At 52.5% G+C, this 55,927-nt stretch overlaps 2 protein-coding genes across 5 annotated transcripts; one reads left to right on the top strand and one right to left on the bottom strand.

Moving 5' to 3' along the window:
* Positions 1 to 2,356: 2,356 nt before the first annotated feature.
* On the top strand, positions 2,357 to 12,899 carry DDX39A (DExD-box helicase 39A). 2 transcript variants are annotated; one of them, XM_003807080.5, is made up of 11 exons: positions 2,357 to 2,494; positions 8,499 to 8,710; positions 9,045 to 9,172; positions 10,120 to 10,212; positions 10,546 to 10,729; positions 11,384 to 11,502; positions 11,845 to 11,976; positions 12,073 to 12,182; positions 12,271 to 12,415; positions 12,534 to 12,681; positions 12,766 to 12,899. In XM_003807080.5, the coding sequence occupies exons 2-11, from the start codon at positions 8,503 to 8,505 to the stop codon at positions 12,780 to 12,782; spliced, it is 1,284 nt and encodes a 427-aa protein (XP_003807128.1). In that variant the 5' UTR covers positions 2,357 to 2,494; positions 8,499 to 8,502; the 3' UTR covers positions 12,783 to 12,899. The 2 variants fall into 2 exon arrangements, with proteins under 2 accessions (XP_003807128.1, XP_063456028.1); XM_063599958.1 differs by having other exon boundaries at positions 2,362 to 2,494; positions 12,534 to 12,899.
* A 95-nt stretch (positions 12,900 to 12,994) lies between these two features.
* On the bottom strand, positions 12,995 to 40,118 carry ADGRE5 (adhesion G protein-coupled receptor E5). Of its 3 annotated transcripts, XM_034945334.3 has the most exons (20): positions 39,749 to 40,094; positions 32,773 to 32,823; positions 32,455 to 32,571; positions 30,184 to 30,339; positions 24,947 to 25,078; positions 24,197 to 24,343; positions 23,616 to 23,762; positions 23,481 to 23,527; positions 23,277 to 23,354; positions 20,067 to 20,244; positions 19,870 to 19,977; positions 18,760 to 19,025; positions 17,075 to 17,254; positions 15,695 to 15,886; positions 15,080 to 15,306; positions 14,871 to 14,937; positions 14,677 to 14,768; positions 14,408 to 14,576; positions 13,710 to 13,811; positions 12,995 to 13,627 (listed from the first exon to the last, which is right to left on the bottom strand). In XM_034945334.3, exons 1-20 carry the CDS (start codon positions 39,768 to 39,770, stop codon positions 13,598 to 13,600), a joined length of 2,508 nt encoding a protein of 835 aa, XP_034801225.1. In that variant the 5' UTR covers positions 39,771 to 40,094; the 3' UTR covers positions 12,995 to 13,597. The 3 variants fall into 3 exon arrangements, with proteins under 3 accessions (XP_034801225.1, XP_034801226.1, XP_034801227.1); XM_034945335.3 differs by lacking the exon at positions 24,197 to 24,343 and having other exon boundaries at positions 39,749 to 40,118; XM_034945336.3 differs by lacking the exons at positions 24,197 to 24,343; positions 24,947 to 25,078 and having other exon boundaries at positions 39,749 to 40,090.
* Positions 40,119 to 55,927: the final 15,809 nt, after the last annotated feature.

Genomic DNA, 55,927 nt, shown 5'->3' with positions numbered 1-55,927 from the left:
TGTTGTTTTTGAGACAGTTTCACTCTTGTTGCCCAGGCTGGAGTGCAATAGTTCGATCTTGGCTCAACGCAACCTCCGCCTCCCAGGTTCAAGCGATTCTCCTGCCTCAGCCTCCCGAATAGCTGAGATTACAGGCATATGCCACCACGGCTGGCTAATTTTGTGTTTTTAGTAGAGACAAGGTTTCTCCATGTTGGTCAGGCTGGTCTCGAACTCCCAACCTCAGGTGATCTGCCCGCCTCAGCCTCCCAAAGTGCTGTCATTACAGGTGTGAGCCACCGCACCCGGCCGTGACTTTGACTTTAATTACAATGTGTTATTCATTTATTTTAGAGACTGGGTCTCACTCTTTCACCCAGGCTGGAGTGCCGTGGTGCAATCATAGCTCACTGAAGCCTCAAACTCCTGGGCTCGAACAAGTCCTCCTGCCTCAGCCTCCCGAGTAGCTGGGAGTACAGGTATCAGCCACCATGCTTGGCTAATTTTTATTTTATTTTATTTTATTTTTTGTAGAGATGAGGTCTCACTATGTTGCCTAGGCTGGTCTTGAACTCCTGGCCTTAGGTGATCACTCTTGTTGCCCAGTCTGGAGTGCAATGGTGCAAATTCGGCTCACTGCAACCTCCATCTCCCAGGTTCAAGCGATTCTCCTGCCTCACCCTCCCGAGTAGCTGGGATTACAGGTATGTGCCACCACGCCCGGCTAATTTTGCATTTTTAGTACAGACGGGGTTTCTCCATGTTGTCAGGCTGGTCTCTAACTCCTGACCTCAAGTGAACCGCCCTCCTTGGTCTCCCAAAGTGCTGGGATTATAGGCAGGAGCCATGGTGCCCGCTGATCCTTTCTTTACTTGGCATTTTTTCTTTTTTTTTTTTTTTGAGACGGAGTCTCGCTCTGTCGCCGAGGCTGGAGTGCAGTGGCACGATCTCGGCTCACTGCAAGCTCCGCCTCCCGGGTTCACGCCATTCTCCTGCCTCAGCTTCCCGAGTAGCTGGGATTACAGGCACCCGCCAACACGCCCGGCTAATTTTTCTATTTTTAGTAGAGACGGAGTTTCACCATGTTGGCCAGGCTGGTCTCAAACTCCTGACCTCAGGTAATCCACCCACCTCGGCCTCCCAAAGTGCTGGGATTACAAGTGTCAGCCACCACGCTCGGCCTGCAAAACCCCACCTTTACAAAATTTTTAAAAATTAGCTGGGCATGATAGGTAACAAGAGTGACACCCTGAAGAAAGAAAGAAGAAAGTGGAGGGAAAGAGGGAGGAAGAATGATAGGAAAATAAATCTGCCAGGATCTAATAAAGCTTAGTGACCATGCCACCATGCCACTCCTAAGTATTTAAAAGAAATGAAAATTTATCTTCCCCAAAATACTCTTACAGTACAAGCTCTATTAACAGTGGCCAAAGACCGGAAACAATCAATTGGCCAAGAACAGGTGAGTGAAACTATATTGGCTACATTATAGTATAGCCACACAATGAAATACCACTCAGCAGTAAAAAATAACGAGCTGTTGATATCCCCACAACATGGACAACTCTCAAAAACACTTTGCTGCGGCCAGGCAGGGTGGCTCATGTAATCCCAGCACTTTGGGAGGCGGAGATGGGCAGATCACATGAGGCCGGAGTTCGAGACCAGCCTGGCCAACATGGCGAAACCCCTCTCTACTAAAAATATGAAAATTAGCCAGGTGTGGTGGCGGGCGCCAGCAGTCTCAGCTACTCAGGAGGCTGAGGCAGGAGAATCGCTTGAACCCGAGAGGCGGAGGTTGTGGTGAGCAGAGATCGCGCCACTGCGCTCCAGCCTAGGTGACAGAGCCAGACTCCGTCTCAAAAAAACAGCTTTGTTGAGCAAAAGTCAGACACAAAAGACAACCTATTGCATGCTTCTACTAACGTGAAAATCAAGGAGACAAAACTATCGTGGAGCGATAGAAATCCAAATACTGCAAAATGTTCTGTCCATTTGAGTCATTCCAAGCTCCCTATTCTTTTCAGAGCCTACACTGTGGAGGACCCCCAGGCCGCAGATTGATAGCAACTGGGACAGTTCTGGTTTCAGCGCCCAGCGCAGACGCCACTCTTCGAAAGGGTGGGGCACACGGCAAAACGCAATCATCTGGTCTTCAGTTATCAGTACTAAACATGGCGGCTCCCACCGAGCACCACACCCAGATCACCAGACCGCGCGCTGTCGGAGCCAGTCTGTCGGCTCACTGGGGCGCGCCTACTTTTAGATTGACCAATAAACGCGAGGCGTAAGGCACGCCCTCTTTCTTCCCGTCTCCGCCAATAATCTCCCGGTCCCTTCCACAGGACCCAATCACCGCTTCGGCCTCTCTTGAATGAAAAGGCAGCGGCCCAGTCAGCAGAGCAGCAGCCCGACGCAAGAGGCAGGAAGCGCGGCAGCTCGTGTCTGAGCGCCCGGCGGAAAACCGAAGTCAGAAGTCTCTCTTAGCAGCACGCGGAGAAGAACGGGGAGCCAGGTGAGCAGCGGATCCCGGGCGCGGGGCCGCGGTGTGGGGACGTCTGAACTGAGAGCGAGAGGACGAGGGGAGACGTTGGGATCTAAGGGGAGGAGGAGAAAGGGTCGCGAGACGGTGGGGGCGGGGCGGTTGGTGTGTCTGAGCGCTGTGTGTTGGCCGTTGGGCACCGGGGCGCATGCGCTAGGGGTGGGCCAGCCGTTGGCGCGCGGTGCTCGGGGCTCGGGGCCCGCTTCTCGGAGGGGCTGTCATGGCCTACGGCGCTCCGAGCCCCACTTGGAGTCTGTCAGTTCGTCCGAATAGACCACGCGGCGGCCTGGGGCCATTTGGAGAGGGACGAGGGGGTGACGCCGGGGTCTGGGGCCTGGGTGGGAGAAGTTGGAGCTTCCAGTTGTCAGGGGTTTCTTTGGGTCCGAGGGACTTGATCCCTTTCCCAGTCTGCCTTCTTCTTGGTCTACTTTTTACGGGATTCGGGATTCTGAGATTTAGAGCAAATAAGATTTTATTTTGGAAGGCCGGGCGCGGTGGCTCTTGTAATCTCAATACTTTGGGAGAGACCAAGGAGGGCGGATCACTCGAGGTCAGGAGTTCGAGACCAGCCTGGCCAACATGGTGAAACCTCGTCTCTACTCAAAATACAAAAAAAATCAGCCGAGCGTGGTGGCGAGCGCCTGTGGTCCCAGCTACTCGGGAGGCTGAGGCACGAGAATCGCTTGAACCCGGGAGGTGGAGGTTACAGTGAGCCGAGATCGCGACACTGCACTCCAGCCTGGGTGACAGAGCGAGATTCTGCCTCAAAAAAAACAGAATGAAAAAAAGATTTTCTTTTGGAAATAGGAGTCCCCAGGTGGGAATAAACTCCGGGGTGGAAAGCCTGCCTGGGGACACTTGAGGGTAACTGGGTACACGTGGCGTGTCTGGGTTGTGAGTTCCCCACTGTCACCTTTCAAGTTCATGTGCTCCTGGCGCCGTAGCGGTCATGGCCACCCACTTTGGGCGGGGAAAACCCCGCCGGATCCTTTCCTGATCTAATCAGTTTTGAGCTTTAGATCCTGTCCAGCCCGGTTTCTCGAAAATTTTATCTTAGCAGATTCGGTTTACCCCAATTTATTTATTTCTCTCTCTCTCTTTTTTTTTTTTTTTTGAAACAGAGCCTTGCTCTGTCGCCCAGGCTGGAGTGCAGTGACACTATCTCGGCTCACTGCAGCCTCCGTCTTCCGGGTTCAAGCAAGCACATCCGGCTAATTTTTGTATTTGTAGTAGAGACGGGGTTTCACCATGTTGCCCAGGCTTGTCTCTAATTCCCGACTTCAAGTGATCCGCCCGCTTCGCCTCCCAAAGTGCTGGGATTACAGGCATGAGCCACCACGCTGGGCCCCAATTTCTTTTTTTAAATTTATTTTTCTTGAGAAAGGGTCTCCCTCTGTCACCCAGGCTGGAATGCCATGGCGCCATCACTGGCAGCCTCGACCTCCTGGCTCGAGCGATCCTCCCGGCACAGCCTCCCAAGTAGCTGGGACTACAGGCCCATGCCACCACACCGGGCTAATTTTTTTTTTTTTTTAATTTCTACTTATTTATTTTTTAGCCTTTGCTACATAGAAGGTGCCCCTTGGGCTATGTGTTTTTTAAGTTTTTTTAAGTTTTAGGGTACATGTGCACAACGTGCGGGTTTGTTACATATGTATACATGTGCCATGTTGGTGTGCTGCACCCGTTAACTCGTCATTTGCATTAGGTATATCTCCTAATGCTATCCCTTCCCCCTCCCCCCACCCACCCGGCTACTTTTTTAAAAATTGTTTTTGTATAGACGCGGTCTCGACTTATTGTCCAGGTTGGTCTCGAACTCCTGGGCTCAAGCCATCCTCCCACGCTGGCTTCTCAAAGTGCTGGGATTACAGAAGTGAGGCACCATGCCCGGCCTGCCCCAAATTTATTTCCCCACCAACAAAACAGCTTTGCTTTATTTCCTTAAAATACACCATCTCTTGGCCACCTAGATTTGGAGCCCAGAATAGACTGTGGCTTTTCTCTACCCATGGATTGGTCAGGGGATGTTCCTCTCTTGTGGCATGTCCCACCCTTTCTTTCCTTACCTCACGCCCCTACCCTGGTTACTTCTCTTTTATTTGGTGACTGGTTTTCCCTGCTACTGGTCTTAACCTACCCCTTCATCGGAGGAGTAAATTACAGTACTCTTGGGCAGATCCTGATTGAGTGGCTTAGCTCCAATCTAATTAGCAGTTCCCTATTGCTTAACAAGTACACAGGCCCAGGCTGGGCGTGGTGGGTGGCTCATTCCTGTAATCCCAGCACTTTGGGAGGCAGAGGCAGGAGGTTTGCTTGAGTCCAGGAGTTCACAACCAGCCTGGGAAACATGGTGAAACCCTGTCTCTACTAAAACAAAAATTAGCCAGGCGTGGTGGCATGCACCTGTAGTCCCAGCTACACAGGAAGCTGAGGTGGTGGACTCACTGGGCCTGGGAGGTCGAGGCTCCAGTGAGCTATGATTGCACCACTGCACTCCAGCCTGGGTGACAGAGCGAGACCCTGTCTCAAAAAACAAAAAAACAAACAAACAAACACATGCCCTGTGTGGCTGACCAGCTCTTCCAGCTTTGTCTTCTGCCCTGACGCCAGCCAGCTAGTCCTACTCTCCATACCCCAAAAGGCTCTGGTGCTTTTCGGACTGACCTTTCTTGGCTCCTGTTTTCCCTGCTGCCTGGGAAGTGACCCCTTCAGATTGCCTGTTTGAAGGGTCAGATAAAGAGACATGTTCAACTCTGCCTGAACGCCTTTATTCTAGTTCCATTTATTCAGCCATTGCTATGGAGTGCTTATTAGCTGTTCTCACAGGGCAGGGCTGACTGGAAGCGGTGCTGTTTTAGTTGGGGCTGTGAGGAAATACCTTTCTGGAGCAAAGGAGGCCCAAAAGAAGTGGGGGATTTGTGACCCTTCCAGGCAGCAGGAACAGCAAGTGCAAAGGTGCTGAGGTGTGTTTGAGACACGGCAGCAAGGCTGGCGAGTGAGGGGCAATGGGGGAGATGAGGTATGAGTATAGAGGAGTCGGGTTAGGAGGGGCCCGGTAGGCTGGCTTTGTGAGGACTCGAGTTTTTTTCTAAGCACAGTAGGAACCCATTAAAAGTTTTGAGCAGAATAGTGATGTACTCTTAGGTTTTTTTTTTTTTTTTTTGAGACAGAGTCTTGCTCTGTCGCCCAGGCCGGAGGGCCATGGTGTGATCTCGGCTCTCTGCAACCTCTGCCTCCTAGGTTCAAGTGATTCTCCTGCCTCCGAGTAGCTGGGATTACAGGTACCCGCCACCACACCCGGCACATTTTTGGTATTTTTAGTAGAGATGGGGTTTCACCATGTTGGTCAGGCTGGTCCTGGACTCCTGACCTCAGGTGGTCCGCCCGCCTCGGCCTCCCAAAGTGCTGGGATTACAGGTGTGAGCCACCGCGCCTGGCCGTGACTTAGTTTGATAGGGTCTTTCTGGCTGCTCTGGGGAGGGGCTGGGGGATGGCAACAGGGAAACCAGGGAGGAGGATATTGGCTTAATTCAGGCAAGAGATGATGGCACCTACATGTCCAGCTGACAGTGGTTAAGCAAAATGTAGTATGTTGGTGAGATGGAACATTAGGTGACCATGGAAAGAAATGAGGCCAGGTGTGGTGGCTCACACCTGTAATCCCAGCACTTTGGAAGGCTGAGGTGGGCGGATCGCCTGAGCCCACAAGTTGGAGATCAGCTTGGGCAACATGGTGAAACCCCATCTCTGTTACAAATACAAAAATTAGTGGTGGCGGGCGCATGTAGCTCCTGCTACTAGGGAGGCTGAGGTGGGAAGATCGCTTGATTGAGCCCGGGAGGCAGAGGTTGAAGTGAGCTTTGATTGGGCCACTGCACTCCAGCCTGGGCAACAGAGCAAGACCTTGTCTCAAAGAGGGGGGAAAAAAAAGGAAGGGAGTACTGATGATGTGGTAGAGCACACTGTGCTGAGTGAAAGAAGCCAGACACAAAATGTCACAAATTGTAAGATTTCATTTATGTGAATTGTCCACAACAACAGGCAAATCCATAGAAACAGAAAGCAGATTAGTGGTTGCCCGGGGCTGGGGTGGGGTGTTTAGGGTATGGATACGTAAAGGGTACAGGAGCTTTTATTTCAAGGTGATGAAGTATTCTAAAATTGCACATGTGGTAGTGGTTGCACATGTCTGTGACTACACTAAAAACCACTGAATTATCTGCCTTAAGTGGTGAGTTGTATAGCATGTAAATATCTCTGTGAAGCTTTTTTTTTTTTTTTTCAGGCTGGAGTGAAGTGGCGTGATTTCAGCTCATCACAACCTCCGCCTCCCGGGTTTAAGCAATTTTTCTGCCTCAGCTTCCCGAGTAGCTGGGATTATAGGCGCCTGCCACCATGCCTGCCTAAATTTTTGTATTTTTAGTAGAGATGGGGTTTCACCATGTTGGTCAGGCTGGTCTCGAACTCCTGACTTCAGGTGACCCACCCGCCTTGGTCTCTCAAAAGTGCTGGGATTACAGGCGTGAGCCACCGTACGCGGCCTGTAAAGCTGTTCTAGTTAATAATAATAATAAGGCCAGGCGCAGTGGCTCACGCCTGTAATCCCAGCACTTTAGGAGGCTGAGGTGGGTAGATCATGAGGTCAGGAGTTTGAGACCAGCCTGACCAACATGGTGAAACCCTGTCTGTACGAAAACTACAAAAATTAGCTGGGCATGGTGGCAAGCACCTGTAATCCCAGCTACTCAGGAGGCTGAGGCAGGAGAATCTTGAACCCTGGAGGCGGAGGTTGCAGTGAGCCGAGGTTGCGCCACTGCACTGCAGCCTGGGTGACAGCAAGACTCCGTCTCAATAATAATAATAATAATAATAAAACAGGTGATAGCAGCTTGGGGCCAGCATGGTAGCATAGGTGAGAACTGGCCAGAGGGCCTTGGTGGGATTCACTGCCTCATGGACAGGGAGGTTGAGAGAGAGAAAACAGCCATTGAGACAATGGAATTGCTGTTTCTGAGCCGGAAATGAGTGACAGCAAGGCCAGAAGTGGCCTAGGATCCTCAGCATCCAGCCTCAGGAAGAATTGTAGCAGCTGTCACCCTCTGCTCCACCCCCCACTGGAGTCTGGGGTAGGGGAGGAGGACGAAAGACAATTGTCCTCATGTTTGGGTCCCTTGCACCCAGCAGGCACTTGGTATGCATTAGATTAATAAAGCAAAGAGGTAGGCAGACTTTGTATTAATTCCATTTTCCATCTTCTCAGCTTTATTTTTATTGGCCCAGGCCCAATAGGAGGCCTTTCATGAGAGCACTTAATTATTCCCCTGTGCAGACCACAGAGAGTGGGAGAAGCTGGGGCTGGGCAGATACTGCTTGCTCTCTCGCAAACTCAGTTCCCACCAGCATCCTGGCAGCCCTACCCCTGGGATCTTTGGGCTCCTGCCCCGTGAAAGCCCAGTGGGTTCCTTGGGGAGTGATAGGGAGGGGGCTTCTCTGGGCTGAGTAGTCTGAGGAGGTTCACTGGAGCTGAGGCTTGCGTGTGGAGAAGGAGGCATTTGTGCAGAGACCTGGGGGCAGAGCATTCCTGGCGGTGACAGCCAGGTTCAAAGGCTTGGGGCAGGGGCTCCAGGGGTCTGAGCAGCTGAACAAGGCTGGGGGTGGTGTGGGATGAGGTGAGCAGGGGTCAAACCAAGGGGATTGCCTGGCCTGTGGTGAGAGTTGGGATTTTAACTCTGTGAGCCATGGGAAGCCCTTGGAGGTGGAGGGTGTTCTGTCTGTGGGTGTGGCCAGCGGGGCATGGGGGAGAGATGGGGTAGCTTGGGGGTGGGGAGGTGGAGACAGGGCGAAGCTGCGAGGTGCAGCCCAGGTAGAGCTGACGGGCTCACTCATGGAAGGAGGCGGCAGAGAATGCCGTTTGAATGAAGCTTCATCATCCTTCTGTGCCCACTCGCGGGACCCTGCCTCTCTCTCTTCTCAGCATCATGGCAGAACAGGATGTGGAAAACGATCTTTTGGATTATGATGAAGAGGAAGAGCCCCAGGCTCCTCAAGAGAGCACACCGGCTCCCCCTAAGAAAGACATCAAGGGATCCTACGTTTCCATCCACAGCTCTGGCTTCCGGGACTTTCTGCTGAAGCCGGAGCTCCTGCGGGCCATCGTGGACTGTGGCTTTGAGCATCCTTCTGAGGGTACGCCTTCTGGGTGTTATCCTCTTGCCCAGGTCCTCACCAAGACAAGACCAGCCCTGCCCGCCCAGAGCGGTGCTGCCTCCAGTGTGCCGTGGGTGAGGGAGGGGCCCGTCCGTCCTGCGGATCAGTTGTGCCCAGCGGGGCCTGTGGCTGCCCTCGGCAGCGGGGCGTTCTGCTTTGACCAGGCGGATACCCCAGCCCTGCAGGTGTCTGTGGCCTTGTCCGGACTCGGCCTCTTCTGATTGCCCTCACTGTGGGCCCCCGGTCAACTGGTGAGGATCCTGCACGGGGGTGCGTCCAGGTTCTCGTCCCTCACGCTCTGCTTCTCCTGCAGTCCAGCATGAGTGCATTCCCCAGGCCATCCTGGGCATGGACGTCCTGTGCCAGGCCAAGTCCGGGATGGGCAAGACAGCGGTCTTCGTGCTGGCCACCCTACAGCAGATTGAGCCTGTCAACGGACAGGTGGGTGGGCTCCTCCCTTCCTGGCCCCACCCTGCCTGTGGCGGTGGAAGTAGAGTAGGCTGGATGGGGTGGCTGACACCTGTTAGCCCAGTGCTTTGGGAAGCTGAGGCTGCAGGATTGCTTGAGCCCAGGAAGTCGAGGCTGCAGTGTGCTATGATCACACCACTGCACTCCAGCCTGGGTGACAGAGGTAGACTCCATCTCAAAAAATAATTAGTTATAACAAAAATTAGAAATTGCCAATAAGCCAAAATAACTGGAAAGTGCCCACAGTTTGCCCCTTGCCCCAGAGGCATCGTTGCTGTTTTGCCGTGCCACTTACCTAGAGAGTGTCCATCTGTGAAGGTTGGGTTGCCCCGAATATAGCTGTCACCACTGTCCTTGCTGTTAGGCCCTGGCTGTCTTCTCCCATTGTCTTGTGTGCCACTATCTTGGGGAGACACTTCAGTGAATTCTGGTGTCTTGCTCCCGAGTCAGGCCAGGTGCACATCTTTGGGCTTCATATTGGCGCCCTTGCCCTCGTTATCTCAGAGCACATCCTGAAGGATGAAGGTGCTGTGGAGGGCTGTGGTGTGGTCCAGTGTCTGATGGCACGGGTGGGAAGACCGGGGCCGCCCGAGTGCCGAGATTCAGGAAATCCTTAGAGAGCCAGGTCCCATGTCACCCAGGCAGGCCAGGTCTAACCATTACATTATGCGGGCCATTTTCTGTTCCATTTTCTGTTTCTCATTGTGGGTCCTGGTGTTGGGAGACAGGTTTCAATAGCTGTGGGAGGGTATAGGGAGTGAGGGGTGGGGAAGGGCCGTGAGAAGTGGGAGGCATTTGGACCGGGCCTTCAAATGGCCTGTGATGTTGGGTGCAGTGTCAGGGGGACTGGGTTGGGTGGACTCTGGTGGGGAAGGGGTTTAGGACACTGCCTAAGGCCCTCTTCTTATGCCACTTCCCAGGTGACGGTCCTGGTCATGTGCCACACGAGGGAGCTGGCCTTCCAGATCAGCAAGGAATATGAGCGCTTTTCCAAGTACATGCCCAGCGTCAAGGTGAGCCCCTCGGGCCAGACTGGACCAGGCGCCACTTGGTTTCTGCAGCTTTGTTAGCCTCGGCTCTGGCCCAGCCAGCATTTACCAAGCTTGGCAGGGGCAGCTGCCTTTGAGGTTTGCGGTGGTTTTTGCTCCTTAAAAGCTTGATGAATTATGCATGGCTCCCAGGGGCCTGCGCAGGTCCCAGCCTGGGGCTGCCTTTGAGTGGAGCCCCGGGAGGCTCTCAGGCCTGCCTTGGTCCCCTGAGGCCTCCTGTTCGCAGGTGCTGGGCCGTGCGGGTCGGGGCCTTGGGCCGTGTATCAGCATGGACCGGTTTCCTCCTCATCCCCATAGGTGTCTGTGTTCTTCGGTGGTCTCTCCATCAAGAAGGATGAAGAAGTGTTGAAGAAGAACTGTCCCCATGTCGTGGTGGGGACCCCGGGCCGCATCCTGGCGCTCGTGCGGAATAGGAGCTTCAGCCTAAAGAATGTGAAGCACTTTGTGCTGGACGAGTGTGACAAGATGCTGGAGCAGCTGGGTGAGTCCTCTGCCCTTGCAGCCCCAGCTGAGAGTCAGTGACTAGGCGGGCCCCATAGCAGGCGGAAGGCTCTTGAGTGGGTCACATGGGCGGCCGGCAGGCGGGGCTCCTGTGGTGATCTTAGGGAAAGCTCTGCTGCTGGCAGAGGGATGTGCTGTTTCTGAGCCCGAGCCGAATGGGACCACGGGGCCCAAGCAAGCCCCCGTCCCTCCTGGACGTAAAGGCATGCGCACATACCTCTGGGAGTATGAGGCTTCTGCCACCTGTTGGGTTGGTTCCAGGCCCCGCCTGCCCTCAGTGAGCCCCGACAGGGCCGGTGGGAGATGGGCTTGTGTCCTGGGAGGCAGCTGCAGCTCTCACCCCAGCGGCTGTCTCTGCCTCAGGCTCCCCTCCCTGAAGCGTGGCTCGAGGCGCACGGGCACGGCTGCTCCGCGCCAGCGTGTAAGTGGATTGCAGCTCCTCCCGCGCCTGCGCTCGCTGGCCACCCCCCAGCCCCTCAGGCACCAGGACTGGCCACTCCCGCGGCTCACTCTGCCCTCGTCACGGTGCCACTGGCTCCCTGGCACAGGTTGGGAGGGGTCTGGGTCTGGTCTGGGGTGGGGGTCCTGCATGGCAGACGCTCATGCCCACCCATGTCTTGCCCTCCCCACCCAGACATGCGGCGGGATGTGCAGGAGATCTTCCGCCTGACACCACACGAGAAGCAGTGCATGATGTTCAGCGCCACCCTGAGCAAGGACATCCGGCCTGTGTGCAGGAAGTTCATGCAGGATGTGAGTAGGGCGAGAGTGGCAGCTTCGGCCTTCCCCAGGGGCCTGGAGCCTGGGGCCCCAGGACACCCGCACGGCCCACATGGCACGGAGGATGCTGGGATGCTGGGAGCCGGCAGAGCCTCCTTTCCTCCCCTCGGTCTTGTCAAACTGGGAGTCAAGCTTGGTCCACACCTGAGTTGGGCCAGAGCTTACATCCAGCTTTTGAGCGATGTTTACTGAGGTCTGGTGCAGCAGGTCCTCTGGGAAGTGTCGCACAAAGGAGTCGCCCACTGGAAGGTTCTGGGCAGGCGAGATGCCCAGAGGTGATACCTGCCCACCCCTCCCACCTCCCTTCCCACACAGCCCATGGAGGTGTTTGTGGACGACGAGACCAAGCTCACGCTGCACGGCCTGCAGCAGTACTACGTCAAACTCAAAGACAGTGAGAAGAACCGCAAGCTCTTTGATCTCTTGGATGTGCTGGAGTTTAACCAGGTGATACTTCCATCAGCCTGTCCTGGGGCTCTGGACCTTCGGGAGGTCACTGGGCCGCAGGGACTGTGTGGCCCTGACTGCCACTCCTTCCCTCAGGTGATAATCTTCGTCAAGTCAGTGCAGCGCTGCATGGCCCTGGCCCAGCTCCTCGTGGAGCAGAACTTCCCGGCCATCGCCATCCACCGGGGCATGGCCCAGGAGGAGCGGTGAGTGCGAGCCGCCGGCCAAGGCTGCAGGGAGCACCACCAGGAGCCCAGTGTCTGACGGCCTCCACTTGTTTCTCCTGCACCCCAGCCTGTCACGCTATCAGCAGTTCAAGGATTTCCAGCGGCGGATCCTGGTGGCCACCAATCTGTTTGGCCGGGGGATGGACATCGAGCGAGTCAACATCGTCTTTAACTACGACATGCCTGAGGACTCGGACACCTACCTGCACCGGGTGAGCAGCCTCACGGGCATGTTGCTTTCCCCTGGCGGTGGGGTGGGGCCCCAGCCCTGCTTTTCCTCAAGTCCTGAGGTAGTATCTGTGGCCTGACCCTGATCCTGTCTGCCTGCAGGTGGCCCGGGCAGGTCGCTTTGGCACCAAAGGCCTAGCCATCACTTTTGTGTCTGACGAGAATGATGCCAAAATCCTCAATGACGTCCAGGACCGGTTTGAAGTTAATGTGGCAGAACTTCCAGAGGAAATCGACATCTCCACATACAGTAAGTGCCTTGGGCAGGGCCAGGGGTCTGGGGCAGAGGGTTCCTCCCCCGGCCCTTCAGTTCACTGCATCTCATGTCTTACAGTTGAGCAGAGCCGGTAACCACCACGTGCCAGAGCCGCCCACCCGGAGCCGCCCGCATGCAGCTTCACCTCCCCTTTCCAGGCGCCACTGTTGAGAAGCTAGAGATTGTATGAGAATAAACTTGTTATTATGGAAGCCTGGCTCCCACCCCATCTATTTCTTGGTCATCTTGGCCTTTCACGGACACCCTGGGCCCGGCCTCTGAATCACCACCAGCAGGCAAGGCCATCTTCTGTATGCATGTGTTTAATTTTAAGTGTCAACACTGAAAATTTTTAACAGATAAAAACACATTACACAACGTCTACAACCTTCACAACAGTGAGAACCTCCTGCCCGGCCAGGCAGGGCAGGCCTCTGTACCGTGAGCCTCAGGCAGTGGCCCCAAGGGGCCTCGTCATGGGGCCTCTGACATCAGTCTTAGCTTAAGAGGGAAGCTGAGCCCCAGCGCCTAGTCTCTTCAGTTCTGCAGCAAAGACATGAGAGGAAAAGTCCAGGATGGGACAAGCGCCCTTAGTCTGTCCCGAGTATTGGCCACAGGTGCCAGGGCAACATGCTGCATTGCAGCCCTGGGCCAGCCTGTCCCCACCCTAGGTCACGAGGTGGAGCAGAGAGGCAGCCAGCAGCAGGACCAGTGGCTCCGACTCCACCCCACTGGGTGTCCTGGACTTTGGTGCCAGACTATAGCTGCCACTCCCTCCTGGTGGCACACGTGGGGATCAGGGAGGGAGGGTGGAGGGAGCAGAGCGGTGGACGAAGGGAGGATGGATGGTCTTCGTGTACAAAGCTGCTGTGGCCACAGGAGCTGCTGGGCCGTCCAGAACTATGCGCCTTCATATGCCGGACTCTGACGCCCTGAGGGCCTGGAGAGGAGAGCCCAGAGGCCTGAGCCCCGCTAGCCCTGGTGCCTTCCTGCCCACACCCGCCCCAGGCGCAGCCTCTTACCCGGGTCTGATTGTGGCCAGTGCCAGACGTGGTGGAGGTGAATTCTGAGTACTTGCTCCCCCCAGCAACTAGGCAGGCCCACTTCCGGTATTCTTCCCGAACCTGCCGGCCCAGACACCAAGTCAGGGCAGGAGCAGGCCCTGGGACCGTGCACGCTCCTCCCCATGCTCTGCCCTCAGCCCCACCTTCTTGGTGTTTTTGTGTTTTTCTTTTTTTGAGATGGGGTCCCCCTGTCACCCAGGCTGGAGTGTAGTGGCACCATCATAGCTTACTGCAACCTTGAACTCCTGGGCCCAAGTCTCACTGTCACCCAGGCTGGAGTGCAATGGTGCCATCTTGGCCCACTGCACTCCTGGTTCAAATGATTCTCCTGCCTCAGCCTCCCAAGTAGCTGGGACTAGAGGCGTGTGCCACCATGCCTGGCTAATTTTTGTATTTTTAGTAGAGACAGGGTTTCACCATGTTGGCCAGGCTGGTCTTGAATTCCTGACCTCAGGTGATCTGCCCACCTCGGCCTCCCAAACTGTTGGGATTACAGGCGCCTCACCCTGGCTATCTTTGAATTTTTTTGTAAAGACAGCATCTGGTTATGTTGCCCAGGCTGGTCTTGAACTTCTGGGCTCAAGCAATCCTCCCCCCTCAGCCTCCCAAATAGGTGGGAGGATGACAGGCGTGCGCCACTGTGCCCAGGCCCCCACCTTCTTGTTGAGCAGGCAGTGCAGCAGGTAGAGGAAGGCGCCCTGCAGGCAGTTGAGGATGGTAAACACATAGGTCAGCACCAAGCTCCGATCGTCGAAGATGAACAGGCCAAAGACCCAGGTGCAGCCCAACAGGAAGAGCTGCGCGATGGCCGTGATGGTCAGCGCCCTGCGAGGAGCGGGGTAGCAGCGTGGGCCCCCACCTCACCTCCAGCTTCACGCCCCTCACCCTGGCCCCGCCTCCAAGTCCTTCCAGCCTCTCCTCTCACCTCGCCTTCTTTAATTTCTTCATGTCTGGATTGATTTCAGAAAACTTCTGAGTGAGCTTCCAGACGGTAGTCACGAAAATGACAGCATTGCACTGGGCAGGGAGCAGATTGTGGGTTAGAGGGCGAGAGCGATGGTCCAGCAGGGCCTGGGCCTGTGGCGCTCGGGCTTCGGTGGAGGGAGAGTGGGTACTTACCAAAATGATGAAGGTCACAGGTCCCAGAAAGCTCCAGAGGAAGCCCTGCTCAAAGTCCAACCAGCAGCTAGGAGGGAAGGGAGGGGTCCCATCAGTGCCCCAGGAAGCCAGGAGCGGAACGGAGGGCGGCCGGACATTGTGCGTGGCACTGCCTGTGAGCCCCGGGCCCAGCACCCCGCCTTCCTCCTGCCCCATCTCGCTGCACTCACTATCTGGGGCGGCCGTAGCCCTTGCTGTAGATGGCAGCCGAGACGCCCACGATGAGCAGGGGCACGCCATAGCCGATCAGGCAGAGCCAGCGCGTACTCAGGCCCTGGCCTTGGAACACGCGCACCACAAGAAAGTAGAGCTCCAGGCCTTCGAGGCTCATCCAGCAGAAGGCGGCCAGGAAACAGTAGTGCAGCAGCCCGGCCACCAGGCGGCAGCGCAGCCCCACCTGCGGGGCGGGGACGGAGGGACGGAGCGACGTCAGCGCGGGGCGGGGCATGCGGCGCCAGAGCCAGTCGCCTGCCAGGTCCCGAGAGTGGGCGGGACCACAGCCGGAGGGTGGGCGGGTCTGGAGCGGGGGCCAGGTTTCCCCCCAGGGCCCACCCCCAACAACGCTCATAGAAGCGAGCGGGCACTCGGGGTGTGGCAGCTCCAAAGCCAGCGCCCTTTAAAGAGACAACCCGACCCCCCGGTGGGCGGGGCCAGATCCCGGGCAGGGGCGGGGCCTCATACCTCCAGGGCCCGCCTACCCGACTGAGCCTCGGGAGTGGGCGGGGCTAACCCCTCCCAGGCCTCCCTGACCCCAGAGCTCAGGAGGGAGCGGGGCGGGACCTCACCTGGCCGCCTTCGTTCTCGATGCCGGCCAGGAAGATGGTGGAGCCCACGAAGAGGCAGATGCAGAGGTGCAGGTGTATGGTGGTGCGCGAGCCCTGGATGGGCCGCACCAGCAGGAAAGTGAGGATGCACAGCAGCAGGCAGAAGAGTGACAGCGCCAGTCCCACCCTGGTGATCAGGGTCAGCTTCCAGTCCTAGGAGTGGCACTGGGTGCTCAGGGTTCCTTCAGGGCATGAGGCCTTCCTGCCCTCTTTGTGGTCCCTTTGCCCCCCACACATTGACGGGCCCACCTCTCTGACCTCCTCCCTTGTCCCTCCTAGATCTGGCCACACTTACCAGCTGGAAGGGGAGTCTAGGGATTTCACATTTTTGTGCTTGCTGGGCCTTTGGCCTGGACCACAGGCGCCCCCCTTCTCTGCCTGGTTAATTGCAGTTTTCGACAAGGCCCAGCTTAACGATGGATCCTACTGAAGTCACATACAGAAAGTGGTGCTCCAGGCTGGGTGTGGTGGCTCATGCCTCTAATCCTAGCACTTTGAGAGGCTGAGGGGGGCAGATCACCTGAGGTCAGGAGTTCGAGACCAGCCTGCCCAACATAGTGAAACCCCGCCTCTACTAAAAATACAAAAATTAGCGGTGCATGGTGGCATGCACCTGTAATCCCAGCTACTTGGGAGGCTGAGGCAGGAGAATCGCTTGAATCCGGAGGCGGGGGTTGCAGTGAGCCAAGATCACACTACTGCACTCCAGCCTAAGCGATAGAGCAAGACTCTGTCCAAAAAAAAAAAAAAAAAAAGGCCGGGTGCGGTGGCTCACACCTGTAAGCCCAGCACTTCGGGAGGCCGATGTGGGTGGATCACCTGAGGTCAGGAGTTCGAGACTAGCCTGGGCAACATGGTGAAACCCTGTCTCTACTAAAAATACCAAAAATTACTCAGGCATGGTGTTGCACGCCTGTAATCTCGGCTACTCGGGAGGCTAAGGCAGGAGAATCCCTTGAACCTCACTAGCTGAGATTGTGCCACCATACTCCAACCTGGGCGACAGAGACTCCGTCTCAAAACAAAACAAAAAAAAACGGGCAAGTGGTGCCCCCTTGGAATGCTCTCCATGGGGAGCTTTTAGTTGACATCTCACAACTGGTACGGGATGGACAGGCAGAGGAGCAGAGCTAGTGGCTGCCCCCCATGTATAGTTGCTGGGTTGTAGAGAAGAGGCCAAAGGAAGAGGCTGCGAGGGGTGTGACATGGGGACACCTGGGCTGTGCAACCATGCAGATATATCTGAGCAACCAGTAGGGCTCCATGGAGAACTAGCTGCCTGTCTGGTTGCAGCTGGACCTCACTACCTGTGGGCACTTGAGGATGCCTCCAGCTACTTACCTCCACGTCATAATGAGCCATAAGGATCGCAAAGCTGCTCAGGTGGCTGCATTGGCAGGTGGTGCTGCCGTTCTTGCTGCCCAGCACCTGGCAGCCCTCGGTGGCCCAGTGCCCTCCCCTGTCGCTGTCACTCTTCCAGAAGGCACAGAGCAGCTCCTGCCGTGGCCCAGGCATCACGTCCTGTGGGCAGATGGGGGTGGTCAGAAAGGTTGGCCTGGAGCTCACTCTTAGGTCCTGGGCTTGCGCTGAGTCTAAGAGGGCTGCTTTTTACTAGCTGAGTATTGACCGAGCGCCTACTGAATGTAACAGGTTTGGAGACACAGCAGTGAACAGGGCACACACAAGTACCTACCCTTGTGAGGCTGACATAAGAGTGGGAGAGGTGGCCAGGCATAGTGGCTCATGCCTGTAATCCCAGCACTTTGGGAGGCCGAGGCAGGCGGATCACCTGAGGTCAGGAGTTTGAGACCAGCCTGGCCAACATGGCGAAACCCCGTCTCCACTAAAAAATACAAAAATTAGCTGGGCCTGGTGGCAAGCACCTGTAATCCCAGCTACTTAGGAGTCCTGGGCAGGAGAATCGCTTGAACCTGGGAGGTGGAGGTTGCACTGAGCCGAGAATGAGCCACTGCACTCCAGCCTGGATGACAAGAGTGAAACTCCATCTCAAAAAAAAAAAAAAAAAAAGTGGGAGAGGCAGATTATGTCATAAACCTAACGAATAAGTAATGTAGATAGTGCATTAGAAGGTGGCCAGGGATGATGATGGCTCTTGCCTGTAAGTAATTCCAGGACTTTGGGAGGCCAAGGTGGGAGGATCGCTTCAGGCCAGGAGTTTGAGACCAGCTGTGGCAACATAGCAAGACCTCCATCTCCATTAATTTTTTTGTTTTTAATTAACTGGGCATAGTAGTGCACGCTTATAGTCCCAGCTACTCAGGAGGCTGAGGTGGGAGGATCACTGGAGCCCAGGAATTCTAGACCATCCTGGGAAAAATAGTGAGGTCCCTGTCTCTATCAAAAATAAAAAAATTAGCTGGGAGTGGTGGTGCATGCCTGTAGCCTCAGCTACTCAAAACTCTGAGGCTGGAGGAATGGTTGAGTTCAGGAGTTCGAGGTTGCAGTGAGCTATAATCGCGCCACTGCACTCCAGCCTGGGCCACAGAGTGAGACCCTCCTGTCTAAAAATATAAATAAATAAGAAAAGAAAGTCTGGGCGTGGTGGCTCATGCCTGTAATCGCAGTACTTTGAGAGGCCAAGGTGGGCAGATCACCTGAGGTCGGGAGTTTGAGACCAACCTGACCAACATGGAGAAACCCCGTCTCTACTAAAAATACAAAATCAGCCAGGTGTGGTGGCGCATGCCTGTAATCCCATCTACTTGGGAGGCTGAGGCAGGAGAATCGCTTGAACCTGGGAGGCAGAGATTGCAGTGAGCCGAGAACGTGCCACTGCACTCCAGCCTGGACGACAGAGTGAGACTCTGTCTTAAAATAAACAAATTAATTAATTAAATTAAATAAATAAAGGAAATAAATAAGTAATGAGGTTGGGGAAGGCCCAAATCAGAAGGCCAGAAACATAAAAGACCGAGTCACGTCGGGAAAGAGCATCCCAGAGAGAGGCCCAGCATGTGCGAAGGCCCTGGGTTATCTTTGAGGAAGTGAGCAGAGTGAGCAGAGACCTTGGCAGGAGGGTCTCTTCCCGCCTCCCCATTGGAGGACTCAAGGTGGGAGAAGGCGAAAAGGATGGGGGAGTTGAGTTCCTTGGTGTTGTTGTGGCTCAGAAAGATGGAGTTGACGGCAGAGAGGCGTCTGAGTTGGACACCGCGGATGCTGCTTTCATATATCTCCTCCAGTTCGGCTTGCTTCTTGGAATGCAGGTTCAAGGAGGCATTGGCCAGCAATGTCGTCATGTTCCGGATGGAGAGGATGCCCGCCACGGCGGGGCCTGGGGAACAGACACGCTCGCTGCCTACTCCCGTTGTCCTCCTCCCATGCTCTATCCCCCCTCCCAAGATGACCCAGCTCAGGCTCAGCCAGTCCACCACGATGACGCCAGGAGCCCCTCCCGATGAGTCAGTTTCTAGTTGTTCCTTGTTTTTTTTTTTTTTTTTGAGACGGAGTTTCGCTCTTTCGCCCAGGCTGGAGTGCAGTGGCGTGATCTCAGCTCACTGCAACCTCCACTCCCCAGGTTCAAGCGATTCTTCTGTCTCAGCCTCCCAAGTAGCTGGGATTATAGGCACCTGCCACCACTCCCAGCTAATTTTTGTATTTTTAGTAGAGACGGGGTTTCACCATCTTGGCCAGGCTAGTTTTGAACTCCTGACCTCGGGTGATCCATCTACCTCAGCCTGCCAAAGTGCTAGGGTGCTAGGACTACAGGCATGAGCCACTGCGCCTGGACTTTTTTTTTTTTTTTTAAGACAGGGTCTCACTATGTCGTCCAGGCTGGAGTGCTTTGGCGTGATCATAGCTCACAGCAGCCTTGACCTCCCGGGCTCAATTGATCCTCTTGCTTCAGCCTCCTGAGTAACTGGGACTACAGGCACGTGCTACCACACCTGGCTAATTTTTGTATTTTTTGTAAAGACCGGGTTTCACCATGTTGCCCAGGCTGGTCTTGAACTTCTGAGCTCAAGCGATCTACCCACCTGGGCCTCCCAAAATGCTGGGATTGCAGGCGTGAGCCACCGCACCCAGTCTGTTGTTCCATATTCTGAACCTCACCCTGGCCCCATCCCAGCACCTCCATCTCTCTCCCACGGGCTCCCCCTCCAGACCGCCGCTGCTACCTGGATCCTCGGCTCCAGCTGCCACAGCCCAATTCAGCTTCATGCGTGCGTTGCTCTGACCCATAGTGACGTTCTTGTCCCCCCGCTCCTGGATCATCAGGGTCAGCTCTGAGGGGAGAGGGGCAGTTGTGATTAGGGACCCCAGGTACCAGGTGGGGCCCAGGGTTGGGGCAGGGCAGGCCAGGCCAAGGCCTCACCTGTGTTCGAAGGGGAAACGTAGGTGAAGGGGCCTTTAGGCAGGCTCTTGGCCAGGATCCTCATGATATCTTCAAGGTTTGAGAGCAGCTGGGTGGCTATGAGGTGCCGGACAGGTGGTGCCAGGGCCTCTACGTCTCCAGGAGCTTCCATCAGTTCGTCCACCAATTTGATGACATTCTAGGGGGTGGCGGGTGACAGAATCGCTGGAGCATCAGACCACAGGGGTTGCCTGAAGGACCTGGATGTCACCCCCTACCAGGGGACACACTGGAGACCCACAGGCACAAGGGAATCACTGAGATGATGCAGTAACCAGAAAACAAGCGACGGATTGAGTATTTGCCTGCGTGCACATATGAATCACAGCGCTTAACACTGGTCGGGCACGGGCTGCCTGCCAGGCTCTGTTTTGATTTCCTGTTCTTTTTTCTTTCTTTTTTTGAGACAGGGTCTCAGTCTGTTGCCCAGGCTTGAGTGCAGTGGCATAATCAGCTCACTGCAACCTCCACCTCCCAGACTCAAGCGATCCTCCCACCTCAGCTTTCTGAGTAGCTGGGACTACAGAAGCGTGCCACCACACCCGGCTAAATTTGTAATTTTTTTTTGTTTTGTTTTGAGATGGAGTTTCACTCTTGTCACCCAGGCTGGCGTGCAATGGCACGATCTCGGATCAAAACAAAAAAAGCAAAAAATCATTCCATGTTAAAGTGGTTAATACGTTGGATCTATTAGGTTAAATGCAATCTTAACTTTATTTATTTATTTATCTGAGACTAAGTCTCACTCTGCCTCCCAGGCTGGAGTGCAGTGGCGCGATCTTGGCTCACTGCAACCTCTGACTTCTGGGTTCAAGTGATTCTCCTGCCTCAGCCTCCCTAGTAGCTGGGACTACAGGTGCCCGCCACCATGCCTGGTTAATTTTTTTTGTTATTTTAGAAACGGGTTTTCACCATGTTGGCCAGGCTGGTCTTGAACTCCTGACCTCAGGCGATCTGCCTGCCTCAGCCTCCCAAAGTGTTGGGATTACAGACTTGAGCCACCATGCCCGGCCTGCAATCTTAACTTTAATTTAACTTTATTTTTACTTTATAAAGTGTAGTTATTAGACAACAGGCACGGTGGTGCACGCCTGTACTTCCAGTGCGTTCGGAGGGTGAGGTGGGAGAATCACTTGAACCCAGGATTCAAGACCAGCTTGGGCAACATAGCAAGGCCCCCATCTCTACAAAAAATGAAAAAATGGCTGGGCGCGGTGGCTCACACCTGTAATCCCAGCACTTTGGGAGGCCAAGGTGGGTGGATCACGAGGTCAGGAGATCGAGACCATCCTGGCTAACATGGTGAAATCCCATCTCTACTAAAAAATGCAAAAAATTAGCTGGGCGTGGTGGTGGGCGCCTGTAGTCCCAGCTACTCGGGAGGCTGAGGCAGAATGGCATGAACCCGGGAGGCGGAGCTTGCAGTGAGCCGAGATCGTGCCACTGCACTCCGGCCTGGGCGACAGAGCGAGACTCCGTCTCAAAAAAAAGAAAAAAAAAATGAAAAAATTAGGCACAGTGGCTCACACCTGTAGTCTCAGCTCTTAATACTTGGGAGGCTGAGGAGGGAGGATTGCTTGAGCCCAGGAGGTTGAGAAGGGAGTGAGCTGTGATTGTGCCACTGCACTCCAGCCTGGGTGACAAAACAAGACCGTATCTCTAAAACTAACTAAATAATCTAGCTACTGGAAAAGTTAAAATGATGCTAAGTGGCTCACATCATTTTTCTACTGTGCTAAAAACATATGGGAAAACTGTTTTATTTTTTAAGACAAAATCTTACTCTTGTTGCCCTGGCTGGAGTACAGTGGTGCAATCTTGGCTCACTGCAACCTCTGCCTCCGGGTTCAAGCGAATCTCCTGCCTCAGCCTCCTGAGTAGCTGAGATTACAGGCGTGCACCACCACGCCAGCTAATTTTTGTATTTTTAGTAGAGATGGGGTTTCGCCATGTTGGCCAGGCTGGTCTCAAACTCTTGATCTCTGGTGATCCATGTGCCTCAGCCTCCCAAAGTGCTGGGATTACAGGCGTGAGCCACCGTGCTTGGCCGGGAAAGCTTTTACATAAGGCTTATCATGTGTCAGGCACTGTTCTGAGTCTTACTTCTATTAGTTGATTTACCCTTCACACTGACTATATGAAGGAGGCATTATTTTCATGCCTGTGTTGCCCATGAGGAAACTGGCCAGACACAGTGGCTCACGCCTGTGATCCCAGCATGTTGGGAGGCCGAGGCAGGAGGATCACTTAAGCCCAGGAGTTCGAGACCAGCCTGGGCAACATAGCAAGACCCCCATCTATAAATATATTAAATAAATAAATAAGCCAGGCATGGTGGTACATGCCTTTGGTCCCAGCTACTTGGGAGGCTGAGGTGGGAGGGTCACTTGAGCCTGGGAGATTGAGGCTGCAGTGAGCCATGATCATGTCACAGCCCTCCAGAATGGGCAACAGAGCCAGACCTTGTTTCCAAATAAAAAAAAACGCAAACAAACAAAAAAACACCACAACCCCCAAAACAGATGAGAAAACCGAGGCCCAGAGAGGGCAAGTCACTTGCCTGAGATCACACAGCAAGAAGTGGCAATGGGGGGATTTGAACTTCTGTGGCCCAACTCCAGGTTTTTTTTTTTTTTTTTGAGACAGAGTCTGGCTCTGTCGCCCAGGCTGCAGTGCAGCTGCACGACCTCGGCTCACTGCAAGCTCCACCTCCCAGGTTCACGTCATTCTCCTGCCTCAGCCTGCTGAGTAGCTGGGACTACAGGCGCCTGCCACCACACCCAGCTAATTTTTTTTTGTATTGTTAGTAGAGACGGGGTTTCAGCATGTTAGCCAGGATGGTCTCGATCGCCTGACCGCATGATCTGCCCACCTCGGCCTTCCAAAGTGCTGGGATTACAGGCGTGAGCCACCGTGCCCGGCCTCAACTCCAGGTTCTTAAGTGCTGCACTCTGTTGCCATTATACCTGGTGTGTGTATGTGCATGCGTGTGTCTTCACGTGTCCGGGTGTGTATGTTTGTGCACATACTGTATGTGGTGTGTGTATGTTATGCGCATGTGTGTCTCTGACTAGAGGCCCCTGCTTGGGTTGGGCACTCTCTCTGGCCACATGGAAGCCTCCGCTAGCTGATTCTACACTGTCCTGGGGTCCCCCAGCGTCCTGCCCTTACCTGGATGGTGACCTCGGCTGAGCTTGTCTTGGAGTCTCTGCCCAGGTCCTGGACTTTGTCGAAGAATTGGGAAAGTGTCTGCAGAGAGAGGAGATGTGGGGGTCGGAGAGCCTGGACGGTGGGTGGGAAGTTTAGAACAAGGAGACGGATGCAGTGCTGTGTGGATGGAGTTCCCGCTGCCTCGTCCCTGTGGGGGCCACTCACCTGGCTGTGGACTCCAGGGGGCGGGGTCCAGGTGGAGAAAGTCATATCTGTAGGGAACAAGACAAGCGGCTCATTAGGCGGGAGCGTGTCAGTGTGGGTGTTGGGAGTTGGGGAGCTTCTAGGGCCAGGTCATACCTTCACAGACAGTGTCCTTTTGGTTATTCGGGATTCCGTGTCTGGGCTTCCAGCCTGGGCGGCAGCGGCAGCTGTATGAACCCACGGTGTTGAAGCAGACGGTGGAGCTGTCACACTGATGCTGCCCGGAGCTGCACTCGTCCACATCTGAGGACAGGAAGAAGGGGGTCAGGCCCTGTCCCAGCCTGGAGAGGGTCCTGTCTCCTGTCTGTGCCCCTAGCTCGTTCCTCCCGGCATTAGTGCCCCCCTTGGAGAGGTGGACACTGGGTTATGGAAGCGTGGAGAGGCCTGGGCACAGCAGGTGGGCCCCGTGCAGATGAGCAGGTTATGAATATGGTGAAACGCCTTCCTCCCAGTGAGTCATCAGCTGTTGCCTGGGGTCCCCCTGAGCCTCCCCCCTCAGTACCCCAGCTCCTTCCGGAGGACCCCTGCTCTTTTCTCATCTAGCCTCAGAAGAATGAACAAACGCCTGGCACAGCCGGGCGCCTCCAGCGCTCATTCTGCTTGGTTTGTGTGGGCGCCGTTGAACATGTGATCAGATGTTTGTGGGTCTCTGGGAACGTGGGATCTAAGCTCTCGACCTTCACAGACGGTATTGTTTGGGCCACTGGGGGACCCCGGAATCGGTTGCCAGCCCGGGCGGCAGCAGCACCGATAGCTGCCCACGTTGTTGAGGCAGTGGGTGGAGCTGTGGCACGGGTTTTGTCCGGAGGTGCATTCATTCACATCTGAGGACAAAGCCAGAGGGTCAAACCCTGTCCCTGACCAGCCCGGGCCTGCCCTCCACTCACTGCACCCACTCCCCTATCTTTTCATTGCCTCAGACTGAAGACCATTATTGCACATGCCGCCACTTGGTGACCTTCAACTTCACCTTCAAAGCATCTTATGATGGTCTTCCTACCAGATGGGCACAGCAGGGACCATGGTCCCCAGTTTATAGGAGGTGGAACCAAAAGGGAAACTGAGTCATGGGAGCTAGATTTCCATGACTAAAAACTAAAAACTCTCATCTGCTCCCTCCCTGGTCATAGTGGAGATTCCCCTTCTTAGAACTGGAAGTGACACCTTCTTCCACTCGCACGTGACAGATGAGGAAGGGGTGAGGTCTGGGGGCCCACAAGGGCACTCCAGCCCTGAAGGCCCTACCGCCTCCCTGCCGTGTGGCGGGACCTTCCTGGGAGGTGAATCCTTAGGCAGGGGCTTAGCAGGTCCTTGACCTTGTGGGAACCTGCGGATCTTCTCCCTCCTCCTCGGCTGCTTTGGAGGACCTGCCTCAGCTCCATCCCCAGCTCCCGTCCAGCCTCACGGCATCTTCCTGGGGCCTCTACCTGTGCAGACCTTTGGATCCTCAGGTATGAACTTGAAGCCAGGCAGGCACTGGCAGGTATAGCTGCCAAGGGTGTTGACGCAGGTGCCGTAGCTTTTACAGAGCCTTGGGTTCTGCTGACATTCGTCCACATCTGCAAGAGGAAGGAGAGGGTGAAGGATGCCCGTAGCTGTGAGCAGCTTTCAGGGCTGAGGGTCCGCCATGTTTCCTGGCACAGAAGCATCTGGAAGGCACCACTGTCTCCTCCCTTTTCCAATCCACACAGAGGCATCCTATGGTGAGGGTGGTGGCTCAGGCCTTCTGTTGTCCAGATGTGGCTGGAAGCAGCCAAGTCCTCCCCTTCTCCTCTGCCTTCCTGGGCAGCTCCAAGCTGGGATGTCCCAGCCATCTGTGTCCCAGCCTAAGGATTCCGGGCAAAGGCCAGGGTGGGGCCTTCCTGAGAACCAAATGCAGGGGACATGCCGTGCGCCTGGGCAGGACACGTCTTGATTCCCAACGGTGGCCCTGGGCCTGACTCCCACAGAACGGCCGCTCGCTGGCCAAATTCTCAGCATCCTGGTGGCCCTAGCAGGATGCTGCTCTCCCATCCACACTAGCTCTGAGAGCCCAGCTTCATGGGCATGGACCAAGACCCCTCCCTAAGCCAGTGCCCCCGCGATGCAGGGCAATAGCAGGGGTGGGGAGAGTGAGGGATGATGTGGGACAGGCTAGGGCTGCCCGGACAGTGGGCACCAGGCTGGGGTGAACAGTGGGGGCTGATGTCCAGCCAGGCAGCCCCGAGTCTACAAAGATGCTTTTTTCTGATCCCCAGGAAAGGATCTATGGATATGGAAATAGCAGGATTTGGTGAGAATCCATATCTGAGCAGAACTGGCCGTGAGCGGGGGCCTGTGGCTAGAGAGGGCACAGGTGCCGATGGGTGAGGGGTGGCAGATGTATCTGTCCTCTCATCCCTTGTCATTCCACCAGGGACAGAGACCTGTGGGCCCTGCTGAATGGGGTTCAAGCTTCCATCTCTGTCCTTGAGTGGTCCAGACCAGGACTGACTACAGGAGAGGATCGGGCCTGGGACAATGGTCCCCAGTGACGCTGTCTCTTGCCGGCTAGTCCAGGCTGGAGCCGCTTCCTTCATCCAACCCTCTGAGTGCGTTTTTGTTTTGTTTTTTTTTGGAGACAGCATCTCTCTCTGTTGCCCAGGCTGGAGTGCAATGATGTGATCTCAGCTCACTGCGACCTCTGCCTCCCGGGTTCAAGCGACTCCCCTGCCTCAGCCTCCTGAGTAGCTGGGATTACAGGTGCGTGCCACTGCGCCCGGCTAATTTTTGTATTTTTAGTACAGACAGGGTTGCACCATGTTGGTCAGGCTGCTCTCGAATTCCCGACCTCAAGTGATCCTTCCACCTTGGCCTCCCAAAGTGCTGGGATTCCAGGCATGAGTCACGGCACCCAGCCCTCTGAATCCATTTGTGGGGTCCACGTCACGCTGCCCACACCTGGCCACAGCATTCTCCCAAGCTTTGGTCATTGGAGGTGCGTTCAGGCCCAGGAATTACCAGGGTGGGTTAGGGTGGAGCCTTGGATGGGGAAATGGATGAGGGCTAAACGGCCAGAAAGGTGGTTGGGAGGCATCTTCTCCAAGCAAGGCTGCTGGCTGGAGACAGTTGTCCTGTCCTTGAGATTCCCTCCTCCTGAGTTTCTGGACAGGGTTTTGGGGTTCATTATGGTAGGTGTGGGTGTCAGAGGGGTTCCAGGTATGGCTGAGCTCATGGGAGCCCCGGTGGCAGCAAGTCTCATCCTGGCAGTCCCCGGCGATGGCGGAGAGGATGGATACTGTACTGGAATGTGCCACCACACGCCATGTCATGAGCCCATGAAATATCCTGAGTGCCAGCCCCCTTTTGTTTTATGCAAATAAGATGCCAGATGGGCAGGGGGATGTTCCGAGCTTCCAAAGTGGCCCCCTGTGGAGGGTCCCGAGTCTCAGGGTTGGGACAAAGACGGGTGATCAGGGGTTTAGGATGGCCCTGAGATGCCTGGAGACAGGGGGGTGAGGAGTGGAGGGAGCCGCCCGAGGTCTCTGGCCTGGATGTCACAGGCCCCATGGGCTGTGACACTGGGTGCACGTGTCCTCAGGTGCAATAGCGAAGCCTGGAGTGCCGAGGGTTAAAGGGAGGGGCCCAGGCCCCTCTGAGCTTCTCACCTCTGGTCATAGGTCCTGCTCCAAACCAGCAGGCCGTTGGCTCCATCACCTGCCTTGATGTCCGTGGAGGTCCCTCTTATCACCTCAGCCTTGCTGTCCATGTCTCTGCCCAGCTGCCTGACTGAGTCCCCTTCTCTCAGCCCAGGCCTGTTTCTAACACAGCAACACACCTCCTCCGTAACCACAACCACCATCCCATGCAGGGGGTTCATAGCAGTGGGTGGGCGGCACCCCTAGCCAGAGCACCCTGGGAGGAAACCATGATCACCAAGTACAGCTGTGCAGGTTGCTCACTGCACAAAGGTATTGGGCCAATGAGATGAGCAGGGGCTGAAAACCAGCCCACTCTTTGTTTGTCAAATGTATCCACCGGGAGAGGGGGATCTTTTTCCAGTTCACATGAAGACTCTGTCTCCTTTGGCCAAGTCACATGCACGTGGGGTAACATGATGTCCACTTGCAGGCTGCGGGCCCTTTCTTCTCCCTGTAGTCTTGAGTCTCATCACCTCCCACCTCTGCACCACTCCTCTTCCTGATCTCGGTACCCCGCACTAACTCCCTCTCTTTGAATGAGTCCCAGCTTCCAGCTGCCCACTGCTGGCTCCCATCTGCCCCTGTGAATCCTGGAAGCCCCTCCCCTGCCCAACCAGCTTCCCTGGAAAATAGGCAAAGCCTGGAGTCCCAGTTTCTCCTGGCCTGAGCTGTGGCCTCAAGCAAGACCATAGCAAAGGCTGTGGCCTCTGCGCAGGGGTAGAGCCTTGCAGCTGCTCTCTGATCTCGCACCCTACGGATACCCATCCTGGGGGCGCATCAGATCAGAATTACAATAAAATCCCCATTAGCCATTGCTGATAGAGTGCATTCTACAAGCCAGGAGCTTTTAAGTGATTTTTTTTTTTTTTTTTTTAGATGGAGTCTCGCTCTGTTGCCCAGGCTGGAGTGTAGTGGCGCAATATCGGCTCACTGCAACCTCCGCCTCCCGGGTTCACGCCATTCTCCTGACTCAGCCTCCAGAGTAGCTGGGACTACAGGTGCCGGCCACCATGCCCGGCTAATTTCTTGTGTTTTTAGTAGAGACGGGGTTTCACTGTGTTAGCCAGGATGGTCTCGATCTCCTGACCTCGGGATCCACCCGCCTCGGCCTCCCAAAGTGCTGGGATTACAGGCATGAGCCACCGCGCGTAGCCTTTTTTTTTTTTTTTTGAAATGGAGTCTCGCTCTGTCACCTAGGCTGGAGTGCAGTGCTGTCATCTCGGATCACTGCAACCTCTGCCTTTCAGGTTCAAGCGATTCTCATGCTTTAGCCTCCTGAGTAGCTGGGATTACAGGCATGCACCACCACACCCAGCTAATTTTTGTATTTTTAGTAGAGACAGGGTTTCGCCATGTTGGCCAGGCTGGTCTTGAACTCCTGACCTCAGATGATCCACCTGCCTCGGCCTCCCAGAGTACTAGCATTACAAGTGTGAGCCACTGTGCCCAGCCTGTTAAATACTTTTGTAGGTAAATGCCATTACTCCTCTTTTAGCAAGGTGAAAGTAACTTTAACCTTTTAACAAGGTGAAAGTAATCTGTCCAAGGTCTATATTTAACAAAAGTCAAAGCTACTTTTGTTTTTATCTTTAAAAGATAAGGACTCAGCCTGGGCGTGGTGGCTCACACCTGTAATCCCAGCTACTTGGGAGGCTGAGGCATGAGAATCACTTGAACCCAGGAGGCAGAGGTTGCAGTGAGCCGAGATCACACTACTGCCCTCCAGCCTGGGTGACAGAGTGAGACTCTGTCTCAAAAACAAACAAACAAACAAAACAAATAAAAGATAAGGACTCTTTCTTCCCTTTGTCTATATTTTTGTTTTTGTAGAGATGGGGTCTTGAAATGTTACCCAGGCTGGTCTTGAACTCCCAGACTCAAGTGAAGTGATCCTCCCACCTTGGCCTCCCAAAGTGTTGGGATTACAGGCATGAGCCATGGCACCCAACCTATCTTTTTTTTTTTTTTTTTTTTTCAGACAGAGTCTCACTTTGTCACCTATCACCCAGGCTGGAGTGCAGTGGCGCGATCTTGGCTCACTGCAACCTCCGCCTCCCGAGTTCAAGCGATTCTCCTGCCTCAGCCTCCGGAGTAGCTGGTAGCTGGGATTACAGGCGCGTGCCACCATGTCCGGCTAATTTTTGTATTTTTAGTAGAGACGGGGGTTTCATCATGTTGATCAGGCTGGTCTCAAACTCCTGACGTTGTGATCCGCCCACCTCGGCCTCCCAAAGTGTTGGGATTACAGGTGTGAGCCACTGCGCCCGGCCAGTTCTTTTTTCATTTAATGTTTTTAATTTTTTTAAATCCTGCCTCCAAGAAAGCTTTGGTTTGATTTTTTCTTTTTTAGAGACAGGATCTTGCTCTGTCACTCAGGCTGGAGTGCAGGGGCTTGATCATGGCTCACTGCAGCCTTGACCTCCCAGCCTGAAGCAATCCTCCCACCTCAGCCTCCTGAGTAGCTGGGACTACAGGCGCAGGCCTCTATGCCTGGCTAATTAATTTTTTTTTTTTGGTATTTTTTGTAGAGATGGGGTTTCACCCATTTGCTCATGCTGGTCTCGAACCCCTGGGCTCAAACAATCTACCTGCCTTCGCCTCCCCTTTTATAGGGGTGGGGTCTTGCTATGTTGCTATGGGCTGGTCTTGAACTCCTGGCCTCAAGAGATCCTCCCGCCTCAGCCTCCCAAAGCACTGGAATTACAAGCATGATAACGTTATCACATCTCACATGTGGACAGCGGTTTCTGAATAAGTATCCTGGCCAATGTCATACACTTGGTTATCAGGATTTGGCCCAGGCAGCTGGTCCCAGAGTCAGCCCTTAATCCTCACATCACTCTGCCTCTCTGGGGTGGTGGGGTAGGTACATGTGCACCTGTCCCATCTCAGACCCCAGGCACTGACCCTATAACCAAGGCCCTGCTCTCTGGATGCTGCCAGAATGACTCTTGTGACCCCAAACCTCATGGGTGGAAAGTCAGAGGACGTGGGGTGGTTCTTACCTTGACAGGTGTTCTCGCTCTCATTCTTGAATGTTTTTGCCCCAGAAACAGGCTCATATCCCGGGCTGCACACGCAGTCGTAGCTCCCCTCTGTGTTCCAGCAGTCCGAGAATTTTCCGCATGACACTTTCGACGGTGTTGCACACTCGTTGATGTCTGGAACACAACAGGACAGGGAGTCACCTCCCAAAGATGTGAGTTCTGTCAGGGCAGAGACCCCCATCCTGACTCCCCAACATGGGGCCTGCTGCTTAGTATCTTTTGGAAAAAATCTTAAGTTGCACTGCACAGGCTATGCTGCAGCTGGAGCAAGCCATTCCTGAAGACCACACTTGATCTTAGTTCTCTGGCTGGCATCTTAGATTTGGACACAGTGAACAGTGCTGAGGTGGGGGATGGACAGGAAGCTCCACATCCCCATCCCCAGTCTCTTTGTAGAAATTTAAACCCCATGGCGGCCGGGTGCAGTGGCTCACGCCTGTAATCCCAGCACTTTGGGAGGCTGAGGCAGGTGGATCCCCTGAGGTCAGGAGTTCAAGACCAGCCTGGCCAAGATGGCAAAACCCCATCTCTACTAAAAATACAAAAATTATCTGGGCATGGTGGTGCATGCCTGTAGTCACAGCTACTTAGGAGGCTGAGTCAGGAGGATCGCTTGAACCTAGGAGGTGGAGGTTGCAGTGAGCCGAGATCGGGTCACTGCACTCCAGCCTGGGTGACAGAGTGAGACTCTGTCTCAAAAAAAAAAGGAAAAAAAACCTCATAGCCAGAATGTACCCCCTCCCCAGTCTTAAGGGTAAACTGAGGCACAGACTCCAGATTCCTGAGCACCCAGCTTCTCTCTCTCCAGGAAGCCATGCCTATTCACTTCTTACTTCTCCCCCTTCATATTTTTCCCTTATTTCCTTCCTTCCTTCCTTCCTCCCTCCCTCCCTCCCTCTTCTTTCCCTCCCTCCCTCCCTCTCTCTCTTTTTCTTTTCTTCTCTTTTTTTTTGAGACAGAGTTTCACTCTTGTTGCCCAGGCTGGAGTGCAATGGCACGGTCTTGGCTCACTGCAACTTCCGCCTCCCGGGCTCAAGCGATTCTCCTGCCTCAGCCCCTGGAGTAGCTGGGATTACAAGCATGTGCTCATGGGCCACCACACCCGGCTAATTTTGTATTTTTAGTAGAGATGAGGTTTCTCCATGTTGGTCAGGCTGGTCTCGAACTCCCAACCTCAGGTGATCCGCCCACCTTGGCCTCCCAAACTGCTGGGATTACAGGCGTGAGCCACCGTGCCGGGCCTACTTTTCTTTCTCTTTCTCTCCTTCTCTGTCTCTCTCTCTTTTTTTTTTGAGACAAAGTCTTGCTCTGGTCGCCCAGGCCAGAGTGCAGTGGCGCAATCTCGGCTCACTGCAACATTCACCTCCCAGGTTTAAGCAATTCTCCTGCCTCAGCCTCCCAAGTAGCTGGGATTACAGGTGACCACCACCACTCCCGGCTAATTTTTTGTGTTTTTAGTATAGAGAGGAGGTTTCACCATGTTGGCCAGGCTAGTCTCGAATTCCCAACCTCAAGTGATCTGCCCACCTCGGCCTCCCGAAGTGCTGGGATTACAGGCATGACCCACCATGCCGGGCCTATCTCTCTCCCTCCCTTCCTCCCTTCCTTCCTTCCTGCCTCCTTTCCTCTCCCTCTGCCTCCCCCTCCCCTTCCCCGTCTCCCTCCTCATCCCCCTCCCTTTCCCCCTTCCCCTCCCCTTCCCCCCTCCCTCCCCATCCCCCTCCCCTTCCCCCTTCCCCTCCCCTTCCCCTCCCCTTCCCCATCCCCCTCCCCTTCCCTTCCCCATCCCCCTCCCCTTCACCCTTCCCCTCCCCCCTCCCTCCCCATCCCCCTCCCTTTCCCCCTTCCCCTCCCCTTCTCCCTCCCCCTCCCCCTCTCCCTCTTCCCCTTCCTCTCCCTCTCCCTGAGACAGGATCTCATTCTGTTGCCCAGGCTAGAGTGCAGTGGTGCAATCATAGCTCACTGCAGCCTCAAACTCTTGGGCTCAAATAATCCTCTCCCCTCAGTCTTCTGAGTACTCCTGGCCTCAAAAGATCTGCCCGCCTCAGCCTCCCAAAGTGCTGGGATTACAGGCGTGAGCCACCACGCCTGCCCTCTTTTTCTTTTCTCTGGCCATGATGATAGTCTGGAAGGTAAGGCTGTGGCCCCTCACAACAACCTCTGTCCCCACTGGCTGGGCAATGCCTCATAATCGCGGATGTCCCCTGCGCTGCCCTCAAGCCTCTGTACCGTCACAAGTCTCCGTGGGGGTGGTGATGATCTCAGAAAAAGAGCTGAACCCTGGATTGCAGCGACAGGCGGTGGCATTGACACACGAGGAGTTCTGAGGGCACCACCGGGCACAGCCTGCAAGAGCAGGGAGCACGGTCAGAAGGTGAGGGGCAAGGGGATCCACAAAAAGGGGGCACTGGGGGAGATGGGGCAGGGCGCTGAGTTTCCCGTGCACGAGGCCTCTCTTTCCCTGGGCTGAAGGGGGCTGGGCGGGGGTCCAGGGCCCTCCCCTGGCTCTGGCTGTGGACTGTGCTTTCTGCTTCCCAGCAGACTCACCCCTGGAGTCCTGGGTTTCAGCTCCCGGCAGAGTCAGCCAGACACAGAATGCTGCAACAGAGAAAGGAAAGGGGGTCAGAGGGGATCCCAGGGTGGGAAAGGAGGCGTAAGGGTGATGCATTTTGTGGGAGGAGGATGCTGACCCCTCTCAGGCTCAGATCCTGACGGTCGTTCAGAGTGAGCAGATGTCATGTCCCACTCAGATGCTCAAAGCCAAAGAGTCTGTCACCCTGTTCCCATAGGGGCGAGTTTTTTTGTTTTGTTTTGTTTTGTTTTGTTTTGTTTTGACACAGGCTCCTGCTTGGTCACCCAGGCTGGAGTACAGTGGTGCAATCATATCTCACTGCAGCCTCCAATTCCTAGGCTCAAGAGACCCTCCTGCCTCAGCCTCCCAAGTAGCTGGGACCACAGGTGTGCACTAAATTTTTTTTTCTTTTTGAGACAGTCTTGCTCTGTCGCCCAGGCTGAAGTGCAATGCTGTGATCTTGGCTCACTGCAATCTCTACCTCCTGGGTTCAAGTGATTCTCCTGCTTCAGCCTCCTGAGTAGCTGGGATTACAGGAGTCCGCCACCACACCCGGCTAATTTTTTGTATTTTTACTAGAGACAGGGTTTCACCATATTGGCCAGGCTGGTCTCGAACTCCTGACCTCAGGTGATCTGCCTGTCTCGGCCTCCCAAAGTGCTGGGATTACAGGCGTGAGCCACATTTCCTGACTCAAAATTTTTAAAATAAAATAATTTATCATGCCAGGCCAAAAAATTAAAAATAATTTTTTTTTTTTGAGACGGAATCTCACTCTGTCACCCAGGCTGGAGTGCAGTGGCATGATCTCAGCTCACTGCAAGCTCCGCTTCCTGGGTTCATGCCATTCTCCTGCCTCAGCCTCCCGAGTAGCTGGGACTACAGGCGTCCACCACTACACCCGGCTAATTTTTTGTATTTTTAGTAGAGATGGAGTTTCACTGTGTTAGCCAGGATGGTCTCGATCTCCTGACCTCATGATCCACCCACCTCGGCCTCCCAAAGTGCTGGGGTTACAGGCATGAGCCACTGTGGCCGGCCTAAAAATAATTTAAAAAATTATTTTACAGACAGAGTCTTGCTCTGTTGCCCAGGCTGATCTTGAACTCCTGGCCTCAAGCAATCCTCCCGCCTCAGCCTCCCGAGCTCAGCTTGGGGGCAGAGTTTCAGGAACTGAGGAGTAGGGAAGGGCCATGAGCCTGGTGGGGGTCTCAGCTCCAGCTGCTGCTCTTCTGACCTGGGGTGTGTGGGGAGTGGCTTAGAAAACAGACAGGAGCCAGGCGTCCCCAGTTCAAATCCCAGACAGTGGGCCTCTCTGCCTCAGTTTCCCTCTGTAGAATAGGGATGATGATGGCACCCACTCCCCAGTGTAGTGCGTGTGGGAGTGAACCACATGACTGCTGTCCGCTGTGCCTGAGCATTTACTGCCATCTTCATTTCTTCTTCTTTTATTTATTTATTTATTTATTTATTTTTTTTTTTCTGAGACAGAGTCTCTCTCTGTCGCCCAGGCTGGAGTGCGATGGCACGATCCTGGCTCACTGCAACCTCCACCTCCCGGGTTCAAGCAATTCTTCTGCCTCAGTCTCCAGAGTATCTGGGATTACAGGCACCCGCCACCAAGCCCGGCTGATTTTTTTGTATTTTTGTAGAGACGGGGTTTCACCATGTTGGCCAGGCTGGTCTTGAACTCCCGGCCTCAAGTGATCCTCCCGCCTTGGCCTCCAAAAGTGCTGGGATTACGGGCGTGAGCCACCGTGCCCAGCCTGCCATCTTCATTTCTTTTTTTTTTTTTTTTTTTTTTTGAGACGGAGTCTTGCTCTGTCGCCCAGGCTGGAGTGCAGTGGTGCAAACTTGGCTCACTGCAAGCTCCGCCTCCCGGGTTCACGCCATTCTCCTGTCTCAGCCTCTCGAGTAGCTGGGACCACAGGCTCCCGCCCCCACGCCCAGCTTATTTTTTTGTATTTTTAGTAGAGACAAGGTTTCACCGTGTTAGCCAGGATGGTAGTCTTGATCTCCTGACCTCATGATCCGCCCGCCTCAGCCTCCCAAAGTGCTGGGATTACAGGCGTGAGCCACCGCGCCCAGCCTCTTTTTTTTTTTTTTTTTGAGATGGAGTCTCGCTCTGTTGCCCAGGCTGGAGTGCAGTGGTGCGATCTCTGCTCACTGCAAGCTCCACCTCCCGGGTTCACGCCATTCTCCTGCCTCAGCCTCCAGAGTAGCTGGGACTACTGGCGCCCGCCACCACGCCCGGCTAACTTTTTATATTTTTAGTAGAGAAGGGGTTTCACCATGTTAGCCAGGAGGGTCTCGATCTCCTGACCTCGTGATCCACCTGCCTTGGCCTCCCAAAGTGCTGGCACAAGCCGCCATGCCCGGCCTGCCATCTTCATTTCTTTAGGTAAAAATGAGGGCGTGGTCAGGCACAGTGGCTCATGCCTGTAATCCCAGCACTTTGGGAGGCCGAGGCGGGTGGATCACTTGAGGTCGGGAGTTCGAGACCAGCCTGCCTAATATGGTGAAACCCCCCTCTCTACTGAAAATACAAAAAATTAGCTGGGCGTGGTGGCGGGTGCCTGTTATCCCAGCTACTTGGGAGACTGAGGCTTGAGAATCGCTTGAACTAAGGAGGCAGAGTTGCAGCAAGCCAAGATCACGCCACTGCACTCCAGCCTGAGTGACAAAGCAAGACTCCGTCTCAGAAAAAAAAAAAAAATGACGGTGTTGGATCCCCCAGGCTCTGAGATGCCCTGGACCTCCACGCTTCCTCAGGGACACAGGTGCACACACACCACACCCACAACTGCCACTGGCCCTGGCGGTCTGTCCTGGAACCCAGTGGTGATATTTCACCCCCCGGGCCCCCCTCCCACAGGAAGACGCTGTAGCCGCCTGTTGGGGTGCACGTGGAGTGGCGGTTCCCAGCACTCAGGGGGTTCCCCCTCCCAAAGCATGTCCTGGGGGACCCTCCTCAGGTCACCAGGGGATTCAGAGATGGGGACCTAAGGATCTCCTTGCTGTTCACCAGAGAGATAGAGACAAAGAAGCAGGGGTGGAGAGAAAATAGAGATTAGAGAGAGAGAGAGAGAGACAGACAGAGAGAGAGAAAGAGTCAGAAAGAAAGAGAGACACAGAAAGAGAGACAGAGACACAAAGAGAGAGAGAGACAGAAGGTGGGGGGCTGTGCTCGGTGGTTCACGCCTGTAATCCCAGCACTTTGGGAGGCCGAGGCAGATGGATCACCTGAGGCCAGGAGTGTGAGACCAGCCTGGCCAACATAGTGAAACCCCATCTCTACTAAAAATACAAAAAATTAGCCGGGCATGGTGGCACACGCCTGTAATCCCAGCTATTTGGGAGGTGGAGGCAGGAGAATCGCTTGAACACAGAAGGCAGAGGTTGCAGTGAGCTGAGATCCCACCACTGCATGCCAGCCTGGGCAACAGAGCGAGACTCTCAAAAAAAAAAAAAAAAAAAAAAACGAGCAAGAGTCTCAAAAAAAAAAAAAGAAAAGAAAGAAAAGAAAAGAACAAAGAGAGAGAGAGAGACAGAGAGATAGAGGGACAGGGACAGAGAGGGAGACAGAGAGGAGAAAGGAGACGAGCTGGAGAGAGAGAGGGAGACAGGAGAAAGAAGACAGCTAGAGAAAGAGAAGACAGAGGAGACAGAGACACGGAGAGATAGAGACAGACAGAGAGACAGAAATTACATGGTGATAGAGAGAGGTGGAGAGAGAAACAAGGGGCCCATAGAGAGCAGAAGAGGAAACAGGAGGAGATGGGACAGAGAGAACAGAGAGACAGAGAGATAAACAGTGAGGAAGAAAGAAAACCATGAGAAAGGAGGGTGGATGGAAACAGAGGGGAAGGGCAGGGGAAGGGAGGGCGTTGGGATATGAGCGGCAGGTGGGGCCTGGGGCGGGCTGGGAGGGGACGTCCAGTCCCTGCCGATCTGGGAATACTGGGGACCCCAATAATCCAGGGAGACCTGAAGGGGGGTGTCGGGCAGAGGGATGGGGACCAGGACAACGGCTGGGCATGAGTCACTTCCTGGGCCTAAGGGAAGGAATGACTCACCACTCATTTGCCCCAATTCAACCCTGGAGGGGCTTCCAGGGGAATTTTGGGGTCTGTTATGAGCACAGCTTCAGAGGGTGGGTGTTTGGGGTGCAGATTGGAGGTCCCCGGACCACTCAGCCACTGTGTTCAAATTTAGTACCCCTTAGGTGGGTGGAAGGCAGAGATCCCCACTCCCACCTCCACACTCCTTCCAGCTGGGTTAAACCAAGGCCGAAACCCCCCAGCCCAAGCCCGTACTCCCCACTTCTGTCAGGATTCCCCTCTTCCTCCTCTCTGGCCACAAGGCTTGGCTAGTTCCTCCCTCGGCCAGAACCCAGTTCCTCTTTGCAGAACAGACCACAAAGTGACCTCCCCTGGCAGGACAGGATCTAGGCAGATTCATCTCTAACTCCCAAAGCCCCAGGTAACTCCTTTAAAGCTCAGAACCACTCTAGGAGGCAGGGGCTGTGTTGACGCCCATTCTACAGATAGAGAAACTGAGGCTTGGAGCCCAGAAAAGGATCAGGAGGAATCCAATAAACAGAAGAAGTTGGGGAAGGAGGAATTGAGGGATTGAGGTCCTCAGGGCCCTGGGCAGGGTTCTTTTGTGCCCCATCCCCTCTGCATGGGCTGAGCTGGGTTCTCTACTCCCACCGTGAGGCTACAGGGCCCAGCTGCCTCCATCTGGGGCCTTGGAAGTTGCCCAAACAGAAGCCGGGAGAGAAGCTGCTGTTCTGGTTTGAGTTCCATCTGGTTTGCATTCTCTGGGCTGAGCCCTAAGCAGTCAGTTTCCTGCATTGAGATCCTGGGGTGGGGGGTGGGGCAGTCACCCCTTCTTTAGGCTTCCTCCTAAGGACCCCGAGACAATTCCCCAGACCCACTAGTGTCTTACCAGAATTTAATAATCATCATAATTTATTATTTATTCATTTATTTTGAGACAGGGTCTCACTGTCACCCAGGCTGGAGTGCAGTGGCGTGATCTCAGCTCACTGCAACCTCCACCTCCCAGGTTCAAGCGACTCTCCTACCTCAGGCTCCCGAGTAGCTGGGATTACAGGTGCTTGCCACCACACCCAGGTAATTTTTGTATTTTTAGTAAAGACAGAGTTTCACCATGTTGGCCGGGCTGGTCTCGAACTCCTGACCTCTGGTGATCTGCTGGCCTGGGCCTACCAAAGTGCTGGGATTACAGGTGTGAGCCACTGCACCCGGCCTTATTATTAATTTATTTTTTGAGATAGGATCTTGCTTTGTCACCCAGGCTGGAGTGCAGTGGTGCAAACACAGCTCACTACAGCTTCAACCTCCTGGGCTCAAGGGATCCTCCCACCTCAGCCTCCTGAGCCACTAGGACTACAGGCACACACCACCAAGCCTGACTAATTAAAAAAAATTTTTTTTGGCTGGGCACGGTGGCTCACGCCTGTAATCCCAGCACTTTGGGAGGCGGAGGCGGGTGAATCACCTGAGGTCAGAAGTTTGAGACCAGCCTGGCCATCATGGTGAAACCCCGTCTCTACTAAAAATACAAAAACTAAAACTAAAACAAAAAACTAGCCGGGCATGGTGGCAGGCACCTATAATCCCAGCTACTCGGGGTGGATGGGGGCGAGGCAGGAGAATCGCTTGAACCCAGGAGGCGGAGGTTGCAGTGAGCCGAGATTGCGCCATTGCACTCCGGCCTGGGCGATGAGAGCGAGACTTTGTATCAAAAAAAAAAATTTTTTTTTTTGGTAGAGACAACGTCTCGATATGTTGTTGCCCAGGCTAGTCTCCAGTCCCTGGGCTCAAGAGATCCACCTGCCTCGGCCTCTCAAAGTGCTGGGATTGCAGGTGTGAGCCACTGTGCCCAGCCAACACTTTTAAAATGCTGTTTACCTAATTCTTACTGTGAACCAGGAATAGTTTGTGTCCTAACTCACTCATCCCTTAAAACAATCTAAGATGGAGACGGGTTGTGCTCCATTTTATAGATGAGAAAAGTGAGGCGCAGAGGCTCTCTGACTTGGCCCTGGTGACACAGACAGCCAGGGCGTGGAAGCCCTGGGAAGCCAGGTCTTGGCAACTGCCCCCAACAGGTGTGCCCCCAAGAAACCCAAGGTGGGCTCTTGTCTCTCACTCTCAAGCCAGGGCGGGGTGCTGAGCTGACACCTGCCACTTGGGGCTGGCCCAGGGAAGCTGTGTCCCTGTGGTCCAGGAAGTTCTGGTTTTTGCCCCAAATGTCATTTCTTCACTCTCTTTGTTGCCCCGTTGCTTAGGCAACGAGCTACCCTGATAACCGTTACAGTCACCTTGGGTGGGGCGGGAAAGGGAGTCCCAGGAAGTCACAACAAAAATCAAATTCAAACCCAGAACCAGGCAAAGTCCCTTCGATCCGCAGCTGGGCCCCAGCCAGGTCTGCGGGGAGCAAGAACTGGGGTCTCTGGGGGCTGCCCCTGCTGCTGAGACTGCGAGGGACAAATTGGGGGTACCTTGCAGTGGAGAAGTCCTGGCTTCTAGCTTCCCCACCCCCGCCCATGTCCTTCTATGCGTTATATTAAGCACAGCGGCTCTCAGGGTCCCAGCACTCACTTTTTGCCCCTTTCCTTCCCCCGTGCCTCAGTTTCCCCTCTTAGGGAGCAGATGCCAGACTGGCTCCAGTAGAAAGCTTGAGGATCCCTCCAGGCAGGGTAGCAGGCTCCAAGAGCACCCTGGAGTTCCTGCCGAGGTGTGGGGGTGCCCAAGCACCACCAGCCCCTCTCGCCGTGTGCCCGTGAGTGCCTGCTTGACAATGTGGCTTCCTCTATCGCAGGCCCCACAGACACCAGCGGCGCCTCCCGTTTCTCAGACGCAGCCAAGGGGTCCCGCTAGAGCTTCCTCGCCCCTCCCAGCGGGGCCCCAAAGTACTTACCGAGAAAGACGCGGCCTCCCATGGTTGGAGCTGCCGGCAGGAGCGGCAGGGGAAAGAGTGAGTGGGACAGGGCTGTCCCGTCTCCACAGGCTGGGCAGCTGTGCAGGCTGTCCCGAGGCCAGGACTTTATGAAGGGGGGGGGCGGACAGCCGCTGGCCCAGGGCCCTCCCCGGAACTGGCGGTGCAGCTGGAAGCCAGCAGGAAAGTGCAATAAAAACACAGACCCAGGGGCGCTGCACACACACAAACACACACACACACGTGCACTCACTCAGCAAGAATGAAGTGCAACCTGCTTTCAAAAACCCTCTGCTAGAGTTTCCACCATGTGGCTCTGACGAACCCTTTGGCCTCTGTGTTGGGGCTGGCTGCTCTGGAGGGGAAGGTGTGGCAGCCGGGCGGGGCGGTCTTGCCTGGGGCCACTTGGCTCTTCCCTGGGCAGGCGCAAAGGGGTCTTGTCAGAAATAGCTCTGGACGCCCACGCTGGTGGGACTCGCCCTGTGCCCAGAGCTTTGGCATGCCAGAGTTGGCAGAGCCTGCGTCCCAGCTGGCAGAACGTTTCCCTGCCATTTTCCAGATGAGGAAACAGGTCGGGTGCAGAGGCTCGCACCTGTGATCTCAGCACTCTGGGAGGCTGAGGCAGGAGGATCGCTTGAGCTCAGGAGTTTGACACCAGCCTGGGCAACATGGCGAAACTCTTGTTTCTACAAAATAAATAAATAAATAATCCAGGCTGGTGGCAGACATCTGTGGTCCCAGCTACTACTACTCAGGAGGCTGAGGCGGGGAGAATCACCCGAGCTGGGGAGTTTGAGGCTGCAGTGAGCTATGATGGTGCCACTGCACTCCAGCTTGGGTGATAGAGTGAGACCCTGTGTCAAAAAAAGAAAGAAAGAAAGGAAACTGAGGCATTACAGTGTCCACATAAAAGCCCAGGGAGGGAGAAGGGGCCCTCTTCCGATGCCAGGCAGGTGCCAAGAAGAGAAGCTTCACTGCACAGAGCAGACTCCCCGGATCTTTCTGGTCTTTCTAAGCCAGTTTCCCCCTGTGGGAAACATATTTCAGAGGCCTCTGGGCACTTCGTTAATCAACAGAGAATCATGTGATAGGAGGGTTCTTTCCTTTCTGGATAAATCACATGATTAGCTTGTCTCTTGAGCTACCTCATAATTTTTTAAAACGCTATTTTTTGGCTGGGTGCGGTGGCTCACACCTGTAATCCCAGCACTTTGGGAGTCTGAGGTGGGTGGATCACCTGAGGTCGGGAGTTCGAGACTCAGCCTGACCAACATGGAGAAACCCTGTCTCTACTAAAAACACAAAATTAGCCGGGTGTGGCGGCACATGCCTGTAATCCCAGCAACTCGGGAGGCTGAGGCAGGAGGACTGATAGAACCCAGGAGGCGGAGGTTGTGGTGAGCTGAGATTGTGCCCTTGCACTCCAGCCTGGGCAACAAGAGTGAAACTGTCTAAAAACAAACAAACGCTATATAAATTTTTAAGAGATCTTACTCTGTCACCCAGGCTGGAGTGCAGTGGCACCATCACAGCTCACTGCAGCCCCAAACTCCAGGGCTCAAAGGATCCTCCTGCCTCAGCCTCCTGAGGAGCTGGGACTGCAGCTGTGCACCATCACGCCTGGCTAGTTTTTTCTTAAGTTTTTTTTTTTTTTTTTAGACGAGATCTCGCTATGCTGCCAAGAAAGTGCTATTATTTATAGAGCACTTAGTCTGCACCAGGCCTGGTCATAAGTTTGTTTTTTTTTTAACCTATTTTAACTCATTTACTCCTCAAAACATCTGCAATGATGTTGTCATTCCCATTTGACAGAGGAGGAAACTGAGGCACAAGTGACTTACCCAGCTGAGAAGATCCACAGGCGGGCAGCCCAGCCCCGGAGTCCCTGCAATGAGCCCAGGGGAAAGTCTCCACTGGGCACTAACATGTCTTTAGCGCCTCCGTGACCCTGAGGCTTAGCAGGCGTCTGTATCCAGCCAGAATTCAAGGACTTGGTTTTGTGTTCCTTATATTCACATTTATTTTTAGGTTTCCCTACTATTTGGGGCAATGAGGAGGGTTTTTCAGTGAGGATGCCGAAATCAAGTCTCCTTGTTACATGAATAAATTCAAGATGCAGAAGTGATGAATGCTAAGCAAAATATAGTTCAATTGTTCAAAGGGGGAGATTGCAGCGATGGGGAAAAAAAGTCACTAATGACTGAAGTCACAGAACTATTGTCCTGGGAGTAATCAAACATCCCCAGTCCTAGAATTTACCCCTTCCTGTCCTGGGCTCCTGTGGGGGTGGCCTGGGCTGTAGGGGAGGGGAATGAACACCAGCAGAAGCTGGAAGGAGAGAGGGCCAGACCAGCTCTGGAGGGATTTTGCCCTTTTTTTCTCAGAAAGTCAGAAACTCCAGCTAGAACCCCAGGGCTCAACGTCCCTTCTCTGCAGATCAGATGGGCACGTCAGACAGCTGGCGTCTGCAGAATCTCAGGGAGGCAGGAGGCGCTTCCTGATGCCAGGGATTGTCCCTACACCCCTTCATAGTGATCATCGACACTTTTTTATTTTATTTTATTTTATTTTATTTTATTTTATTTTATTTTATTTTACTTTATGTTAGAGACAGAGTCTGCTGTTGCCCAGGCTGGAGTGCAATGGCACGATCATAGCTCAGTCCAGCCTCAAACTGCTGGGCTCCGGCGATCCTCCCACCTCAGCCTCCCGAGTAGCTGGGATTCCAGGTGAGCACAACCAGGTCCTCATTTTTTAATTTTTATTTATTTATTTTTATTATTATTATTTTTTGAGACAGAGTCTCTCTGTAGCCCAGGCTGGAGTGCAGTGGCACGATCTCGGCTCACTGCAGCCTCCGCCTTCCAGATTCAAGCGATTCTCCTGCCTCAGCCTCCCAAGCAGCTGGGGTTACAGGCATGCACCACCATACCTGGATAGTTTTTTGTATTTTTAGTAGAGATGAAGTTTCATCATGTTGGCCAGGCTGGTCTCGAACTCCTGACCTCAAATGATCCACGCGCCTCAGCCTCCCAAAGCGCTGGGATTACAGGCGTGAGTCACCATTCCTGGCGGCTTTCTTGAGTCTCTCCAATACTTCTCACCATCTCCCTTCTTCCCTTGCAACCATCTGCCCTCGAGCCACATTAGGCTGTCAGCCCCCTGAGTGACTTTTGTCTTTTTCTCTGCAGAGCACCAGCACAGAGCCTGTGCTGAGTGGGGCCCTATATGGTAAACCATGCAAATTAGTAGTACTCCTGCCACTCCACTCCGCTGCCGCCCAGCTAAAGGAAGCCTCCTTCAGCCTTGCTGATCTGGTCCCTGCCGGGGTGTCTGCCTATGTTTCTCCACTTTCTCTTTGTCCTGAAGTCTCAGTCCTGCTGACCTATTTTGCAGCTTCTGGACAACCTCATGACTTTTGTTCTGCAATGATGAGGGGCGGGAACATGGTCCTCATTTGTCAAAAGGGAAACTGGCACCTGGGCGTTTTGAGCCACTGGCCCCAGGTTGCTCAGCTCAGAAGTAACCCAAGATTGCCTGTAATCCCAGCTGCTTGGGTGGCTGAGGCAGGAGAATTGCTTGAGCCCAGGAGACGTAGATTGCTGTGACGTAGATTGTGAGATCGCGCCACTGCACTCCAGCCCGGGCAACAGAGCAAGACTCCATCTCAAAAAAAAGAAAAAAAAAAAAAAAGAAGCAACCCAAGATTATCCAACCAACAATAATAATTATTATAGTATAATAATATAATATAATTATTATAGTATAATAATATAATATAAGTATTATACTATAATAATTATAATATAATTATTATAGTATAATAATATAATATAATTATTATACTATAATAATTATATAATCTAATAATTATTATAATCATATAATAATAATTATATAATCTAATAATCATTATAATCATATAATAATAATTATATAATCTAATAATTATTATAATCGTATAATAATAATTATATAATCTAATAATTATTATAATTGTATAATAATTATATAATCTAATAATTATAATCGTATAGTTATATAATCTAATAATTATTATAATCATATAATAATTATATATCTAATAATTGTTATAATCGTATAATAATAATTATATAACCTAATAATTATTATAATGGTATAATTATAAAATATAATAATATAATTATATAATATGATAATAATTATACTATATAATTATATAATATGATAATAATTATACTATATAATTATATAATATGATAATAATTATACTATATAATTATATAATATGATAATAATTATACTATATAATTATATAATATGATATAATTATAATATATAATTATATAATATGATATAATTATAATATATAATATAATTATTATAATATATAATGTAATATAATAATAATATATTATATAATATAATAATTATATAATATAATAATAATTATAATATATTATATAATATAATAATTATAATATATTATATAATAATAATTATAATATATTATATAATGATTATAATATATTATATAATATAATAATCATAGTATATTATATAATATGATAATTATAATATATTATATAATATGATAATTATAATATATAGTATAATATGATAATTATATTATATAATATGATAATTATAATATGTAATATGTAACTATAATATATTATTATAATATAGTAATAATTATAATATATTATATAATATAATAATTATTATAATATAATTATAATAATTATATTAGTATAATTTTTTTTTGAGATGGAGTTTCACTCTTATTGCCCAGGCTGGAGTCCAATGGTGCGATCTCGACTCACTGCACCCTCCACCTCCTGGGTTCAAGTGATTCTCCTGCCTCAGCCTCCCGAGTAAGCTGGGATTACAGGCATCTGACACCGCACCCGGCTAATTCTTTTTTTTTTTTTTTTTGTATTTTTAGTAGAGATGGGATTTCTCCATGTTAGTCAGACTGGTCTCGAACTCCCAACCTCAGGTGATCCGACTGCCTCGGCCTCCCAAACTGTTGGGATTACAGGCGTGAGCCACCACGCCCGGCCTAATTTATTATTATTATTTTAGAGACAGGGTCTCTGTTGCCCAGGCTGGAACTCAGTGGCACAATTATGGCTTGAGGCAGATTGCACCTCCTGGACTCATGCCACCCTCCCGCCTCAGCCTCCCAAGTAGCTGGGAATACAGGCACGTGCCGCCATGCCTGGCTAACTTTTTTTACTTTTTTTTTTTTTTTTTGAGATGGAGTTTCGATCTTGTTACCCAGGCTGGAGTGCAGTCGCGCGATCTTGGCTCACTGCAACCTCCGCCTCCCGGGTTCAAGCAATTCTCCTGCCTCAGCCTCCTGAGTAAGCTGGGATTACAGGCGCCTGCCACCGCACCAGGCTAATTTTTTTGTATTTTTGATAGAGACGGGGTTTCCCCATGTTGGCCAGGCTGGTCTCAAACTCCTGACCTCAGGTGATCCACCCTCCTCAGCCTCCAAAAGTACTGGGATTACAGGCATAAGCCACCACGCCCAGAGCTCCCTTTTGGGCTGTGTGGTCTCAGGCAGGTGATGTGGCCTCTTCGGGCCTCAGTTTCCCGATCTGTGAAATGGTCAGAACTTCTCCAGGCGCCCGTGAGGACCAGACTGGAGGGAATGCATTGCAGAAGTGTAGGTGGGCATGGACGCTCAATAAACAACAGGAGCCGCGGTTAGGATGATCCCAGAGCGGGGTGAACTGTCTCTTTGCTGCCCTCTGCAACAGGGAGGGACACCAGGAGACCCCAACGCCCCACTCCCCGGCTTCTTATGCCGCCAGCCCTTGCCCAGCACCCGCACAAGCCTGGGCTGAGGCGGGGGGTCAGATGGGGTCTCTGGGTGGAGGGGGGCATAACAGGATGCCCCCTGGCTGGGAGACAATGGAAGAGGAAGGGGCCGGGCAGCCCCCACACGGATGAGCCCCGCAGCTGGCTCCAGGAGGGCGGCGCAGCTATTGTGAGACCAGACAGCTGTCCCTGTGCCAGGAAGCCCCAGAGAACGGGAAAGAGGGTGGGAAGCCCGCTGGCCAACCCTGATCCCCCACCGGGGGCAGGTCCCACTATGGTCTGTTTGTCTCCTCCAGCAGGCTGAACACCTGGGTTCCCGGGAGCCTGGCCTGTCAGTGTGCACCTGGCCCAGGGGGCCCTCACTGCAGACCCCATCTGGCCCCACTGACATCTCCCTAACTCCTTGCTCCCTACTCATCCCAGCCTGGCCTGGGGATTTTGGAGGCTGCACTGATCTGGGCTGTATTTATAGTTCCCTGGTGCTGCTGAGCCAGCTTCTAAATATTGAAGTCCAGCTATTTGGGGCCTGGGCCCTGGAGCAGAGTGGGGAGGAGCCAGTCCTGCACATGTGTGCCTCCCCGCCCATCCCAGAGACCACCCAGGCCTCTCAGTCTCCTGGGGTCAGGGCTGCAGGGGTCTCTGGTGCTGAGGAGGAGCCCAAACATAAAGAGGGCAGAAGCGAGAGGCCGCGATGGCTCAGAGGGACAAGGCAACGAGGCCCCGTGCTCCGGGGCTGAGGGGGAGTGCATGTATTTGCGACCTGGGGTCCCAGCACCTGGTTCCTCTTCTTCCTCCTTGGCCCCATGACCCACTGCGGGAAGGAAGGGGGGTTGATCTGTCAGCTCAGTGTTCTCAGCTTCTAGGAAATGAAGCCCTTCAGGAAGCAGCAGAGGCACCCCCAAACCCCAAACAAACTCTAGCACCTAGTAACCCACTTCCCCTTCCCCATGGACACTGAGTTCACTGGTTGCCCTGGCAGGGGGCGGGTGACGTGGGGTGGGGGGGTGGGGTTATAAATAGATGGTATATAAGCAACCGCGGGGATAGCTGAGCAGAAGTGGCCGAAGCAGAAGTGGGGTCCTCATGGGCAGCTGGGCCCAAAAGTGTCCCCAGTCTTGGCCCCTCCCAGAGATCACCAAGATTTGGGGCAGTAAGGAGGAAGAAAAGGGTGAAATGCTTAAAAGGGCATCATTAATCCTTCAAAGCAATCTATGAACATGATGGTCATTAAGTCATTAATAAAACCCTAGCACTTCCTCAGCGGTAACTTTATAAAGCACTTGGAATATTATACAGCTGTGAAAAAATAACTCCAGGGGTATGCAATTTTTTGAGGGGGGGCAGGGGACAGAGTCTTGCTCTGTTGCCCGAACTAGAGTGCAGTGGCGAGATCTCAGCTCACTGCAACCTCCGCCTCCTGGGTTCAAGCAATTCTCCTGCCTCAACCTCCCTAGAAGCTGGGATTACAGGCACACGCCACCACGCCTGGCTAATTTTTGTATTTTTAGTAGAGATGGAGTTTCACCATGTTGGCTAGGCTGGTCTCGATCTCCTGACCCTCAAGTGATCCGCCCACCTCAGCCTCCCAAAATGCTGGGGTTACAGGTGCATGCCACCATGCCTAGCCACACCCCTTTCTTCAATTTAAAAACTGAGTGAAGTCAGGAGAAAAAAATCTTAAATTGCAGCATGACAGATTCCACAGTAGAATCTTGAAAAAGTCTCCAAAGCCCCATAGGAAAAAGCCACCTTGCGAAAAAGCTCAGACACAAAGATCATAAAACGAGATTTGGTTTCAGGATACAAACATATGCAAGAAGACTTCGAAAAATAAACAAGGCGGCCGGGCTCAGTGGCTCACCCCTGTAATCTCCCAGCACTTTGGGAGACTGAGGCGGGCGGATCACCTGAGGTCAAGAGTTCAAGACCAGCCTGGCCAACACGGTGAAACCCCATCTCTACTAAAAGTACGAAAGTTAGCCAGGTGTGGTGGCAGGCACCTGTAATCCCAGCTACTCAGGAGCCTGAGGTCAGAAAATCACTTGAACCCAGGAGGCAGAGGTTGCAGTGAGCTGAGATAGCGCCACCGCACTCCAGCCTGGGTGACAGAGCAAGACTCCGCGTCAAAAAATAATAATAATAATAAAATAAATAAATAAATAAAAATAAACAAGGCTGGGCCAGGCGCAGTGGCTCATGCCTATAATCCCAGCTACTTGGGGAGGCCAAGGTGGGAGGATCGCTTGAGCCCAGGAGTTCGAGACCATCCTGGGCAACATAGTGAGACCCCCATCTCTCCAAAAATACAAATAAAAAATTTGCCAGGCGTGGTGACTCGCACCTGTAGTCCCAGCTACTCAGGAGGCTGAAGTGGGAGGATGGCTTGAGGCCAGGAATTCGAGGCAGCAGTGAGCTGTGATCACGCCACTGCACTCCAGCCTGGGTGACAGAGCAAGACTCTGTCTCAAAAAAAAAAAAAAAAAATTAAGTAACTGAGCAAAGGAATAAGGGGCAAAGAATATTCGGAGTGGTGGTAATCAGCAAGATAAACATGGGAGCATGGGAACAAGGTCATGTCTCAGTTCTTGGTGAAGAGGGAGGCTCATGGGTATGCCTTCCTTCCCTTTTATTTTTTAATTTACATATTTTTTTGCAAAGTAAAATTCTTTATTCCCGCAAATTGTGAATAATACACATAGAAGTTTCCAGGTATAAACGTTTCCTAAAATGATGGCTGTTTTTTGTGTGTGTGTGTGTGTTTTTTTGAGACAGAGTCTCTTGCTCTGTCGACAGACTGGAGTGTGGAGTGCAGTGGCACAATCTCGGCTCACTGCAACCTCCGCCCCCCGGGTTCAAGCCATTCTCCTGCCTCAGCCTCCCAAGTGGCTGGGATTACAGGCACGCACCACCACGCCCGGCTAGTTTTTTTGTATTTTTAGTAGAGATGGGCATGGATCACTGCGCCCAGCCAAAATGATGGCTGTTTAACATAACGCCATGTAACGCAGGCATGTGGTGTTTTGCGGTTATATTCAGACGTGATTTTATCAGAGACCAAAGCAAAAACAAAGAGAATTCTGAAAAGAGTTTGTATCAAGGAAGATAAAATGCTCCAGGGAGAGTGGCTCATGCCTGTGATCTCAGCGCTTTGGGAGGCTGAGGCGGGAGGATCCCTTGAGCCCAGGAATTCTAGACCAGCCTGGGCAACATGGTAAAACCCAGTCTCTACAAAAAATGCAAAAATTAGCCAGGAGTGGTGGCACGTGCCTGTAATCCCAGCTGCTCAGGGGGCTGAGGTGGGAGAATCTCTTGAGCCTAGGAGTTTGAGGTTGCAGTGAGCTATGATCTCACCACTGCACTCCAGCCTGGGCCACAGAGTGAGACTCTGTCTCAGTAAATAAGTAAGTAAAATAAAGCTGATCATGGATAGACCGATGGTCCCAAGAATTGCATTGTTTCATTTATTCTATAAACCTGAGGCTCTATACAAATATTTAAAAAAGAATTTTAAAATGTTTAAAGGTTTTAAGGAGAAGCGTTTAGAGGAAGCAAAGGAGAGAGTAGGGTGGGGGAGGGGAACAGCTCAGGGGTGGCTGTGGGGGTGGGGAACTGGTGGCAGCCAACGAGAAGCCCCGAGCTGGGAACGCTGTGTGACACTTGGTGGCATTTTTGTCACTTTCTTGCAGCTCTCAGTGTCTTCCCCATTTTGCAAAGTCTTCTGAGCGGGGTGGTGCCGAGGTCCTGATAAGGATGGGGTCAGGCTTCTGGGGGGCACTGTGAGGACGGGGGTCTCAGAATCCTTCCCTTGACTTTCAATGGGTGGGGAAGGCCAGGGGAGGAAGGGGGCTTATTCAGGCTGGGTGCCCACCCGGGTCAACCCCTCCTCATGCCTCTGGGCCTCTTCTGTTGTGGGCTTGTGGGTTCCCGAGAAATAGGGCCACAGATGGCACTGACGGTCCCAGCCAGTCCCAGAAAGAAGCGATGGGAAAGCATTGGTGAGAATCAACCCATCCCCAGGACTCTGTCCCTCGGATGGAGGTCTCCCTTTCACTTCTTTCCAGGCATAGAAAACAGTTTGCGGCTCCTCAAAAAGTTACGTGTAGAGTGACCCTGTGATCCAGCCATTCTGCTCCTGAGTATACACCTGAGAAAACTGAAGGCAGACACTCAAATGGATACTTATGTTTATTTTATTTTTTGAGATGGAGTCTCACTCTTGTCCAGGCTGGAGTGCAGTGGCGCGATCTCAGCTCATTGCAACCTCCACCTCCTGGGTTCAAGTGATTCTCCTGCCTCAGCCTCCCGAGTAGCTGAGATTACAGGCACCCATCACCATGCCCGGCTAATTTTTGTATTTTAGTAGAGAGAGGGTTGCACCGTGTTGGTCAGGCTGGTCTCAAACTCCTGACCTCAAATGATCTGCCCACCTCGGCCTCCCAAAGCGCTGGGATTCCAGGCATGAGCCACTGGGCCTGACCTCAAACAGATACTTATACACCCATGTTCATAGCAGCACGGTTCACAATTACCATAAAAAGCGATTTTTAATTCAACCATAAAAAGGAACGAGGCTCTGATCCATGCTACAGGGTGGATGAACCTTGAAAACATGATACTGAGTGAGAGAAGCCAGACACAGAAGGTCACATAGTGCACGATTCCATTTATATGAAATGTCCAGAATAGGCAAATTCATAGCCAGAAAACAGATTGGTGGTTGCCAGGGGCTGGGGAGGAGGAATGAGGAATGAGTGGTAATGAGGACGGGGTTTCCTTTTGCGGTGTTGAAAACATTCTGGAACTAGATAGAGGTGATGGTTGCTCAACGCAGTGAATGTACTAAATGGCGCTGAACCATGCGCTTTAAAAGGGTCTATTTTATGTCATGTCAATCTCACCTCCATAAAAAAAAAAAAAAAAAACAAGCCGGGTGCAGTGGCTCATGCCTGTATTCCCAGCACTTTGGGAGACCGAGGCAGGAAGATTGCTTGAGTCCAGCAGTTCAAGAGCAGCCTGGGCTACATATTGAGACCTCATCTCTACAAAAACTCCACAAATTAGCTGGGCATGGTAGTGTGCACCTGTAGTCTCAGCAACTTGGGAGGCAGAGGTGGGAGGATCACTTGAGCCTAGGAGGCAGAGGTGGCAGTGAGCCGAAATCGCACCACTGCACTGCAGCCAGGGTGACAGAGTGAGACTCTGTCTCAAAAAAATAAAATAAAATAAATACATAAATAAAATAGACCAGGCATGGTGGCTTATGCTTGTAATCCTAGCACTTTGGAAGGCTGAGGTAGGTGGATTACTTGAGGTCAGGCGTTCGAGACCAGTCTGGCCAACATGGTGAAATCCTGCCTCTACTAAAAGTGCAAAAATTAGCCGAGCATGGTGGCGTATGCCTGTAATCCCAGCTACTCAGGAGGCTGAGGCAGGAGAATTGCTTGAACCTGGGAGGCAGAGAGGTTGCAGTGAGCCGAGATGACGCCACTGCTCTCCAGCTTTGGCGACAGAGCGAACTCTGTCTCAAAAAAAAAAAAAAAAAGAAGTCTGAGTTTTTCACAGCTATATCTCTGACACCTCTAAACACTTCAGTCGTCGCTTTCGGTTTTTAATTTCCTTCCCCATTTTTTTTCTTTACTTTTTTATAATGAGACAGGGGTCTCATTATGTTGCCCAGGCTGGTCTTGGACTCCTGAGCTCTAGCGATCCTCCCGCCTCTGCCTCCCAAACTGTTGGGATTACAGGCGTGAGCCATTGCGCCTGGCCTATTTCTTTCCCTTTTTGTCTCCTTTCAATTTTTTTTTTTTTTAAACAAAAAGAGCAGTCTCTTTGATCCAGAGCTTCACTGGAGGGTGAGGCTGTGGATCCCAGGGTCCTGCGAGTGAGCGACTCATTATATTCTACGCCTGGGCACCTCCCTCTCCCTACCCTAGTCCCAGCTCTTGAGGCTTCAACCAGGCGACAGCAGGAAGCAAATTTAATTTCACCCCCACCCCTACAAATATAGGTCCTTTTGCTGTTGCTTTCTACTTATGGAAATGGCCCTGGTTTCCTTTTGTTTCCTTTTGTGGTGGTGGCATAAAAGTTCCTTCCCAAATAAATTCATTTAAGTTTTTTTTTTTTTAAAGGAAAAGCAAGTTGATTGAAGGAAAAATCTGTGGTCCGGGGAGATGTTCCAAATCCTGGAGGTGGAGAGGAATGAATGACGTTTGTGGCTTGCAGATCAACTCCCCGCAGCGGGCGTGATGTTGTCACAGCCAAAATTGTCCTCCACGCGCTGCTACGGTGAATCAGGGGGAGAGGGGCCCCTCTGGGCAGACGGCAAAAGGCATTTTTGAGTGTACAAGGAGGCATTTTTCTGACAGCATTTCCTGTCGGTACCCTCCTATCTAGGGGCAAAAGTGTCACTGGGGCTTTCTGGGGCCTTTGGTGTGGGTCTTAGTGACAAAGTTCACTGGCAATCTGGCATTCCCCTAGTGGAATTGTCACTCCCACGACAGCCTTTCATGCCCAGCTTCTGTCCGGCCCGAGGAGCCAGCTCTGGGCTGCCTGCTATCCACGAGGTCAGGCGGCCCTGACATTGGCAAGAAGATTGACACCCACACTCTGTGCTTCCTTTGAAACAGAGTCGTTAAAATTCCAGGCCAGACAAATGTCCAATAGGCCTATGAAAAGATGCTCAAAGTCACCAATCATTAGGGAAATGCAAATCAAAACCACAGGCCAGGTGCGGTGGCTCACGCCTGTAATTCCAGCGCTTTGGGAGGCCGAGGTGGGAGGATCACTTGAAGCCAGGAGTTTGAGACCAGCCTGGGCAACATAGCAAGACTCCATCTCTATAAATAAATGAATAAACAAATAAAAACCACAGTGAGATACTACCTAACACCCATTAGGATGGCTACTATCAAAAAAACAGAAAATAGGTTAGAAGTGGTGGCTCACAACTGTTATCCCAATGCTTTGGGAGGCCAAGGAGAGAGGATCACTTGGGCCAGGAGTTCAAGACCAGCCTGGGCAACAAAGGAAGACTTCATTTCTAAAAATATTTAAAAATTAGCTGAGCATGGTGGCATGCACCTGTAGTCCCAACTACTTGGGAGGCCGAGGCAAGAGGATCGCTTGATCCCAGGAGGTCAAGGCTGCAGTGAGCTATGATTGCACCATTGCACTCCAGCCTGGGCAACAGAGAGAGACCCTGTCTCTAAAAGCAAAGCAATCTGGGCATGATGGCTCATGCCTGTAATCCCAGCATTTTGAGAGGCCGAGGCAGGAGGATCGCTTGAGCTCAGGAGTTCGAGACCTGCCTGGGCAATGTGACAAAATCCAGTCTCTACAAAAAATACAAAAAAAATTAGCCAGGCATGGCGGTAAGTGCCTGTAGTTCCAGCTACTTGGGAGGCTGAGGCAGGAGAATTGCTTGAGCCCAGGAGGTGGAAGCTGCAGTAAGCTGTGATCTGTGATTGCACCACTGCACTCCAGCCTGGGCAACAGAGTGAGACCCTGTCCAAAAAAAAAAAAAAAAAAAAGCAAAACAAAACAAAACCCCATAAATTGAAACCATTGTGGGCTGCTGGTGACAATGTAAAATGGTGCAGCCACTGTGGAAAACAGTATGGAGAGTCCTAAAAAAATTAAACATAGAGGCCAGGCATGATGGCTCATGCCTGTAATCCCAGCACTTTGAGAGGCCGAGGTGGGTGGACCATTTGAGGTCAGGAGTTTGAGACCAGCCTGGACAACAATACAAAGATTAGCCGGGTGTGGTGGCAGGTGCCTCTAATCCCAGCTACTCCAGAGGCTGAGGCAGGAGAATCGCTTGAACCCGGGAGGTGGAGGTTGCAGTGAGCGGAGATCGCGCCACTGCACTCCAGCCTGGGTGACAGAGCAAGACTCCATCTCAAAAAAAAAAAAAAAAAATTAAACATAGAATTGTCATATGATCCATCAATTCTACTTCTGCATATACACCCGAATTGAAAGCAAAGTTCAAAGAGACATCTGTACACCTACGTTCACGGCAGCATTAGTTAAAATAGCCAAAAGTTGAAAGCAACCAGTCTCCATGGATAGATGAATGGATAAACAAAATGTGGTCTATCTATACAGTGGAATATTACTCAGCCTTAAAGAGGAAGGAAATTCTCGTACATATAACATGAATGCACCTTGAGGGCATTATGCTAAGTGAAATACACCTGCCACAAAAGAACAAATACCGTATGATCACATTTACAGGAAGTAACTAAACTTGTCAAATTCATAGAAACAGAAAGTAGAATTGTGGTTTCCAGGAACTGGAGGGAGGAGGAATGGGGAGTTGTTTTGTGGATACAGTTTTAGTTTTGCAAGATGAAAAAGTTCTGGAGATGGATGATGGTGTCGGTGGCAACTATGAGAATTTTTTTTTTCTGGTTTCTGTTTTGTTTTGTTTTGAGACAGGGTCTTACTCTGTTGCCCAGGCCGCAGTGCAGTGGCACAATCTGGGCTCACTGCAACCTCTGCCTCCTGGGTTCAAGTGATTCTCGTGCCTCAGCCTCCCAAGTAGCTGGGATTACAGGTGTGCACAACCATTCCTGGCTAATTTTTGTATTTTTAGTACAGCCAGGGTGTCACCATGTTGGCCAGGCTGGTCTCAAACTCCTGATCTCAGATGATCTGCCCACCTCAGCCTCCCAAAGTGCTGGGATTACAGGTGTGAGCCACTGTGCCCAACTGAGAATTTTCTTTTCTTTTTGAGACTGAGTCTCACTCTGTTGCCCAGGCCGGAGTACAGTGGCTCAATCTTGGCTCTCTGCAACCTCTGTCTCCTGGGTTCAAGTGATTCTCCTGTCTCAGCCTCCCAGTAGCTGGGACTACAGGTACACACCACCGTGCCTGGCCAATTTTTGTATTTTTAGGACAGACGGGGTTTCACCATATTGGTCAGGCTGGTCTTGAACTTCTGACTTCAAGTGATCTGTCCATCTCAGCCTCCCAAAGTGCTGGGATTACAGGCATGAGCCCCCACGCCCGGCCTGACAATTTTCTTAATGTAACTGAACTGTACACTTAAAATGGTTAAGATAGAACATTTCATGTCATGTGTATTTCACCACAAATTTTATCCAGGCTGAAGGACAGGCACGGTGGCTCGCTTTGGCAGGATGAGGCAGGAGGATCGCTTAAGGCCAGGAGTTCGAGACCAGCTAGGGCAACATAGCGAGACCCGCACCCCCATCTCTACAAAAAAAGTTTAAAAATTACCCAGGCCTGATGGCACATGACTCTGGTCCCAGCTACTCGGGAGGCTGAGGCAGGAGGATTGCTTGAGCCCAGGAGGTTGAGGCTGCAGTGAACTATATGGTTGCACCACTGTACTTCGGCAAGATCCTGTCTCAAAAAAATAAAAAAAAAAAAAAAAAATCCAGTCTCAGAGGAGACTGGGGCAGGATTCCCATCCTGTGGGTCCTGGCAGGTGACCCCCATGTGTCCTCCATAGTAGGGGGTGATCAGGCCCTCCAAGAAGTCAATACCAATTATATCCCAAAGCCTCTTACATGTCTCCACCTGGACCTCCCTGTCTACCTCCAGACATACAGCTGCCCTCTGGACCTCACCCAGGGACACTGCTATGATCACTGAGTGATTCACCAATATTCCAGCTCTTTCTCCCTCCAGGTACAAGGTAGGAAGGCATTGCTCCACCCACTTGTGTGGCCGTGTGACTTGCTCTGACCAATGGCATGTGAGCAGGTTTGACTTGTGTCACTTCTGGGCAGAGGCTTTAAGAGCTGCTGCAGAGCATGCTATATGTTCTTTTTCTTCTGCCTTGGCAACGGGCAACATGCCAGATGCTGGCTGAGTGAAAAGTGAAACCTCTGATGTTTTAAGCTCCTGAGATTTGGGGCTTAAAGTAGCTGGGACTACAGGTGTGTGCCACCACGCCTGGCTCATTTTTTTCCCTGGCTTGTTACTGCAGCAGAACTGAACCTGCCTTGAGTCCAGTGTGGCAGCAGAATCTGTAGATGTCACTCATCCAGTCCTGTCTTGTGCATGACGATGGTCTCATATCATTAAGCTGTAGGGCTGGAATGAGAGGCAAGGTGGATGCTTGACTTGGGAACAAAATTTCAGGGGGTGTCAAAGAACTCAAGAACTTTGTCCTGAACTCATAAATATTATTTTATTGTGATATTTTGTAAAAGTCAAGATTAATGCAAAACCATGATGAATAAAATGGTAACATTAAATCTATCTATCTATCTATCTATCTATCTATCTATAGATATGTATATGTATACACATAGGTCAGGTGCGGTGGCTCACACCTGTAATCCCAACACTTTGGGAAGCCGATGCAGGCGG

This window comes from Pan paniscus, chromosome 20, assembly GCF_029289425.2.
Source record: "Pan paniscus chromosome 20, NHGRI_mPanPan1-v2.0_pri, whole genome shotgun sequence".
Classification (NCBI taxonomy): Eukaryota; Metazoa; Chordata; class Mammalia; order Primates; family Hominidae; genus Pan; species Pan paniscus.
The sequence above is the reverse complement of the archived record's forward strand: the minus strand, read 5'-3'. Positions and strand labels throughout refer to the sequence as shown.

Excerpts from the sequence above, each read along its gene's own strand:
- DDX39A (XM_063599958.1), top strand. The coding sequence starts at position 8,503 with ATGGCAGAACAGGATGTGGAAAACGATCTTTTGGATTATGATGAAGAG. Across the intron at positions 10,730-11,383 it reads CAAGATGCTGGAGCAGCTGG|ACATGCGGCGGGATGTGCAG; the intron begins GTGAGTCCTCTG and ends CTCCCCACCCAG. Across the intron at positions 11,977-12,072 it reads ATGTGCTGGAGTTTAACCAG|GTGATAATCTTCGTCAAGTC; the intron begins GTGATACTTCCA and ends TCCTTCCCTCAG.
- ADGRE5 (XM_034945334.3), bottom strand. The coding sequence starts at position 39,770 with ATGGGAGGCCGCGTCTTTCTCG. Across the intron at positions 13,812-14,407 it reads ACTGCCTGCTCAACAAGAAG|GTTCGGGAAGAATACCGGAA; the intron begins GTGGGGGCCTGG and ends CTGGGCCGGCAG. Across the intron at positions 13,628-13,709 it reads CTGGCCACAATCAGACCCGG|GCCCTCAGGGCGTCAGAGTC; the intron begins GTAAGAGGCTGC and ends TCTCCTCTCCAG.